The following is a 72,089-nucleotide window of genomic DNA, read 5'->3' on the forward strand; positions in this document are numbered from 1 at the left end:
GTCCAAGCTGGTGAGCTGGTGAGCTTTTTTTTTTTTTTCTCAAACCAAATGAGCCTGCGCTCAAGTTGGCAACCTCAGAGTCTCAAACCTGGGTCCTTTCGTATCACAGTCCGATGCTTTATCCACTGCGCCACCGCCTGGTCAGGCTTAACATTTTTTAAACATGAAAATAGTACTTGCATATGGTAAAATTTTCATATAGTAGTAAAAGTGTATTATATTAATATAATTTAATCTTTTTTTAAATTTAATCTTTTTATACTTAAAGCTGCTACATTCTTTTTAACAGAATGCCTTTTAACAGGTGTTAATTTATGGGATTATCACATCAAGCCACTTTCAACTACTGTATACTACTATACTTCTCATAACAATTAGGGGATATTTTATAGCTTCCTATTCATATTGAAATACCCTCTAATTTTTGTGAGCAGTACAATTTATAATCATTTATTATACTTTATTTGGTCATTCTCTCAAGATGGACACAATCTATTGTGTCCTGTCTGTTGGAATTATAAACTGTGCTGCAATGAACATCCTTCTATATAGATTTTTTCCATCTACAAGTGATAACTATAAAATAATTTCTAGAACTGAATTGAGAGTTCAAAAGTTAATCTGTATTTTAAATTTATATAGATGGCACCTATTTCCCACCAATGAGTTTTTGACAATTTTATTTCTGGTAATGGTCTTTAAATAAGACTTTTATCCCTGTTGCTTGCCAATATTATATATTATCAAAATTATCTTTTCTGAAACTGAATTTTAAAAACATTATCTAGTTTTTACATGTATTCCCTTAATTCTAAGGGGGAGAGTTTGAACAATTTCCATAAATTTTTAATGCATTTTTTTGTTTATGTTTATTATGTTCATATTTTTCCTAATAATTTGTAAAATTTTATTATATTGAAAGCTTTGTATGAAATAAAATGAAATAAAAGCCATAGAGTTTAAAAAAATATTTTGCATAACCCTTCTCTCTCTTTTTTTTAAAAAAATAATTTTATTTAGACAATTAATTTTAACAGGGTGACATTGCTCAACTAGAGCACATAGATTTAGAAAAAATATCTCCAGATCATTTTGACATTTTATTATGTTCTATACCCATCACCCAAAGTCAGGTGATGGGTGCCTTCCTTCACCCTTTATTTGTCTTTCTTTATGCCCCTTCCCTCTCACCACTCCCTCCCTCCTCCTGTCCCCTCCTCTGGTAACCACTGCACTCTTATCTATGTACATGAGTCTCAATTTTGTGTCCCACCTATGTATGGAATCATACAGTTCTTAGTTTTTTCTGATTTACTTATTTTATTCATTATAATGTTATCGAGGTCCATCCACGTTGTTGTAAATGATTCTATGTCATCATTTCTTATGGCTGAGTAGTATTCCATAGTATATATTTACCACATCTTCTTTATCCAGTCTTCTATAGAAGGGCTTTTTGGTTGTTTCCATGTCTTGGCCACTGTAAACAATGCTGTGATGAACATGGGGCTGCATGTGTCTTTACATACCAATGCTTTTGAGTTTAGGGGTATATACCCAGTAGAGGGATTGCTGGGTCGTATGGTAGTTCTGTTCTTAATTTTTTGAGGAACCACCATACTTTCTTTCATAATGGTTGTACTACTTTCCATTCCCACCAACAGTTAATGAGGGTTCCTTTTCTCCACAGCCTCTCCAACACTTGTTACCTGTCTTGTTGATAATAGCTAATCTAACGGATGTGAGGTGGTATCTCATTGTAGTTTTGATTTGCATTTCTCTAAAAGCTAGTGAAGATGAGCATCTTTTCATATATCTATTGGCCATTTGTATTTCTTCTTGGGAGAAGTGTCTGTTCATGTCTTCTTCCCATTTTTTAATTGAGTTTTTTGCTTGTTTGTTGTTGAGTTTTGTGAGTTCTTTGTATATTTTGGATATTAACCCCTTATCTGAGCTGTTGTTCAAAAATATCATTTCCCATTTAGTTGGCTGTTTGTTTTGTTGTCACTTTCTTTTGCTGTACAGAAGCTTCTTAGTCTGATGTAGTCCCATTCATTTATCTTTGCCTTTACTTCCCTTGCCTTTAAAGTCTAATTCAAAAAATGTCTTCTATGGCCAAGATCCATGAGTTTAGTACCTATGTTTTCTTCTATGTATTTTATTGTTTTAGATTTTATATTCAGGTCTTTGATCCATTTAGAATTAATTATTGTATAAGGAGACAAACCGTAGTTGAGTTTTATTTTTTTGCATGTGGCTTTCCAATTTTTCCATCACCATTTATTAAAGAGGCTTTCTTTTTTCCATTGTGTATTTTGGGCTCCTTTACCAAAGATTACTTAACTGTATATTTGTGGTTTTATTTCTGAACTCTCTATTCTATTCCATTGTGCTGAGTGTCTATATTTCTGCCAATACCATGCTGTTTTGATGATCGTGGTTCTGTATTATAGTTTGAAAATTATTCTATTTCTTTAAAAAAAAGACACAGAATTTTGATTGGAATTGCATTAAATTTGTATATTACTTTGGGTAATATGGTCATTTTAACTATATTTGTTCTTCCTACCCAAGAACAAGGAATATTTTTTCATTTCATTGTGTCTTTTTTTATTTCTTTTAACAATGCTTTGTAGTTTTCATTATATAGGTCCTTTACATTCTTTGTTATGTTTATTCCTAGGTATTTTTTGTTGTTGTTGCAACCGTAAAACAGATTATTGTTTTGAGTTTATTTTCTGAAGTGTCATTGTTGGCATATAAGAAATCAATTGACTTCTGTATGTTAATTTTGTATCTCACAATCTTACTTATTGGTTTATTGTTTCTAATAGTCCTTCTGTAGAGTCTTTGGGGTTTTCTATATATAGGATCATATCATCTGCAAAAAGTGAAATGTTTACTTCTTCCTTCCCAATGTGTGTGCCTTTTATTTCTTTCTCTTGCCTGATTGCTTTGGCTAGAACTTCAGCACTATGTTGAATAGAAATGGATAGAGTGGGCAACCTTTTCTTGTTCCTGATTTTGGTGGAAAAGTTTTTAGTTTTTTGTCATTTAATAGGATGTTAGCTGATGGTTTGTCATAAATGGCCTTTATTATGTTGTGACATTTTCCTTCTACTGTATACCCATTTTGTTGAGTGTCTTAAACATAAAATGATGTATTTTATTGAATGCCTTTTCTGCATCTATTGAGAGGATCATATGGTTTTTGTTCTTTGATTTGTTGATATAGTGTATTATATTAATTGTTTTATGTATGTTGAACCATCGTTGTGATTTTGGGATGAATCCCACTTAATCATGGTGAATTATTTTTTTAATATGGTGTTGTATTTGGTTTGCTAATATTTTGTTTAGGTTTTTGCATCTGTATTCATTAGAGATATTGGTCTGTAGTTTTCTTTTTTTGTGTTGTTCTTACAAAGTTTTGGTATGAGGGCTATGTTGGCCTCAAATAATGTGTTCAGAAGTATTGCTTTTTCTTCAATATTTTGGAAGACTTTGAATAAGATCAGAAACAAATCTTCTTTGAATGTTTAATAGAATTCACTAGTATATGCATCTGGCCATGGACTTTTCTTTTTTGGGAGGTTTTTGATAGTTGTTTCTATTTCCTCCCTATTAATGGGTCTGTTTAGGCTTTCTACTTCTTCAGGATTTAGTCTAGGAAGATTGTATTGTTCTAGGAGTCTATCCATTTATTCTAGATTGTTGAATTTGGTGGCATATAGTTTTTTACAGTATTCTACAATAATCCTTTGTATATCTATGATATTTATATTAATTTCTTCTCTTTCATTTTGGAGTTTGTTTATATGAGTCCTTTCTCTTCTTTCCTTATTGAGTCTTGCCAAGGATTTGTCAATTTTGTTGATCTTTTCAAAGAACCAGCTCCTTGTTCTATTGTTCTTTCTATAGATTTTCTATTCTTTATTTAATTTATTTCTGCTCTATTTTTTATTAATTTCTTTCTTCTGCTGGTTTTGGGTTGCCTTTATTCTTCTTTTTCTAGTTCCTTAAGATGTGATGTTAACTTGTTTACTTGGGCTCTCTATTGTTTTTTTATATAAGTCTATAATGATATGAATTTCCCTCTTATTTCTGCTTTTGCTCCATCCCAGAGATTCTGATATGTCATGTTGTCATTTTTGTTTGTCTAAATATCTTTTTATCTCTGCTTTTATTTCTTCTTTGACCCAGTCATTTTTTAGAAGTATGTTGTTTAATTTCCTCATTTTTGTGGGTTTGTTTACTTCTTTTTTTGAAGTTGAATTTTAGTTTCGAAGCTTTATGGTCAGAACATATGCTTGATATAATTTCAATCTTTCTGAATTAGTTGATATTAGTTTTGTGTCCCAACATATGGTCAATTCTTGAGAATGTACCATGTACATTGGAGAGAAATGTATACTCTGATGTTTTGTGATAAAATGTCCTATAGATGTCTATTATATCCAATTGTTCTAGTGTTTTGTTTAAGACCAATATTATATTATTAGTTTTCTGTTTAGATGAATGATCTAGAGCTGTCAGTGGTGTATTGAGGTCTCCAAGTATGATTGTATTTTTGTAGGTTTTTATTTTTAGATCAGTTAGTACATGTCTTATATACTTCGGTGCTCTTTGGTTTGGTACATATATATTAAGAGGTGTTATATCTTCTTGATTCAATGTCCCCTTTATCATTATGAAATGACCATCTTTGTCTCTAATGACCTTTTTTGTTCTGTAGTTTGTATTGTTAGATATGAGTAAGGCTACACTTACTTTTCCTTGCATATTATTTGCTTGGAGAATTGTTTTCCATCCTTTCACTTTGAGTCTATTTTTATCCTTGTGGCTTAGATTTGTTTCTTGAAGGCAGTTGATTTTCTTTTTTGATCCATTCTGCTACTCTGTGTCTTTTTATTGGTGAGTTCAATCCATTTATGTTTAATGTAATTATTGACACTTGAGGTGTTTCCTATTGCCATTTTATATAATGCTTTCTAATAGCTGTATTTCTTTTTTTGTTCTTCTCTTTTGTTTTTTCTGTAATTTTTTTTATTTGGTTGTATTCCATAATTCTTTCCTCTGTTTCTTCTTTTTTTAAGCCATGTGTTTCAGTAGTGGTATTTTCAGCAGTGGTTACCATTAGGTAATTAAAAGAATATATATCATATTCATTGTAGTTCATTATCTCATGAGTGTTTCTGCACTCCATCTGCCTTTGTTACTGCTAATTTTTGTCTTCTCCCCTTTTTTGTTTTTGTTGTCACAGATTATTCTTGTTTTTACTGTGCTCTTGTTGGAGTTTTTACTTGTGATTTAGTTTTGTTCTTTGAATCTGGTTGGATAAACTCCTTTAGTATTTCTGGAAGTGAGGATTTTCTGGTGATAAAATCTCTCACCTTCTTTATATCTGTGAATGTTTTATTTTCCCTTCGTATTTGAAGGAAAGCTTTGATGGATATAGTATTCTTGGCTGGAAGTTCCTTTCTTTCAGTACTTTAAATATTGGGGTCCACTTTCTTCTGGGTTGCTAAGTTTCTACTGAGAAAATGGGCCTTCTTTTATATGTTGTAGTCTTCTTTTCCCTGGCTGCCTTGAGGATTTTTCTTTGTCATTGATTTGTAATAATTTCATTATGATGTGCCTTGGATTAGGTCTGTTTAGGTTAAGGTAACTCAGTGTTCTGTTTGCTTTTTGGATTTGAGGCTCTAATTCTTTCTACGGGCTTGGGAAATTCTCATCAATTATTTGTTTGAATATGTTCTCCATTCCTTTTTTTCTCTCTTCACCTTCTGATATACCCATTATTCTTATATTGCTCTTTCTGATGGAGTCAGACAATTCTTGTACGACTTTCCATTTTTTTAAATTTGTGAGTCTCTCTCTTCTTCTCTCTGTAGTATCTCTAATTGTCTGTCTTCTATGTTACTAATTCTCTCTTCTATCTGGCCTGTTCTATTAGCTAACCTTGTCATCTCATTTTTCAGTTCATGTATTGAGTTTTTCATTTCTGTTTGTTTCCTTTTTATAGTTTCAATTTCCTTGATGAAGTATTCTTTTTGATCATTAAATTATTTTTTGAGCTCACTAAATTGCCTTTTACAGCTTTCTTGTATTTCACTGAGTATTTTTAGGACTTTAACTTTGAATTCCCTGTCATTTAACTCCAAGGTTTCCACGTAATTGAAAAATTTTTTTCTAGTGATTTTTTAATCATCTATCTGTGCTACATCTCTGTCTTTTTTTCTTTTTTTTTGTATTTTTCTGAAGCTGGAAACAGGGAGAGACAGTCAGACAGACTCCCGCATGCGCCTGACCGGGATCCACCAGGCACACCCACCAGGGGCGACGCTCTGCCCACCAGGGGGCGATGCTCTGCCCCTCCGGGGCGTCGCTCTGCCGTGACCAGAGCCACTCTAGCACCTGGGGCAGAGGCCAAGGAGCCATCCCCAGCACCCGGGCCATCTTTGCTCCAATGGAGCCTTGGCTGCAGGAGGGGAAGAGAGAGACAGAGAGGAAGGAGAGGGGGAGGGGTGGAAAAGCAAATGGGCACTTCTCCTGTGTGCCCTGGCCGGGAATTGAACCCAGGACCCCCGCATGCCAGGCCGACGCTCTACCGCTGAGCCAACTGGCCAGGGCATCTCTGTCTTTTGTATGCATGATATTTGATTTTTTTTTCCTTAATGGCATTTGAGAGTGGTATTGTTAATAACACTAATAAAAGATAGTTAAGAAAGTAAAATAAAAGTTGAAAAAATATAGTGAAAAAATGAAAATTCTATAATGATAAATGGAACAAAAACTACAGAGAACAAGGAGTAGGGACTAAGGAGAGATAAACAATAGCAAATAATGTAGTAAAAAACAAGCAAAATGTCACAAAAAATATGTCCAAAGTATAATAATTTTATGATAAATGATGATCTGATGAGAGAAGAAAAAAAAAGAAAAAGAAAAAAACAAGAAGCATAAAAAAGGATAAAGAAGAAGAAATGAGAAGGGAGAATAAGGAGAAAGAAAGGGCAAAAAATAGAATATAAAACTAAGAGAAAGAAAAAGAAAAAAGTAGAAGTAAAGGTTTCTGAAATAAAACCCTCACAAAGAACAAGAATTAAAAATATAATAACTGTGGATAATATAGTTCAAAAGGAAAATATTAAAAAAAGAAAGAAGTAAAAATGACAAAAACTGTTTAAAAAAAGTGTAATTTTTTTCCTGGTTTTGAGAGGTAGCTTCTTCCTTTTATTTTGGCAGGAGGCACTGTACTACAAGTTTTGCCTCTGCACAGCTCTTGGGCAGAGGTCTGATGTGTCGCTGTGGCAGTGACTTAGGCTGGGCCTCAGTTCTGTTAGCAGGTGGGGCTTGTTAAGGCTTTGCAATTATCTGGCTCTAGTAATGGGAGTCTCAGTTTTCCAGGTGCCTCTCTGCACATCCCTCCCACTAGAGCTAGCAGTGTGGAGACTTAGCTGTGGGGTCCTCCTCAGCTACTATCCTTGCAGCAAGGGCTATGCATAGCCAGATCCCCCCTCCAGCACTGTTCAAAGCACAGTACTGGGAAAGGCAGTGGGAACTAGTGCTGCCAGCACGAGCATGCAGGGCAGGGCACAGACCAAGGGCCAAGTTCCTTTATGTTACACACAGGCAAAGTTCTATGGGCCAGCAGGCTTATCCGGCATACCTCAGGGCACCGCAGTTTTAATCTCTACAGGCTTTCCCCACTTGTGCTGTGTGGTTGCCCATGATAGGGCACATGTGTGTCCAGCTCCCACGACTGCACACAGATGGTTGCAGCCACCATTCAGGCACCCAGTGCTGGCATTCTCAGACTAAGAGTCTTGGCCCCTCATGTATGTTCCTGTTGCTGGAGATCGTGGAGCTAGGAGTGCAGGCTAAAAACGCTAGTGCTTATGCAGGTGCCCAGCATTGTTAATCTCAGGCAAAGCACTTCGGCTCCCTGTGCTGGTGATAGTAGGTGGATCTCACCACCTGTGTGCACGTCCAGTGTCTGAGATCTCAGGCTGAGCTGGTGTGATCTTTCCTTTGTTTGGGTGCCTGCCCTACCTCTGCTCCATCCCTACTAGTTCCACCTAATCTCCCTGCCCTGCTCCAAACAAAAGTGCCCTACCTCAGGTCAGTGCAGAAAACGAAATGCCCCGTCCTCCGTCTTATGTATTCAGCTACTTTTTCACCCAATCATACCTTTGTCTGGTGTGTGTAAATTTCTGGTGCTCCTAAGATTTGTTTTTCTTTTTTTCCCTCTGTGTTTAGTTGTTAAATTTGTTGAAATTTCAAGGGGAGAGTTTGGGAGAATCTCTCACGCCACCATTTCTCTCCCCTCCTCTCTTATAGAACAGATTTCTACTCCTCATCAGAGTAAAAGGTATATGTGCTTCACTGCAAAACTTTATAATTTTAATGCACTTTATGCCATAATTAATCATATTTTTAATTTTCATAAACTGGTTCCAAGTGGTTGCTCCTTTACCTTGTTATTCTCTCCACCTACCTTTTCCAAAGATGGCTTATACATAAGCTTTCCCCCCTCACTTAGCTTTACCTCATGCTTTATGGTGTAAAAGAGCATTGTTGGGATCAATCTGTGTAATGCCTATACCCTCAGATCTAACTGTTCTGACTATGAGACAGACATTTATTGATCTGCCATCTAAAACCTTCAAGAAACACCACATTCTTTAAGAGGACTGGAGGATTTTGTGCAAGCTTTCAAGGCCCTTATTCAATTTTATCCTAAATTCAATGTATTTGGAAGCTATTTTTTATAAACTGAGACCTGGGGTTGTGACTCTGTCCTAATTTCATAAGGATGGAGATTATTGTTTTTTATCTTTTTATTATTTTTTTAATGTGAGTGATAGAAGTGAAGGAAAACTGAGATCATGCCACATCTTCATTCCTAATGCAGCTGGTTTGCTTTATACTTTATCTTTTAATAAAGCTCTCTTTCATCTTATCTTATTTGGTAAAGTTTATGTTTTCTTATATTTTATGGACACAAAGTAATGCTTTCTAAAATAGATATATTCTTAATTTTTCTTATTTATTTTGTTTTTAAAATAATTTTTATAGGTTTCATTTCCTCCATCTCATTAGACCAATTTTTCTTTCCTTTTATGGTACAGATTTAAGAAAACATAATCCTTATCTGGTTTGTATGCTTTGCTTATAATTGAAAGTGTAGAGAGTTTATCAGGTCTTACAAAACAACAGACTGTGTATAATCTGTTTGATATTTTTTATGGTTACTGTGGGGATGGGGTAGAGTGTTAGAATACACTGTTCAGGTTTTTGCTGGAGAATAACAGGATGTTCATAGCCCCCAGCTAACTGTGTAATCTACCAGGCATTTATCTAATGCTATTTGGCTGGTTTGAGGTGAGATTAACTTGGTCGTTGAATAGTGTGTGCCTCTTTATTTACTAAATGGTTCTGTAGCTATTTACATACCAAAAATCTATAGCAATGTATAATTTTTAATTTTTAGAGGCAGGCATTTGCCTTTTGCTAAGGTTTTTGTGTCAGAGAGTGGTTTAGCCCCAGGTAAGCCAAGTCACCATCATAAAAGATCTTTATGGTTCATTGTACTCTAAACAAAGTCAGGCCACTGAAGTGCAAAATAACCACCAATGTCTTTTGTGGTTGTTTTTGGTATAAATGGCTAGCCTTAAAAAGGAATCCTGCTGCTTTATAAATTATTTTAATCCTGCATTTATAGAATTATCAAAGATTTTGAAAGGCTTACTGTACTTTATAAAATTTCATGGGGGAAATTATAGGCTAGCTTGCTGTTAAATAATGTAACTATTTAAAGATTTGCATTTCTTTTTTCTCCTGTGTATCATGATTTTTCCTAAAAAGCTTCTTGAAGAATTTCTACTTTCTCAGAAATGAATTATCTGGCTTATTTCTTGGCTCAGCTTTCTGCCTCTTGACTTTGTTAATACTCTTTTAACTATTTTACTGTTTTGTAATTTGAATTTACATGTGGTTGAGCAAAGGAAGCACGAAGAGAGGAATTTGTAGTCATTGCTTTCACATGTTGATTTATAGTCCTGCAACAGTCTCACCAAAACTTTGAAATGTTTGGACTTATTTTTCTACTATTAAGAATAAAAGGATCCTCTTATGTTTGCTAGTGATATTTCTATATTTCAGCAATTATAATACTTTCATCTGAGCTGTAAGATGTTAAAATTATTTACAGAAGTGTCAGAGTTAGCACACAAATATATTCAACACAACTCTCCTTTTAAATGGAAATTTTCATAACAGTTACGTTGATGCCTAATATGATTCTCTCTCAAATGCCTGTGGTTTAGGGTAATCCACACCAGGCTTGTACCTCTATTTTTATAAGTAATAAAAAACTGTTTGAATATACAAGTTAGTCTAATTCTATATTAATTCACTGAAGTATAGTATTATTCTGAGAAATTCTAATGTAAATGATGCTCTTCTCAGTGTTGTAAAGCAGTGGTCCCCAACCTTTTTTGGGCCACGGACCGGTTTAACGTCAGAAAATATTTTCACGGACCGGTCTTTAGGGTGGGATGGATAAATGTATCACATGACTGAGACAAGAGTCAAGAGTGAGTCTTAGATGGATGTAACAGAGGGAATCTAGTCATTTTTAAAAAATAAAACATTGTTCAGAATTAAATATAAGTAAAATGGAAATAATGTAAGTTATTTATTCTTTCTTTGCAGATGGGTACCATATGACCCATGGACCAGTACTGGTCCATGGCCCAGGGGTTGAGGACCACAGTTGTAAAATACCGTACCTCACTTCCACGGGTTTATGTAGAGACACCCAGTCCAGATGAATTTTGAAGGGTTTTATTAAAGGAGGAGATTTATTAAATATGCCAGCCACATATGACTAATACGGGGCATTGCAGACCCAAATCGTGTGTGCCAAATACATCTCAGAGGCTGGTTATATACCTTTGATCACACACAGGCTGGCGGGAGCATGACATCATGGCACAAGCTTATATCATTTGTTTAGGGAATCCATAGAAACATTAAAACTATTTAAGGTAATATAATCAAAGACATTTACAAATCTTTTAGTATCTATCTCCCCTCCTTTGCTTAGAGGTATGTTACTCAGGATTCCAGGAATGGAGGGAAAGCCAAAATCAATGTAGGGTGATATGTAAATTATGTCTCTTATTGAAAAAGAAAAGAAGTTCCTCAGACAACCTTTACTCTATAGTTAAAACTAGATGAACCATTGTCCTTGCAAGCCAGAAACTTCTACATTCTTTTCCCTCCCGTCCCCAAGGAAAGGACAGGACAGAAAGCCTGACCTTTCCTCCTAAAATATCAATATTAATTTTGCAACTTTTTGGTACCTTACCACACTGGCACCCCTAATATCTTTCTACCTCTGGGAATTAGATAAAAATGTGACATTCAACCTCTGTCCACACAAGCAAAATGAAGTATAGAACTGAATTAATTAGCCAGATATTTCAAATAAAAGTAATCCACTATTGAGGAGAAAGTAGGAGGTTAAGGCTAGAATTATCTTTTCTTTTTTTCAGATTGGCTAAATTCAGTAGATAACTAACTGCTCAGTTCTCCAGGTAATTGGCAGCTCCCCTTTGTGAATGTAGGTATAGTCTTCGTCCTTAGAGAACTTAAATTCTTGGAATAAAATTCTGTTAGAACTAGAGTTACTCTAAAAACTCTATTCTCGCTGAATTTTAACTTTTTGCCCCTTGACAGGTCCTTTTTCCTTTTAGTTTTACTTAATTCAGCAATAAGGGCTAAGCTGATACTTAAAACTCCTCTCCCTAAAATGCCTCTCATAATAAAATAAATTTTAAAATAAGAAAGGAAAAAGAGTTCTTTTTTATTTTAAAGTCCACCCCTTCCTCTTTCCTAGGTAGGTAATATCAACATCTATGAATTTCATGGTTGGTGAGGTTTTTGTTGTAAAATCATTCTCTTTTTTAAGTAAACAAGTAAGTTAAATTCTTCTTAAGATTAAAAATGATCATGTGGACATTTTGAAACCCTTCTGCAGTTAGTCACTGAGAATATAAAGAAACTATAATGATGGTTGATAATAAATAGATGTTTCATATTTTCAGTCTTAATCATTTAACTGGGGTTCAATCTCAAAAGGCATAAAGCAAAGAATGTTCTCATGAATACCATATTTGCCAGACTGATTTGGGGAAGAACATCTAAAAAATGAGGGCAATGAATCAGATCTGGTAGAGAAGCAAGAGTGCCTTTGGCATTGGTATTTAAAAGGGAAAGTTTGTAGGTTACCTGCCAAAAAAAAAAAAAAAGGAGATTTTTTTTGTAATCAGCAGCATCAAATATGAAATTTCTGAGAGGAAGAGGGCAACTGAGCTGTATAAACTCCCATAAAACAATTAGTCTGAAACAGTAGGTTTCATCTCTAGGAAAATATAGAAATTAGACACAGGAGATGCTGTCCTGACTCACTCACATGGTTTTCTGGTGGTTTTTAAGGCATACATTTCCAAGGGGTCCATTGAGCAGTGCAGCCTTGGCACTTCCAAGATGCTGACATAAAGAGAACAGCAGTTGCTAAAGTAAAATTTACACTGATCTGGTCATAAATGCTTAAATGACAATTCCTTAGGGTTCATGTTTTCTTCCTCTCTTGAGTCAACTTGAAACTGAGACACTCTGTTTTAATTTCTTTATGGTGTAAAGCTATCCAGAAATGAATATCTTGGGACCCTTTTTAAGCCAATAGCCAACAGAGCAGCAAATCTGTTCAAAGATACATTTCCTATGTGATGCACGCTTTGCATGAAATACCCTGAGAAGGACCATGAAAATAAGTGTAGCTTTTGAGAGGAAATGATCTGCTAACGTTTCTGTATAGATGGTATTAAAAAGAGAAAAACTTTATTTTCTGTAATAGAAGCTGTAAAACAAGTAATAAGAAAACATTACCATTTATTTTAATATACAAGTACAAGCCAAAATGGCATGGTGTATTTCAACAGTAGCAAAGGTTTTCTTCTCTCTTTTTTTTTTTTGGACAAAATAAAAATACACTGCTGTATCCATAGAGTACTCAAAGCTTAGTGAGTTCTTTTTAAATCATTGTACCATCAGATTTGCAGCTCCAGACATGGTGATGGAAATTGGCTGTATTCATTTATTCCATGTGCAATTACTATGTTCACAATGCTAGAAGGAAACCAAGAGGAATCATATACAAATCCTGCTCTCAAGAGACTTACATACTAGTTGGCAAATGGAGGCAAAAATATACAGGAGGTAATTAAGTGCTACAAAAAAGTACCTGGGATTGAGGATTGGAATATGTAACAGTGATTTATTTTATTTGAGTAGTTTCCAGGCAATATAATGAAGGAAACTGAACTTGAGCTATGCCTTGAATATGTAGCCTTTAGACAAACAAATGGAGCAGGTATCACCTTCATGACTGAGGGAACAAGTATGGTCTATTGGCTTCTCACCTATTTACCATCATAAACATGGTACTTGGAACACAGTAGGTATTTAATAACTATTTGTAGACTGACTGAATTAAACAGCTTACTTAGCAAGAGCATAAAGAAAGGGGAAAGGAGATGGAAAACATGAGGTGGAAAATAGAGGTCTCCCATGATGTCCCAACATTGATACTTGGATTTTATTCTCCAGGCAAAAAAGAATCATTAAAGCTTTTTATTTTTTAATTATGCCATTTAAGCAAAAGGAGATGAACAACTGTGACTTTAAAACTTTGTACTTTACTTGGTGGGAGTATATATATAGATAAAGGGGAAAATTGACAGTAAGGGAAAGATTTCTCTCTGAAGGATAAACTCTAAAACAATCCAAGAATTAGGTTCAGTCAATTACTTTCTTTAGAAGAGAGAGTCTTGGACAGCAGAAGTTAAATATTCCTCTTCCACAGGCAAACATTTTTCTATTACAGAGCCTGACTTGATGTAGTGTATTTGAACAGTCACGGTATACACTTTCAACTATAGCCTAACTATTATAAATTTGTGTTTATATGTCTTTGTCTGCCTAGGAGATTACACATTTCTTGAGGTCAGAGAATATGTCTTAATTGACTTAGTATCTTGTATGTCTTTTACATGGTTGATGTTCAAAGTCTATGGGACAACTAATTGAACAATAGACTCCCCATATTCCAATTTTCTGATGCCCTGTGTACCCAGGAACAGAGAGATGGTAAGTTAGCTAAAGGATTAGTCATGCCACTAAGAAAAGAAGTCAGTTCTATGAGTTAATCTCAGTGAATTTTGTTGACTACATTTTATGACTAATAATTCCATTCTCCCCTTGCTGATGAAAGCAAGTTTCTGAGTTTGTACAACGAGAACCAGACCCTGGATTCTAACAATTTTGCAAGGTAAATGAGAACTTGTATGAGAGAATAGTACTTCTCCAGTGAGAAGCCATCTTGACCTTATCATAGCTGACCTTCTAAAGGGTTCAAATTAGAAATAGTGATTACATTAATCGAGAACAGCATAAAGTTCCAGAAGGAACAACTTAGGCTATATGGAAAGACATTTCCAACAATTGCCATGCAGTTTTATCATACTCTGAATTTCATTTTTTGAGAAGTTAAGAAACTGTCCTTATGCCTATATGAGTTTGAATAACCTAAATGACCTGGGGGAGACATGGCCCAGGCTTGCTCTTTAATCTATGACATGATAATTTTTCCCCCCAACTAACTTGTATTTTGTGCTTTATTAAAGAATGAAGGTTGCCTGACCTGTGGTGGCGCAGTGGGTAAAGCGTCAACCTGGAAATGCTGAGGTTGCTGGTTCAAAGCCCTAGGCTTGCCTGGTCAAGGCACATATGGGAGTTGATGCTTCCAGCTCCTCCCCCCTTCTCTCTCTCTGTCTCTCTCTCCTCTCTAAAAATGAATAAATAAAAAAAATTAAAAAAAAAAAAAAAAAAAAAGAATGAAGGCAAGTTTTACAAATGCATTCATGGCAGAACAGACTACAACTTCTGTATAGGCTCCATTAGCTATGTCAGTATAAGCTCATATGCTGAAAAAGGAGACCATTTTATTAAATATAACCTGAAGATAGCAGAATAGAAAGCAACAGAAAAGAAAAACGATCACAGAAAAATTTAGTGTTGAAGAACGCACTCTGTATTGTTCACCATTTGCCATATTTACCAAAAAATCCATGGCAGATCTCCTGTAGTATGACAGAGATGTGACAAACTCTTATTACAGGTTAACATCCTATTATATCCATTTATTTATGTAAAACTCTCTGTTGGATTGGCAGGCAATAGTAGCACTGTCATATAGGAAAGAAGAGCTAGAGTCGTGATAGAATGAGAGGGAAAGGGGCATATCTAAAAATGGTGATAATTTAATTATTGGTTTTATTTTGTATAAATATTACACTCAACAAAAGATTGAGAATTACTTAACAAAAGGCACACCATCAAACAAGATAGAATTAACCTTTATAATAGATAAAGGAATGGGGTAAAGAACAAGAATAGTAGAAAGATAATAAATTGGATCTGAGGGTAATGTACTCATGAAGCATTGGGAGTTTTTCATTCTTGAGTGAATTGGGCCATGGAAATGGCTCTGAAGTTTTGAGCAGTCAACTTAAAGGAAAATAATCACCTTTATTATTCACAGTGTTTATTGAGATAAGAAACAAACCAGGTCATTGCTCATGAATATTCTATTTTTCCCCCATTCTATACCCAGAGATTAATTTCTCTTGTGGATTCTCAGAGAAAGCACTGGAACATGGGAGACAATATTCTTACAGTACTTTCACAATGAGCTTACTTGTAATCTTCTACTACATATAGCCTGATATAATTATACCCCAAAGCAACAAAGTAATAAATCTTTGGGGAGCTAATAGAATGTGCTTGAGGGGTGATGCTTCCTGCTGAATGGCATAATGAAAGACAGATTTTAAAGTAGGCTGATGACTAGATGGGTTCTGTATTCTCTTGAGACTCTCTCATTTTAATTTTGTTGTTTTTCGTTTGAGATTGAGATTTTTAAGTACCTGGTCTAGGTAACTGGCTAACCTGGCTGAGCCATCTGCTTTAACTGTTAATCCTGCTGGGAGCAAGATTAACATGCTTTTATGAAACTCCAGGAGCAACAAGAACATGTTACCCCACAGAAGTGACCTGACCCCAGGATGTGCCAACATTTTGCTCAATGTGAACTGTCTCTTTAAAAATATGGGGAAACACCTTCTTGGCCATGATGTTTAGAGAGAACCAAATTAATCTGGCAACATGTCAGAGAGTAAATAAAAACTGATGTATGTTCTCATAAAGTTTTCAGTGTGAATTGACAAAGACAAATCAAATAGAAATAACTTCAATCTCTGAAATTTGTGTCTAAAAACTGATAGCCTAATCTTATCTAAGAAAGGTAGAATTTCAGAAATTAGAACCGTGAGAATGAAAACATCAGAGAAAAAACATACTCAGGCTTCCTTCACCGTTTGCTTGTTCTTACTTTGTGATTTTGACACACATACCTGAGTCCTCAGATCTGTCTGCCTCAACATACCCACCATTGCCCTGGAGCCCTCTGATGGAATGGTTTATTTGATTTATGTCTTTACAGCAATTAGTGTCAATTTTGATTGTGTATTATGGTGGGCCAGTCAATGTTAGTTACATGAATTAATATTGCTGTTCTTTTAGTGCTATTTACAGAAGTAAAAATCACTTCGCTAGTTTAGGAATAACCAAAAGTTTTATTTATAAATAGGCTGACTAATGAAATATATTTGCATTATAGATTTAAGATCTGGGATGAAGAAGGAAGACAATTTTGGGGCATACTTAACTTGAGTAAAAATAAGAAGTGAGAGAACCTGAAAGTTGACAGAAAAAGAAAAACTAACAATACATTTTTCTATGTGTACTTTTCATTTTTCATATATTTGACACAAAACAAAAAACTAAAACTTCTTAATTAATACTCTTTTACAATATTGGTTCAATATACTCCATCCAGCATTTAATTTTTACCCAGGGAAGACAGAAACATTGAATTTTAACGTGGTGCAGTGTTCTCAGTGACCATGAGATCTCCAACTAAGGAACGTGGGTCTCGGAAAGCAGAGCGGAGAGTTAGGCGCAGAGGTGAGGTCTCTGTGGGGGCAGAGCTACCTTGGGAATTAGGCACATTTGCCCTGATTCTCAGCTGGTAAATGGGTATCCTCCCGACAGTTTCAAAGTGGTTCGGGTCATGTTTAACTTCTCTCCCTGTAGGGGGCTAATCTCATAGAGATTTCAGCCACACAAGCAACAGTGTCTGGGGTGTAATGATTGCTTTGAAGTTTGTTTGCTCGCCAGTGCATTTAAAGCATTTAAATGTTCCAGGAATAGGATTAGATGCCCCAGTGAATTCATTTCATTTACCCCCAGCAGTGGTTTCCCTATGCTCGGAGAGGTTTACATGGTATCAATTTAGAGGCATGCTGCTTTTGAAGATATTCCCTTTCACTCTCTCAATTTTCTAACTCTCTCAAGGTCTCGCCTAGAAAAATATTAGGGGTCAGGACTCAGTAGAAAGGGGCATTATTGTTATGCCTTTGGGCATGCTAAAGATAATTTTCTGAATCATCTTCTAAAGTGTTGTTAGCTCAATGAGGGGAAAGATGAAAATGAGGACAAAATTAAGGCTACTTTAAATTTGTGCAAAGATTAAACATGAATGTAGAACCCAATTTGCCTCAGAGTACCTTTAGAGGACTTGGCCTTAGGCAGTACAGTGAATGTGTATCTCCTTCAAACATGACCCAAACATGGTCTTTGAAAATAAATGACATGTAGTGACCCTCAGTGCTTAGTGCATTTTTTATGCTGAATTGTAGCACACTAATTCACTATATATAAAAAGATAGATTTGGCCTCTTTATCTATGTATATGGAAGGAAAAAGTTTCTCCTGCGCTACTGAGTCTACTGAAAATAATTTCTGGGATGTGCAAGAATTAATGTGGAGGATTTTAAATATTCTATGTGTGAAAAGTTCCCATGAATGTGAATAAAATCTTCATGGTATAAGAATATATTATTATTTTTCAACAGTCACACTCTTCTAGGTAGCTGAAATGATATACTTTAGCTATTTTTTCTTCTTCTTAGAGTGAGGCTTGGAGAGAGAGACAGGAACAGCAAGGTGTTCCCGGTATGTTCCCTGACTGGGGATTGAAGCGGCAACCTCTGTACTTTGGGACAACGCTCCAACCAACCTAGCGATCTGGCCAGGGCTTAATTTTTATTGATTGATTGAATTTCAGAGAAACAGAGAGAGGAATGGAGAGAGGGGGGAGGGGGATGGGAAGCATTTATTTTTTGTTCCGCTCAGTTGTGCATTCATTGGTCGCTTCCCATGTGTCCCCTGACCAGGGATTGAACCCACAACCTTGTTTCAGGACAACATTCTAACTGACTGAGCTAAAGGGCCAAGGCAGATTTAGCTAAATTTTGATGTCATGAAAAATCTTGGGCTATTGCCAATAGACAGACACTCGCCAAATAGATGTAACTATGTTTTTGTTCTCCTTAGAGGATTGATATATTTCTTAGACATTTTGGTGCTTGTTATTTTTTTTTCTCTTAAAGACAAATTAGAAGCTATATAAACTCATTTTAGAAAACTTAGAAAAAACCCACCATAATGTTATACAGAAAACCATAATGTTAGAAAGAAGAAAATAAAAATTACAGATAAATTCCCACAATGTTGACATTACTGTTAAAACTATTGAGATTTTTTTCTTCTTTCTATAAGTTTTCCCATCATTATGATCATGCTATAAATAAATGCTTTCTTCACATGAGCATTTTCTCATGGCATTAAAATTGATACTCAATGTAATTTTAATGGCTGAAGAATATTTTAGTAAATGAATATATATTAGTATTTCAGTATTCCTTTTTGTTGTTGTTTTAGACATTTAGAATTTTCCCAACCTCTTGGTATATAGTTTTTATATGGTTAGAAATACTTTTAATTATTTTATTAGCATGAATTTCTACAATTGAAATTACTGGGCCAAAAGTTCTGACTGTTTTACTAATTCTGATATATATTGTCAAATTGTTTTTCAGAAATACTTAATAAAATCATGAGAGGTTTAATGTTTTAAAATATGCTTATTAGCTGTAGACTTTTTCATATTATTTCCTTATAAACCCCATTTGCCTGTTTTTCTTTGAGGATGTTTGTGCTATTCTTAGTGATATTTTTAAAGCTCATTATATTGAGGATATTACCTTTCACTGTATTTGTTATAAATATCTTCCCACAGGCTGAGAATTATTATTTTTTGTATCTCTATCTCTTATCTTTTTGCTATAGCCTCCACATAATTTTGTTTAAATGACCCATTTGTGAACTATATAAATCATTAAAATAAAAACAGTGTTGTACTCAGAAATTATGAATAATTGCTTCAGTATTATGAAGAACTAATCACAAAAATTTTAAAGTTAGGTGAAAACATTTTCTAAGGGAAGTAGGTAAGTTTCAACTGATTTAGTCTTCCCTGGATGATCATGCTTCTTCCATTTTCACCACATGCCCCTCATCCCCACCCCTGCCCCTTACCACCTTCTCTCTGTTTTACCCTGAAGGAGAAAACTTTTCTTTTTTTCAAGTAGAGTGAGCAATCAATTGATCTTCTCTTCCCACTGTCTTCTTAGATTATCCAGGGACCTGCCACAGATCTCTTAGAGTATGGGTTGCTTACCACACACAAAAGGCTCTGTGTGCAGAAAATGCTAATACCACTCTGCTCCATCCTATTTGAAGGGACTTGCAGCATCCAATACTTAGTGTTAAGATGCGTTATCAGCTAGCCAATGTGGCTTGATACTTCTTATATTTTTAAAGATTTTATTTTATTAATTTTTAGGGAGAAGAGAGAGAGAGAGAGAGAGAGAGAGAGACTGGGTGGGATGCGTAGGCAACATCTACTCGTAGTTGCTTCTCATCTGTGCCTTACTTGACCGAGCAAGCCTGGGGTTTCAAACCAGTGACCTCAGCATTCTAGGTTGATGCTCTATCCCTGAGCCACCACAGTTCAGGTGATACTTCTTATGCTAATCACACTTTTGTTTAGTATGCCACCTATGAGTTGGCATAATCTATTATTGCAGTTGTTTTATACTTATTATAGGCTTCTAGTACTTCTAAGACTGACCAGTTTTTAATTTTTGTCTTGAGAACCCAGAAGACATACCACCTGCTTTTGGCCTTGAATTAGGAATTTCTCTTAACTTTGGATCCAAATAAATTTTATCTTCACTTGAAAACTGAAATTGGTGTATTGCTAGGCATTTATGGAGAATTAGTAATAGCCTAAAAGATATGCTCAGATGCCAGACAATTATAAATCTGTATTTCCTTTCCTATGGGTATTAATTTTGAATTACCTGAAGAAATGATTATAATATGCTCATTTATACAATTACAGACGTACTTTAAGTTTATGTTTTCAGGTAAAAAGGCTTGCTCCATGGCATGACCTATGGGAGAGATTATGGAGGTCTTCAACTGTACATGCTGAGGGAACAAACACCACTTAAGCTAGGCTCTGCTTCCTAAACAAGTATTTAATCTCCTCATTAAAGATATATGAAACTAAAAATCAATGAGCTCCGGTGGTTAGAGCTTTTTAGCGGAACTAATGGATACACCTTGTCTAACATTAGAAACTTCACTTGTGGTTTACAGCTGTACACAAGAAGAAAACATACATCTAGAAATAAGGTTTCTGGCTACAGTAATAATTGGGCTGTGAGTTCTGAATAAGCAGGCCTCATAAATATATAACGTATGGAATAATGTATTGCCAACTCACATTCTCTCGCATTAAATAGATATAGTGAACTCTTACTATAAAGCTCAAGATTAAAGTCGGCAGAATTCTGCTTGGATACATGCCCTATTGAGAGCCATTAGAAAAACTCTTAACTGTGTAAATTTAAACTTCTGACATACTGAAATCATGAACTATTTAAACTGAAAAATAGTCCACAAGACTTGTTTAGAGATATAAAAGACAGACTGCATTTCACCAAGTAAATACAAGTAAAATAATGGTAAATTTCAGGTAAATAATATCCTAGCCATTTGGACAAACACTCAGAACCTGAAATGGATCTCAGATAAGCCATTTTATTAATAAAACTATAGCATCTTCCTTCAAGAAAATCTTAGGGAATCATTACCTACTTATTTTGGTGCTATATTGCAAAGGGTTTTTTTGTTTGTTTGTTTGTTTTGTTTTGTTTTTGGCCTTTGCATGTTCTAAGCAGTGCAAGAAAATATGATAAATACATAAGATTGGCCATAAGTTCCATGAGGCCAGATACCATGTATGTCTTTTCTAAAACCTAAAGTGGGTCTCCCTGCATAGTAGGGATTCATATTTTTGTTAAATTGACAGATGAATCATAATGAAGGTAATCCATGGAGCTTGGCTAGATTGCAAGCTAATACAGCAGTCCGCTTTGGATCAGGAGTGTTAACAAGACTGTTGTGCATAATCCCAACCCTGAAGTATTGACAGATCTTTGCTTCATTAATCATTGTGTGACTATACCTCATTCATGCTTTGTAGCTCTCATTTTTAAAGAAACAGTTAAATGCAAAACGCTATAAAAGTTGCAGCCAGACAAAAGGGACTTGCTCTTAATTCTAAGCCTGCAGACAGGTGGCCAATAAGAATTATAAAACAAACACCTTTGGGAAATAGAGGAGTATTCCCTGCAGCATTTTAGTCCAGAAGATGTCTTTTTTTTCTGAACTCTACACAAACTTCTGTCACTACAGGTGCAGAAAGTATTAACAGAAGTTTTTCAGAGAATATTTTTAAGATGTGCAAAATAAAGTATGCAAGCTTTAGCAGTTCCAATGCTGCACATAATATAGAAATACATAACATAGAAGTAGGAAAAAGGAAGAAGAGATTCCACGGAGTCACAGGACAGACACATGACCCTTGGCCATACCAGTGATGGCTTATACCAAAACTTGGTGCAGAGTTCATTCAGATGCGCCGTGGTAGTTACCCCTCTGTACTTGTAGCCACAATCACTTTTTGCTTTTTCTATTTCAAATAAATATTTAGTATTCTGTGTATAGTTGCTTCGATAGCCTAGGTTCAGTTCTTTTAAATGAATCCTTATATTGTTTTTGTTATTTTCCCAACTTGAAAATAATCCCTTTGGCCAAGAGTACAGAACTGGTAGGCACAAACGATTGCTTCGTTATTATCCTGCTTTCTCAATGGGACAATACAGGAGAGCACACTCTTACAGTCCAGTCATATTGAGCTCATGTAAAACTGCAGGTAATGATGAAACACCATTTGGAACTTTTCATTAAAGGAAAGTTATTGTGAGAATAGTCAACTACCTGGCCACAGCTGCCTGGACTTCAAAAAGTCTCCTTAAGTGGCTGATAATTATTGGATAATTTTTCAATCATAATGGGTAAAATTATACTCACCTAGTCGAAAAAGAGTCATAGGTAGATATTGACTACACATGAGAAGAATCTTGTATCTCAAAACAAGAAGAAAGAAAACAGCTGAGGTCTGGCTCAATAGAAGTATCAGGCAGTAAGAAAGAGCTCTAATTTGTGATGGGCAGCAATTGACCAAATATTTGTCACTGAGGTTCCTCCTGTATTAGCTTCCACTGCCAAGTTCCTCCTCTATTAGTTTTCTTTTGTGCATCTAAGGAGAGCAGAAAGCAGAATCTTCTCATCAATAACATGGCATCCCTACTAAAAAAATGCCCCATCTTTTCCAAGTCTTTAATGAATTCTGTCTGAAAGATAACCTTTAGAAAGAGGGTGAAAATTGCTTTCTGGCTCCTAGATTAATGGTTGTATTTTTTAGTGGTTTATATAATTTTATGCTGATATTTTAAAATCATTATGCTTACCAATGACTGTTCTTGTTTTATGTATTCTAACCTATTCAACTCTGAATTTTATTGATAACTCACCCTAATGCATTTCAAAGCTAAATATATAACCCAAATATATAAAGTAAATATTATCATTATGAGGGCATGCTTTTTGGTACTAAAAGAAGACACTGTCTAGTATGATGAATGATAGCCATATGGTGTGGAAAGAGAAAACAATTGGCCATAATTTTTAAGAGAGGAGTCACGGGAAGGAGTGGGAATAGACACTACTCCCATGAGGTATTAAAAGGGGAAAAATAACCTTTCAAGTTAGTCAGAGTTTTAAAACAGGGAGTTTCTTGTAAAAATGTATACAGTTGTCTCTCCTTTTCTAATTCTACTTTAATAGCAAAGTTCCCTGAGCCTTTGCATCTACCATATTCTGCCTACTGATTTCTGCACGTAGATCTTATCTCAAATGTTATCTTATGAGAAGGACTCTCCTGACAACCTACTGTAAAATAGCAAGAATCCTTGCTTCTTTGTGTGCCTTCACCCAGCTTCTTTCTTTGCTTTTCCTCATAGCACTTAAATGTCAGTTATAATAAATTATATATGTATTTCTGTAGTGTCTGTCACCTCTGACTATAATAAGTTGTGTAAGAAAAAGGACTTTGATTTCTTTTCTATTATCTTTTTGGTGTATAAAACTTTGCCTGGTGCTTAGCAGATGCTCAAAACATTGTGTTGAATGAATGAAATGTGGACAGATGGTAATGAAGGTTTCTTAAATAGAATTTTATTGTTTATGAAACAAATGTACACTCTGTAATACATTTGCAGTCAGCAAAGTCCGTGTCTAGTCATATGTTTTGTTGATGGTTTAACACTCAACCTTCAACAATAATAAATCATGTCATACAAAGTAAAGTGTGTGTGCTAACAATAATTTGGAGTTTTTTGCATTAGTAAAAGTTAGGAATTTTTTTTCTGGAAAAAGAAAGGAAATCACAACATTTATGCTATTAGTTGAATATAAATTCAGAGTGAAAATGTCTAAGAGTTGAATACTGTTAAAAAGCAATGTGTCTTGCTTGACCAGTCAGTGGCACAGTGGATAGAGCATTGGACTGGGATGCGGAGGACCCAGGTTCGAGACCCCGAGATTGCCAGCTTGAGTGCAAGTTCATCTGGTTTGAGCAGAGGTCGCCAGCTTAAGCCCAAGGTCGCTAGCTTGAGCAAGGGGTCCCTCGCTCTGCTGTAGCCCCATGGCCAAGGCACATATGAGAAAGCAACAACTAAAGTGCTGCAACAAAAAATTGATGCTTCTCATCTCTCTCCCTTCCTGTCTGTCTGTCCCTCTCTCTGACTCTCTGTCTCTGTAAAAAAAAAAGTGATGTGTCTCTTTACCAAAATATAATTATTATATATTTATTTTTATAAGGGAACTATATATATATTAAAAATTTTAGAATATATTAAAACAGTAAAAAAGAAAATATAAATTGCATTTATTTCACCATTAGAGGTAATTAATGTTTATATATATACCTTATATATGTGTTTTAGTTGAGATTTACAAAAAATTGGCATTATATTTTACAAACATTTTTCAACTTGCTTCTATTTAATAATATATCAAAATATGTTGTTAAATGTTTCTCTACATAACATTTTAATGGCTTAATAGTAATTCACTTTATTGATAAAATATTAATTTATTCAGTCTCTTATTATTAAACATTTACATTGTATATTATTTTTTTCAGAGATATAAGTAATATTAAAAAAAACAGCTATACAGTATAATGAACCATTAAACTACCCATGATAATCTCCTTCAGAAGAATTTTTATAAGTGAAAATTCTAGGGCATAAGAGGTATATATTTTTCATTCACTTTTTACTTACCTCCAAATTATTCTCCAGAATGATTATAGCAAATTAGTTTTCCTGCAGAGGCTAAGTGTATTAAATTTACATAATGAGTAGAAAATATTAATATTTTGAAAACTAACAGCAAAATTTATTTAATTTTTTTTTGTTTGGAAAATAATACATGCTTATGGTAGAAAGTAAGCTCCTTGAGTGCTTAGTAGCCAGTAACTTCTTTGTATAATGCAAGTGGGAAATTTTTTTTTCATGTTGAATTGGAAATGATTGCAAGAGTCCTAAGCTAGTTACATGGCTAGTAAACCCCTGATAGAAATAAAGAATTTCAATAGTATATAAATATCATTATTTAAAAAACAAACCCAAAATATTACTATAAAGTTGTTTTGCTGTTATAGGAACCCATCTTATGCAAAGTTAATTTTCCTTATGAGAAGCCCCTGTGTGTGGATTTTTTAGTAGAAGTTGAAAGAAGATTGAGTATTGTTTGGGAGTAACTACAGGTCAGCATTGAGTTGATAAAAAGGGAGACAGGAGCTCAGGGAAAGAGAGGATCATGAAAGCCAAGTCCTCAGGAACGTGCTGAAATCTTGGCAAGGAGCTTGTATGCCGTGTTTCATTGGAACAGTGGAGAGATGACAATCATTGAGTCAAGTTTAGTAATTTCCTAGAAGCAAGGAGTATCTTGTCTGACATCTGGCTTATATATATTTGTAAACTCTAGATATTATTTTTGAGATCTTTAACCATATATATTAAAGCTGTCACAAGGACAATATTCAAAGCCAGTTCTATTATTGTTGACATTAATTTTAGAATAGTGAGAAGAAAAGAGCCTCTTTAGTTATTTATTTTCTTTTTTTACTTTCAATATTATTTTGTATCAGTTTTAGGTATACAGTATAGCAGTTGGACAATAATATAGTTTACAAAGTGTTTCTACCCCCAGTATTTCTAGTATTGTACTTACCCGGTACCATACATAGTTATTACAATATTATTGCCTATATTTTCTTTGCTGTACTTTACATCCTCATGACTATTTTGTAACTACCAATTTGTACTTCTTAATCCTTTTACCTCTTTCACCCAGTCCCTTAAACTCTCTCGCCTCTGGCACCACCAGTCTGCTCTCTGTCTCTGAGTCTGTTTCAATTTTGTTAGTTTATTTTGTTCTTCAGATTCCACAGATAACTAAAATCATATGGTATTTGTCTTTCTCTGAGTGACTTATTTCACTTAGCGTAATACCCTTTAAGTCCATTTATGCTCTTGCAAATGGAAAGATTTCATGTTTCTTATTGGTCAGGATGAGATAGATAAAAGCATATAGTGGCCATAAAGGCAGGTCAGAATAAGGAAGTTTAAGTCTGAGTAGGGTTGCCAGATTTAACAAATAAAAATATTGCATATTTTTATAAAAATGTTCATTATTTCTCTGGAATTCAAATTTAACTGGTGTCCTATATTTTAAATGGCAAACTTAAGCTTGAATTTCTTATAAGAATAAAGTGATCATTGAGGATTGAGGAGATGCATGAAATGATAACAGTGTGAATTCTATTTTAAAAATACAGAACATCCTAAATCAAAGGTGGTGCATTCAAAGAATAAAAGATGGTATTTCTATGAGATTAGGGTTCAGTGTAGCAGTTGTCTTTACTGACCAGTTACCTCATGAACTAAGAAAACTAGGATTTACGATACTCTTTATTGATCTCAGGCTAGTTCAGTACAAATATCCAAGACCCTGAGGCCAAGGGACAATGCTACTTTAAATGCTACTATAAAACTTTGGTTGTATTGATCTTTTGAAAAGTAAAATACTGAACTGTCATTGTCTTATTGCATTGGCCTGTTTTAAGAACAGTAGAGATGAAAACCTCAGGAATTAATATGATTGATATCAGTACCCAAGAAAATCACTTCCCTGGTTTTGTTCAATGTTTAGATCTTTTGCCCTCTATAATATGAAAGTTACTGATGTTATTATTATTATTTAAAACTATTTGTTTTAATATACTAATTGCCAATACAACTTTATCAAAATATTTATTTCTGTCATTTTAATGTGGTATATCTTATAAATGTTGTGCATTGCATTGGTTTGAAAGTTAAAGAGATATGAGTTTGCCAAGTTCATCTGCTAAAGGCCTGGTAATTCATCACTTAGGTATGTATGTAAGAAGAGTGCATGTCTGTGTTCCAAAAGACATGTATGAGAATGTTTATAGCAACAAGATGGATGTTCATGGCAATATTGTAAAGTTTAGTAATAGACAACAACTACACTTGAACTGTCATGCAATAATAGTGAATATATATCAGCAAAAGTAAACAAAGTAGAGCTATGTGCAACAACATGGATGAATCTCACAAAGACAATGTTGAGTGAAAGAACCCAGATACAAAAGAAGATTTGTTATATAATTCCATTTACATAAAGTTAAAAAAATCTTCTGTAGGCATTAGAAATGCATGCTTAGCATAATAAAACTGAATATTTTTTATAAAGCTCTTATTTAACATTGAGTTTTATAAAGGCATTTCCAACCTAGTATTATTCAACAGTGTTAGCAGTGTATGACCCTATGTTTTGTCAAACAAAATGTATTACATGGTTTCTGATGGTAAACTGTTAATTTTAGAATATGTGCTTAGAAATTTAAAAATTATTAACCTTGTTCTCTTTCTGATAAGGTCAGTCAAACAGATGAAAAACCTACTAAAATTAATATACTGAGTTCAAACCCTGGATTTGTAAATGCTTCTATGAGTGCAAATATGTTTAAGGTTTGGGTTTTTTACCCTCTCCTCCAGTCCTCGTAGCAGAAAAATGTACCTACAGATTGGCTCAGGCCTTTGGCACAACATCACTTCTGAGACAGTGGTAGAGCCCCATAAAAGCACTTAGACTGAGAGTGGAGGTAGGAGGAGCCCAAACCAAATCCAGGCTAATTCAGAAAAAGAAGTAATAAACGCCATTCAAATAAGTGTGCTTACCACATATTTATGAGTCAGTTTTCCCTTTTGTTTAAAATGCATCTTTGTAGTAATGAAGGCCACAAGTGTCTTCTAGGTTGAAATATTCTACTTTCAAAATTTATATATAAGTATATTTCTGAACTAACACCACCATTTCCTTGTCTACCACCTCTTTGTGTAAACAGCCCTGTGGCTGAGGTATCATCATTAACCACACTTGTACTTAAGTCCAAGCTTTGACAGAGGAGGAAATTATGCATCAGTGGCTATAGGGAGACAAGAGCGCCTGATGTTTAGCTCACTAGGCCAGCTTTATGTGCAAAAAGAATAAATAAATCCTGAATCCTTATTCCCATTTAGTTCAATGTGAATGGACATTTGATGACATATTTGGTCCCAGACTGGCCAGATGAGACAACACTATTACCGCTGATTTCTATAAACAATTTTTCTTCAATTCTTAGCCTGACTGTATTGTGTTTGAGAGATATGAATAACAATGCAAAGGTCAAAAAGGCACTCCAGTTCCAGTACATCAGACAATAAGGACACAAACAAAGCTCCTTTTACTGGCTTCCATTAACGCATGAAGAAACCCATTATTGAGCCATTTGTATGTTTTCTTTAAAATGGCAGCCCTTGGCAGCACTGTCTTGGTAATGACATGTTACAATGCCCTGAAAAGAGCTCGCACAGGAAAAGGCTGTGGAAGTGCTGTCTCTCTCCTGTTTGGAAGAAAGGTCAAACTCATGTCACTCTTGCTGACATGGCATGAGTACTAATCTCTGTGCTTCGTAGTCAACCAGAAATGAATCAGAAATGGAGAGGGCACATTAGACTGCTTGTTTAGGGTTCCTGACTGCACTAACTATAAATTAGCCCGGTCCTATATGTGCACAAGCAGAAATCCCAGTTTAGACTTTCTTGCCTGAAGTACCGTAATGATAGTCCTAAAGGCTGTCATTACTTCTGAAATGACAGAATGGGGCATTTTGGCTAGATCATTCTGCACTGTTAGGATGTTGATGAAGGCCACCTTACAAAGACAGAAAAGAGAACAGATAAGGGAAAACAATGTGATTGGAAATGTTTTCAGAGCTTGTAAGCTGTTGAGCAATTAACACTTACTGATTCAATGCAAGAGTAACTATGGACATATCTTAACTTAGGTTCACCTGGATATGATGACTTTTTCTTTCATTTTAACTTGAGAATTCTTTTTTTTATTATTTTATTTAGAAAATTAAATTTAACAGGGTGACATTGATCAATAGGAGGACATAGGTTTCATTCAGGTCAACATTTCTATAGCATTGTACTGTTGATTATGTTGTATACCCATCATCCAAAGTGAAATCATTTTCTATTACCTTATATTTGTCCCTCTTTACGCCCTTCTTCCCTACACCTCCCCCATAACCCCCTTCTACTGGTAACTACTTCACTTTTATCTATGTCCATGAGTCTGAGTTTTATATCCCACCTAAGTGAGAAATCATGTAGTTCTTAGCTTTCTCTGATTTACTTATTTCACTCAGTATAATGCACTTGAGAATTCTTATAATAATGATATATAGTTCAGGAGAACTGAAGATACTGAGTTGTCTTGTAAGAATTTTATTCTTTAGATAGAACCACAATTTTAGACAATGAATTACAATTCTTTTCTATTTAAAATATGCTCTCAGCTTTTGTTTCCATTTGTTATTTTACAATTACAAAACATTCATACTAAGATTCTTTACATGTATTTCTCAGCCTTCAGGGTTTTTTTCTCCCTACTTTATAACAGAAACAGAAAGCATTTTTTCTTTCGTACATTTCAGTCCTCAATTTTAATTGTACATATTGTCTCTATAAAGAAATCTATAAAGAGTTATCTGGGGAAGTATGTTTTTATATGGCTATACATTCTTGCAGTTTCAAAGCCATTTTATTCCTAATAATATTTAATGTTTTATTTTATTCTTTCATGTCTTGAGGGGAAATTAATAGAGCAATGCAGTAGGATTCTCTTTTCTACTTTGCTTTCCTCTTAATTTACTTGTTTGTGTCCAAAACTTATTGGTTTCACATTGTATAACTTTGGAAATCTATGTCATCATGACTTTCCTTGGAAGCATATTTCAATTCCATAGTTTGAAATTATTTAGTCTCCATTATTATTATATCTGTAACATAAAGTAGAATATTTATTTCAAAGCTTGGTTTAACATCCATAAATAAAGTTAAACCTTAGAATTTCCCAGAAAAGTAGAGTATGAAGGGTGAGGTATAGAAAAAGAGTAATTTAGTTCTTGAGTATTGTTACTGAGTCCTATACCCTAACTAATTTAGGTATTTTAAAATGATTAATGTAGCCTTGAAAGAGTCATAATCATATCACAAGAAAAATACTCCTATAAAAGAAAGAGAAAGAAGAAAGAGAAATATGAACATATTCAATCCACTGTTGGTCATTTTCTGGTCATATTTTGGTCCCTACTTGGTTTTATTGTACTTGACATTGACCAGCTTTATTTATATGTGAAACATTAAAAAGAAACTTTTGTAAAACTTTAAGCCATTTCAAAAACTCATGCTCTATTCAGTCTGGGAGGTACTTCAAGGAAGCTGTGAGTATTTTGCTTTTTGCCCTCTATCTTTCTGGGCAGTGTAATAAAATGGCTATAATAATAGGGAAGGGAAATGGGGAAGAAATCATGTGACCAAATGACTTATGGAGAAACATGTTTCCCTAGTGTTCCTATTCATTTATCTCTACTGTATAATGCATTTTTCTTGTTTTACTGGGTAATTAAACCTTCAACACTCCCAAGTTTGTGAGGAATCTGAATCCCATTACGGGGAGATGCCTGAGTTTGATTCTCTTGCATTATTATCAGGAGTTGGCCTCGTTCAAAGGGAATGCTTTTGATAATGTTTGGAGAGGTCTCTAAGGAGAGTCCCTACTCTGGGCAAGTTAAGCACTGTCACATGTCTTGGCAAGGTTTACTGAACTTTTAGGTTAAATCTTATGGTTATTTCTCCCCCTCCCACCTAAATTTTGTTTTAAACTTATTGCCTTGTCTGCTTCTTAATAGAGCAGGATCGTTTTTCAGAGGTAGAGCTATTCTTTTCTTTCAAGTTATGTTTTTATGAAAAGCAAAAAAGAAGAATCCACATCAAAGCCCTTATGGGAGAGACCACAGGTTTTCTGCATGTGTCTCCTCTACTATAACAGTAGTCTGATACCCGTGCTAGAAGATGAATTACTTAAAAGTTACACTTTCCACTCTGACCCTTTGGATTTAAAGCCAACTCTTATGTCATGTGTCTTTAATCTGAAATGCATGGTAAGGATCATAATTTTACATTTACTTGTTTTCTGATCTAGGGAAGAGGAAGCTACAAACTTCTGTTTTGAATGTTGCCTCTTTTTTTTTATATTTAAATCCCATATTTTTCTTCAACTTTATTTTGATCATAAATAAGCAAAATAAAGTTGTTTTACTTTTTTTCTGGAAAAATTACCTAAATACTAAACTATATGTCTTACCTGCCTAAGACTTCATTAGGAAACTGGAAGACTGGGCAATTTCTCAATGTGACAGTTTTGGACAAGAAGTTAGTCATATCTAGATATACCAAAAATAGATGCTGTAATTTGAAAGACCAGATACTATTTTTGCTTCTTTAAGGAAAAGAAATTATATCCTAAAACCTCAGCAACTAAATGAAATTATGAATAAACAAGTTAAGAAAAAAATTTAAATCTTGAAGTAAACTTTAGTCTTAAAATCTATTTACTAAACAACTTGAGTTTTTAAAAATGTACTGAGCTTGAACAAAGCCAAGTATTTTAGCTAAAAAAAAATGACAGATTGTCATATTTTGGAAAATTAGAACTGTATGGAATTTTATTCACATTTAGTGATTTATAGGTAATAAAAAAAACTGAGTGAGAAGTAAAATGTACTTTTCTTATCTATTTTAGTAAAAATTTCTTGTGCAATATTTTAATTTTCAGTATCTTTCTCTTTGGAAAAATAATTAAGACAATATTAAGTTATTAAGAAAACATAGGTTATCTTAACAGCAGGCTTTGTGATTGAATAGAAAAAATCATACTATTTCAGAGGCCTAACCAGTGGTGGTGGTGGCATTTCCATGAACTGTGATCATGGATCAGACATTGAACTTCTATGAATCCCAATAATCATTAAGCTGTATATGTTCTATAATTCTATAAGTATAATCTGGGGTCTGAGCTGCATATTTTAACATAAAAAAATAATTTACCCCTCCTGCCTCTCCTCCCAAAATGAAATTTTTTTAAGAGCACTAAAAACTCAGAAAGCAGATGTGGTCTACATAGCTATTCATTATGAATTTGCTGCAAATTATAATTCTAAAGACAGCCAAACCCAAAAGAACACTTTAGAATAGAATAATAAGGACAGAGATTCTGAAAGAAAAAGACTTTTTAAGAAATATTTGGCCCTGGCTGGTTGGCTTAGCTGTAGAATGTTGGCTCGGCATGTGGAAGTTCTGAGTTCAATTCCTGGTCAGAGCACACAAGAGAAGCAACCATCTGCTTCTCAACCTTCCCTTCCTCTCCCACAGCCAAGTGCTTGACTGAGAATGTTGGCCCTACCTGCTGAGCAGTGCTAAAAATAGCTCAATTGCTGAGCAACAAGGCAGTGGCTCCAGATAGGCAGAATGTCAGCCCCAGAAGGGAGTTGCTGGTGGATCCCTGTCAGGGTGCATGTAGGAGTCTGTCTCTCTGCCTCCTTGACTGTAACTTGATTAAAATAAAATAAAAAAGAATAAATATTTAATTGTCTTAATTATTTCTGCTCAGTGGAATAAAAGTATAAATCTGGAAAAGTTCCCCTTATCCTTTGCTTTAACAAGAATGTTTTCTATCTAACTTCAGAACCTTTGGTCAGGGTGCAAGGCTCACCCAGGGATACAACACATCATGGATTTATAACAAGATTCTGTTTCCAAAAGAGCTGGGATTGACTATTTGTGCTATTTGCTAAAAATTTAACTTTGGAAAATTTAAGCTTTCTGAGCCTCTTTTTCCTCATTCAAATATAGTAATGACCTGGTAGGGCCATTGTTAGAACTGGAGATAATCTGACACAAATTCCATGCTTAAGCCAGAGAGATGTTAGTGACTGTAGCTGGGTAGCTGAATATGTGTGCCCTTTCAGAGGTTCTTAGAAAACTCTGGCGGTTGTTGAGCAGGACAGCATAAACAAGGGGCTGGGACACAGGAGGCACTGTCTGTGCTGGGCATGGATGAAGAGAATAGGATGCATTGGGGAACACTTAAACCGTGAAAGGTAGAGGAATGCATAAAGTCCAAATAACAGAGTAATTGTAATGACTCCACTGTTTTATTGATGGCTGGCTCCAGGAGGCTGCCTGCCTTGTTTGAGTGGGAATTTCTTTATGTCGTTCCGATTCAGATGGTATTGTAAGACAAAAATATATTTTTTAATATAGTAACTTTTATTTCTCTTATATTGTAAGAATCCTATATGTTTGCAGTAGATGTTTGTTTGTTTATTTTCTCCAAGGATCCTTTCCATCTCTTCTGGGAGCAGCCCCTTAATCTCCTTTAAAAAATAAATTGCCCTCTTTCATAGTCTCAGCTAAGTGGTTTGCATGAGATTGATGCCACACTCGGCTTCTAGGGATGACCTTGAATAGTTTAAGCCAATCAGCACATTAAATGACATCTTTTAAAAGGGAATGGGTTTGGAGTGGGCACTTGAAAACTTGTAAGTTTAATGGGGGTCACAAGACTTCTGCTCGGAATGCTGAGGCCTGGACTCTGTTTTTCCTTTTGGACTTGAAGAAAAAAGTGCCTTTCAAATTGCCGAGGTGGAAATGCTCAAGAAAAGGACCAACAACACAAAAGCAGAACATAGAAAAGAAAAGGTAAAATAGATTTATTTTTGAGGTAACTAGTTAATCAAGCACATTGACACATTTCACTCCCGATCATGATATTGTCTCCCTATGTTCATACAAAAACCCTTCATTTATAAGATGTAAACTTGCTTGGAAAGAAGGAGTCTTACCTGACTCTTTAGTTATCTGATACAAATGTATTTTCTTTATATAAGCTAGTTTTGGCTGAAGATTATTTTTTTCTGAAGTGAGAAGTGGGGTGGTAGGGGGGAGGCAGACAGACAGACTCCCGCATATGCCTGGACCAGGATCCACCTGGCATGCCCACCAGAGGGTGATGCTCCGCTGCAACCAGAGCCATTTTAGTGCCTGAGGTGGAGGCCATGGAGCCATCCTCAGCACCCCAGGCCAACTTTGCTTCAATGGAGCCCTGGCTGCAGGAGGGGAAGAGAGAGACAGAGAGAAAGGAGAGGGGGAAGGGTAGAGAAGCAGATGGGTGCTTCTCCTCTGTGCCCTTACTGGGAATCAAACCGGGGACTTCTACACACCGGGCTGATGCTCTACCGTTGAGCCAACCAGCTAGGGCTTGCTTGAGTTTTCTTAAAGTATAAAGATACCAATTACACACCTATTAGTAGAAAATTTAGAAATAAGCAAAGAGAAAAAAATATATTTTATTTATAATCTTCATATCCATGTACCATCATATATGGAATGCTATGTATAGTCATCTAATTCTATGTGCATATATACACAAGTTTACATTGAAATATTTAAAAATACATTTCTTGATTTTTTTTTGCTTAAATTATAGGCGTGGTTTTTTGTATATAATTATTATACTATAATCCCATTTTTAATGGTGGTATAACAATCTGTTCTGTGGATATCCCTTAAAGCAGTGGTCCCCAACCTTTTTTGGGCCACGGATTGGTTTAATGTCAGAAAATATATATTTTCACAGACCGGCCTTTTGGGTAGGATGGATAAATGTAACACGTGACTGAGACAAGCATCAAGAGTGAGTCTTAGACGGATGTAACAGAAGGAATCTGGTCAGTTTTTAAAAATAAAACATTGTTCAGACTTAAATATAAATAAAATGGAAATAATGTAAGTTATTTATTCTTTCTCTGCAGACCGGTACCAAATGGCCCATGGACCAGTACCAGTCCGCGGCCCGGTGGTTGGGGACCACTGCCTTAAAGTGTTTAACCAATTTCCCAGACTGAAAAATTAAATTATAGCTCTATATTTATTATTATAAAAGATGTTGTAATAACCTCGTATATAAGGCCTGACACATATTTTAAAATATTTTTAATAGGAAAAATTCTGAAAAATGGCTTTGATCATCTATATGTTTGAATGTTTTTAAGATATCAAACAGTTATATGCTTTCCAGAACATGTATGCCAATTTATACTTCTAATAGTGACTGAAAATTCTTGCACTCACAAAAACATAATTGGTGCTATTAGAACTCTGTCACTATGATTGATAAAAAATGCACTGTACGTATAGATGAGTAGACATGTGATAGAAGTTTTGAAGATACTAATGAGCATAAAAGATTTTCCCTTAAAACCGCAAGAATTTTGAACTATGGGCATGTTTATATGGAGGTACTGGATTAAATAAATGGCAATCCAGTTTAGTTAAAGAAATGGTTTTATTTATGTTTACTGACTTATTGCTTATTCACATTAACTTTTTTTAAGTAGAACATTAAATTCATTGAGAAAGTATGACCAAGGTAAAAAAAAAAAGTTTTACTTATACAGTAAGCAGGTGATGGTTTATAACTGAATTTGATATGATTTACCTAGTTAAACTATAAGGTGTGCCTGTGGCTGGGTTTCTCAGTGGGTAAAGCATCATTCCAGAGTGCCAAGGTTTCAGGTTTGAAACCAGTCAGGGCATGATCGAGAAGCAATCAAAGATTACACAACTAAATGGAACAACTAAGTGAAACAATGAGTTGTTTCTCTCTCTCTTCTCTGTCTCCCTTTCACCACCTAAATTAATGGAAAATAATATTTAAAAAATGAATATATAAGGTTTATAGATATTTTTATGAGCATGTGGTCTTGTGTAACAGACAACATAATGTATGTCACTGGAGCTAATTTCCACTATTGTTATTACTATTCAACTAACGGTGTTTTTAAGGGTTATTTTCACAAAGCTGACCTAGTTACCTTTATAAGGCCAGAGTAGATGTGCCTTTAAAGATTTTTAGCAAGGGAATGAAAATAAATATGGAGTAAGATAGGAAATGTAAAGAAGAGCAGATTCAGAGTAACATGGAATGATTTGACCCAGTTGTGCCCCTAAATCACTGTTTGGTCAAAAAAAAGTGTGCAGGTCCCTGCCTTCAAGCCACCAAACTTCCCTGCCTTGAAGGCTGAGTGATTGGGGTCACCACAATGTAACACTTCCAAATACTCATCTGGTTTGGTTGAAATATCTTCTTAGCAACTCACTGATTCATTCAGGTCAGGGTTAAGGTACATGTGACAGCATCTGTTACTGACCAGAGAATTATCAGACCCCAAAAGATGTAATTGCCAGCAATATAAGGGTCTTCAGAAGACAGAGATGATTTTTTTTAAAAATTCCATTTCAAAAATGGCTATACCTTTCTCACCTTGACAGGGAAACTAGATCTTCTCAAAATGCTTCAACTAGCTTCTTTGTCTGGGTAACTATGAACACTTGAAGACAAAAATCTTCCTGATCCTTACAGCTATTTCCGTTAACTCCTTGAAAACTAAATAATGTGTGCGCTCAGCTGCTGAACTATTTTAATAAGGTGCCACTGATTTTAATGGGGCAAAAAGATGGATGATTTACACCAGATGTCCACAAGGGCCATTCGGGGATTGCTTTGCTGGACACATAGTACATCATGTTGCTCATTGAATTCTTAAGGGGTTAACTTGACCTTTCCCTTTAACACAGCACTAAAAATAATGTAATTTCCATTCTCAGTGTCTCTTTTATTTAAATAGAAAAGCTTCATGACAAACCCACCAGGCCTCTGAGAGCAAGTTTCTCATTTATGTCTTTGCCATCCGTAAGCCCTAGTGGGTGATTTTGAAAGTGAGAATAGAAACTAGTGGATGCTTCACTCATGAGCAAGGGACAGGCTTTTATTATCAACACTTCTAGCATTGAATCATTTGAAGATGAAAAATATTATTTTCTGAAGGTTGTTGCTCAGTGTTGTATACTTTATTTCTAAGAAAGTTTATTTGAGCTGAGATAATTAATACTCTTGCCCTTTGGAATATAAAAATAAAATTAAAAATTAAAGACAAAAAACACAAACTTTTCTTAAACATAACACCTCAGGCATTATATCACACTATTATTTCTTATTTTCTAGATTTTAGTGAAATATGCTGCACCTCTTATTAGAAGTTATCAATTCATGAAATATCATAGAATTTATAAAATGGAAATAACTGACATTTATCAAGATTCTTAATTTAGCCTGATCAGGCAGTGGCACAGTGGATAGAGTGTTGGCTTGGGATGCTGAAGACCCAAAATCGAAACCCCAAGGTCGCTGGGTTGAGCGCAGGCTCATCCGGTTTGAGAGCAGGGTTGTCGGCTTGAGTGTGAGATCACAGACATGACCCCATGGTCCCTGGCTTTAGCCCAAAGGTCACTGACTTGAAGCCCAAGGCTGCTGGCTTAAGCCCAAGGTTGTTGGCTTGAGCAAGAAGTCACTGGCTCAGCTGGAGCCCCTCCAGTCAAGGCACGTATAAGAAGTAATCAGTGAAAAACTAGTGCTACAACTATGAGTTGATGCTTCTCATCTCTCTACCTTCCTGTCTGTTTGTCTGTCTCTCTAAAAAAAAAGGGAAAAAAAGATTCTTAATTCAGAACATCTTCTACTTAAAAATAGAGGACTCAAGTTCTGAGTATTAATAACCTATTGCTTTGGCTCAACACCTGGATTTGACTTTCTACTGCGGTCCTTATGTATTTATTTTAACTCATATAAATGAAAGAACTTATTTATTTGGTGGTTATTATGACCTTTGTAGCATGTGAAACTTCATCTTTCGCTGTATATTTTCTTTGAAAATTAGATATTAAAATTGATTGAAAAAGAAAACTAGAAACTCAAAGGCTTATAATAATCAACTAATAAAGGAGGCACATTGTTGTAGAGAATCTAAACAGTGATCAAATAATAATTCATAATTTATTTCTTATTTTTTTTAACTGTATTTTTAAGGCTTATCTAACATTTTCGGCTCTAGATGAGGAATTTCATTTTGCTTTGGACGTAGCATAGCAATAGCCACACAGTAAAAACATAAATCACCATGTTTTTCTTGTTGCAAATTTAAATTTTGCATGTGGAGATTTTTTTATTACTGTGTATTCTTTTGTGATGCCCCAATGATTCCTGAGAATGTGTAACAATTTGTAAATGAGATTGCCTTATTAAAAAAAAATATTACTTGTGCAAACAAACCAAAAAGAAGGAAAAAACAGGAGAAAAATATCCCATCAAGAAACAGACATTCCTCTCCTCATCTTTCTTTGATATTATAGATCATAGGTTTTTGTTTGAAGGATAATAGTGGTGTGACTTCTCTTTCTAGTCTTAATGTGATATTTACTTTCAGTGTGAATTTTCCAGTTAATCAAGCACACTGAAATATTTTACTCTTGCTCACCATATTATTTCACTGTTTAGGTGCAAAAACCTTTCATTGCTTGTTAGATAGCACTTCTCATCTCACCAAGTACTTGTTTTTATTCAGATGAAAAGGATGTGAGCTGATGTGAGCTTTGCCATCAATTACCTTTAGTGGCCTTAATTTAGTTTTTTCTATCTTTGGGATCTCACATATTTTATGTTTCTGACCTTACAATGCTGAGATAATGCTAGATAGATTTGCAACATTTTGCTTTATAGGCCTACACTTTCCTTTATCTTTTTTTCTTCTCTCTTTTTCTTTTTCTCTTTATTTTCATTTCCTTCTTTTCTTTTCCCTTCCTTCCTTTCTTGCTCCTTCCTTCCTTCCTTCCTTCCTTCCTTCCTTCCTTCCTTCCTTCCTTCCTTCCTTCCTTCCTTCCTTCCTTCCTTCCTTCCTTCCTTCCTTCCTTCCTTCTTTCCTTCCTTCCTTCCTCCCTTCCTCCCTTCCTCCCTTCCTCCCTTCCTCCCTTCCCTTCTTCCTTCTTCTTTTTGTAAAACTTTTATCTGATGGTAAGTATGTTCTAAGAATAAATACAAAAGAAATGATCCCAAAGGTCCACCTGTCCCTATATATGCACTCATCAAGATCCTTTGACTCTGGCCTGACCAGGCGGTGGCACAGTGGATTGAGTGTCGGACTGGGATATGGAGGACCCAGGTTCGAGACCTCGAGGTCGCCAGCTTGAGCGTGGGCTCCTCTGCTTTGAGCAAAGCTCACCAGCTTGGACCCAAGGTCGCTGGCTCAAGCAAGGGGTTACTCGGTCTGCTGAAGGCCCGTGGTCAAGGGACATATGAGAAAATAATCAATGAACAACTAATAGGTGAACAACTAATGTCACAATGTGCAACGAAAAAAATAATGATTGATGTTTCTCATCTCTCTGTCCCTGTCTATTCCTCTCTGACTCTCTGTCCCTGTAAAAAAAAAAAAAAAAAAAAAAAAATCCTTTGACTGGTGGGCCTTGATAGCAGTGATTTTTGTTGATTAATGGAATGCAATAGAACTGATAGTGTGCCAGTTTCAAGTCTAAGCCTCTTGAGGTCTTCCAGTATATAGCTGCCCTTTCTCTTATCTCTCTGCCTTTACTAAGAAATACACCTGGGCCTGACCAGGCACTGGCGCAGTGGATAGAGCATCGGACTGGGATGCAGAGGACCCAGGTTCGAGACTCCGAGGTTGCCAGCTTGAGCGCGGGCTCATCTGGTTTGAGCAAAACTCACCAGCTTGGACCCGAGGTCGCTGGCTCCAGCAAGGGGTTCCTCGGTCTGCTGAAGGCCCACGGTCAAGGCACACATGAGAAAGCAATCAATGAACAACTAAGGTGTCGCAATAAAAAACTGATGATTGATGCTTCTCATCTCTCTTTGTTCCTGTCTGTCTGTTCCTATCTGTCCCTCTGTCTGACTCTCTCTCTGTTCCTGTAAATAAATAAATAAATAAAAATTAAAAAAAAAAAAAAAGGAATACACCTGAATTAACCTGCTGGATGATGAGATACACCTGCCCAGTCATTGGTATTATCCCATCAGATACATCAGTGAGCCTAGCCAAGACCAGAAGAACCACGTAACTGAGTCCAGCCTAATTCTTAACCCACAATATCATGTTCCAAACAGATAATTATTTTTTAAGCTTATTTATGGTGTGTTTTTGCTATACTGCTAGAGCTTTAGATTAAAATAGGTTTAACTGTAAAGAGATTTTGACTTATATTTAAGGGAAAAGACTCGATTCGATTGTAGGTGATAATGGACTCTTTTAAGTATATGGAGCTTTGGGTCCACCTGAGTCTGTTGCCTTTTGCTCTACAATGTTCTTTTTTGGGGCTTACAATTTATTTGCAAAGTTCTTTTTTTTTTTTTTTTTTTTTTTTTTGTATTTTTCTGAAGTTGGAAACGGGGAGGCAGTCAGACAGACTCCGGCATGCACCTGACTGGGATCCACTGGCATGCCCACCAGGGGGTGATGCTCTGCCCATCTGGGGCGTCGCTCTGTTGCAACCAGGGCCATTCTAGCGCCTGAGGCAGCGGCCATAGAGCCATCCTCAGTGCCCAGGCCAACTTTGCTCCAATGGAGCCTTGGCTGCGGGAGAGGAAGAGAGAGACAGAGAGGAAGGAGAGGGGGAGGGGTGGAGAAGCAGAGGGGCGCTTCTTCTGTGTGCCCTGGTCGGGAATCGAACCTGGGACTCCTGCACACCAGGCCAACGCTCCACCACTGAGCCAACCAGCCAGGGCCTCTTTTTTATTTTTTTAATGACTATCATTTTCTCTTCTCCAGAATCAGTTTTATTGTCCAAAAAGTGTTGCTAAGGACAGGGAAGAATTTCCTTCCAAGTTCATCATGTTCTTCAATTTGAGTAGTAATTCCCTATATTTTATAATTAAAACAGATTTTTTTCCTTTCTGGCTTTGTGTTATTTATTTTCTCCATAGATGACTGTATGTCCTTCTTCTACAAAATTACATAAACTAAAGTAAATTCATATTCTAAATTCATATTCTGAAAACATGGAGAACATTCAGACATTTCTTTTATAGCAAAGAAGAAACTTACTAGTTTCACAAACTTTTTAGGTAATTCTATTTTACAGGCTGATCTAGTCAGAGTTACTAGAGCAAGAAACAACAAAATATTCCAGTTAATTAAGCAAAGTAAATTATAGCACTACTCATACCATGACTTTGTTTCTACGTTTTAAAGTTCTAGGTAAGGACACTTCTGAATGGGTGAGAAAAGAAATATGATTCTGATTTGTACTTTTATTCAAGGCTTTTGTTCCCATCTATTTTGGAATGTTCTGCAAATAAGAAGGATTTTAAAATTATAAGCAGCCAAGAAACAAATGTCTTTTCCCACCTCGTTTGCTATCTAACAGTCCCATGTACCATTTGTCCCAAAACATTCTTGCATTAAAGATAAAAGTTTCAGTAACAATGACATCATTTCTGTGCAATAAAAAAATGTATTTACTCTCTTCCTAAAAGAATAGTAAATAAAATCTTATAATTGACTATGTCAAGCCTCAGGTCTAAGAGTATTGGTCATTATCTCTGAAATTTTTCACCATCTGATCTTAATGTTCTGCATATTATGAAATGAAATATGTTTAACAACCAACATTCCTTACATTTAATTATGAAGGAAAAAGAAAGAAGAAAGAAATATTAGCTCAAATAGATACATATGTGAATAACAAGCAAAGAAGTTTGTGTAGATGCTACAAACCTTGTTCTTAGAGTTATAGAGGAGATCCGAAGTGGTATGTATGCTTCTCAGCCACTTTTGTATTTCCTGTGCCTTCAGCCAACACCTGATCTAATTGGTATTCTTATCCAGTAGGGCATCCTAAATCTTCGTTCCTGAGGAACAAGGGCCCTTGACAATACTGTCTCTATGCAATGCTGTCTAAGAGAGCTTTCTGGGATAAGAGAACTGTCCCATATCTGCAAAAAATATTGCAATAAAAACTTGTTCTCTCCTTCTGTCATATTCTGAATCTATTCCTGCACACACTCTCAAATATAAATTATCATCAAATAAACTTTCCAAAATGGTAGCTACTAACCACATGTGGGTACTGGACACTTGATATGAGGCTGAGACAGAGAAACCAAACATTTAATTATATTGAATGTTAGTTAAATGATAAGTGGACACTTATTAGACAACACAGCTAATTAGCTTCAGTAGTCCTTCATTTACTTTTATCCCCAGACACAGAAATACCTGGAAACCCCCAAGGGATCACCTGAATTTTTATTTATATATTTTTTACTGGATTCAGAGTTTTCTAGCTCCTCTGGGAGAATATAGTTTGCTCATTGTAAGGTACATGATACATGGTAAATCTTCTCCAGTGTATCTATCTCCCTAATTCTTTGGATTTCATCTTTTATTCTAAACCATGAGACTTATAGCACTTCATCTTAATTTAGAGTGGATCTTTATCATTTTAGAATTTAGCCATACTATCAAGTAATCAATCTATTTCTAGTTGCTCAAATAGTCAAGTTTATTCTGTAAAATAATATTAATTCAAAAGTTGTTTTTGTCTCATTTTCTTACACTCTGAATCTCTTCCCATACATACTCTTGCATAGCAAATATTGTATGTCTAAATAAAGTGACAAAGCTCTAAAATTCACTTGAAGTATCAACCTCATAATTTCTCTGTGAGCATTTGTGGATTCTGAATTAATTTCTAGTTTAGGAGATGATAAAGGAGGGTGTATATATGTGGAGTTTGGGGGATGGGGCATGAGAAGAACTGCTTTTTAACCTTTAATAACTGCCTCACAAGGAGAGCAGTAAGATCTCCAAGGAATACTGGACTATATCTGTGTTTAATTTAAACCGGTCCTAATAATCAATCTAAGATTCTCCTCATGTCTTGAGGGTTCTCCTGTCTGCAGCTCATTCTCTGTTACCAATTTTGTTAGGAGTTAAGATTGCTATTTGCAAACAACAAATCCTGACACAGATTAATTTAGGCAAAAATGAAAAAAAGACTTTATAGATATCAGAATCAAGTGAATGGCTGGAGAAACAATTAAAGTAAGATTCAGCCAAGATCCAATGACCAGCTTTTAGTGCCAACATCACTGACCATTTCCTATTTCCTGTTATCACTGCTACTGCACAGCCACTGGGCACCCACAGCCATGTCACTGACTGTACCTCCTTTTAAAATAAATGTTTTCTTTTAGTATGATTTAATGTTGGGGGACACAAGCATTCAGTATACAGCAGTGACTAATTTCAGGGGGTTTTTTTTTGTATATGGATGTCCTGTTGTTCCGGCACCATTTCTTTTCTTTCTTTCTTTTTTTTTCACTGAACTGTCTTTGCTCCTCTGTCAGGTAGACCTATATCTGGGCTCTCCAGTCTGTCCCATTGAGCTATGTGTCTATTTTTTAAACAATGCCACACTCTCTTGATTACTGTAGATTTATAGTAAATCTTGAAGTTCCGGAATGCAAGTTCTCCAACATTTTCAATGTTGCGTTGTCTGTTCTTGGTGTTTTGCTTTTCATATCAACTTTAGAGTCAGCTTGTTGACATGCATGAAACAGCTTGCTGGAATTTTGACTGGGATTCCATTAAATCTTTAGATAACATTGGAAGATGAATATCTTCATAATTTAGAATGAAATATCTCTCTATTTATTTAGGTATTTAAACAAATTTTTCAGTGTTTCTAGTATTCTTTATGAAATTTCATATATATGTGGACCACAGATGACTACAGACTACACTCTGACACACATACACACACATATATACACATATAAATTTATATATATATAAATATATGTAAATTATATATGTTCATGTACATATATATTTAGATTTAAATTTATACCTGAGTACTTCAATTTTGGGGTGCTATTATAAATGGCATTCTCTATATTTCAAAATTAAGTTGTTTACTGTTGACATACAGAAAAGTAATTCACTTTTTCAAGTTGTACAACTCCACTGTAATTGTTATCTCTGTTCCTCTAGGTAAGGTGTTTCTTCATGCTGATCCCCAATTTCTTTCAAGCTTTTCTCTTGGTCTTTGGTTTTCAGTAATTAGAATATGATATGACTAAAATATTGGTGTGTGTTTGGTATATTTCCTGTTTTGTGTCCTCTGAACTTCCTGTAACTGTGGTTTTCTGCCTGTCATTAATTTTGGAAAGTTCTCAGCCACTATTATTTCTCCTGATCCTTTTTCTTTTTATTTCTTGTATTCCAACTATGCACATGTTACATCTTTTGATGTTGTCCCACAATTTTTGGATGTCTGTTCTCTTCCTCCTCCCACCCCATTCTTTTTTTTTTCTCTTTGCATTTTAGTTTGGGAAATTTCTATTTGTAAGGCCAGGGGCTGCCGTTACCATTGTGGCCATTCACATGCAGGTTCTCATTAAATTCAAGCAGACAGTAAAGAAACGGCAGAATTGGAGGATGGTAGGCCATTCTGTTTGTTGGTGTCTCACCAAGACAGGCAAGCCACAAATAAAGCCAAGGGAAAAGGGATCAGGGAGGGGAGAAAGAAAAAAAATCCTCCTGCACCCCTCAGGGGTGGGGGCAGAATCTCCCTTTTAGTAAACATTAGCAAGACAATGGCCCCTCCCGATCAGGAAGGAAACCTGCAACCTCACAGATCACTATATCTGGCATTGCCCATCCCCCAATGCAAAATATAAATGAGCAAACATATACATCATATTTACAAACTTATTTGACCAACACTATTGATATATATCTTTATGTTCTTTAATTCTTTCTTCAGTATGTGAAGTCAACTGATGAATTGCATTAATACTTTCTTTATTTCTATTACAGTTTTTATTTCTAAAATTTCCTTAAATTTTCCTAAAAAATAAAATTGTTGGTCAAATAAGTTTGTAAATATGATATATATGTTTGCTCGCTTATAGTTTGTAATGGGTGTGGGGGACAGGCTGCAAGCAGGCAGGTTTGTTATAGCCTAAGGCTTAGTTTTAAGACTAAGCTTTTCCCCACACCAGGGATCCCCAAACTATGGCCCCGTGGGCTGCATGTGGCCCCTTGAAGCCATTTATCCACCCCCACAGCACTTCCAGAAGGGGCACCTCTTTCATTGGTGGTCACTGTATGTGGTGGCGCTGCAAAGCGTGACATGGCTCACTACAGTACTGCTTCTGGTGACAAGGAGCACATGTGTCATGGCTCCGGAAGCATGTCATATCACTTGTTACGGCTAGCAGTGACAAATATGGAACCAGACCTTAACCATCTCATTTCCCAAAAGCAGGCTCATAGTTCCCATTGAAATACTGGTCAGTTTGTTGATTTAAATTTACTTGTTCTTTATTTTAAATATTGTATTTGTTTCCATTTTGTTTTTTTTTACTTTAAAATAAGATATGTGCAGTGTGCATAGGGATTTGTTCATAGTTTTTTTTTTATAGTCCGGCCCTCCAATGGTCTGAGGGACAGTGAACTGGCCCCCTGTGTAAAAAGTTTGGGGACCCATGCCCCACACCCTTGACTAATTGCATGATGTGGGGTGGTACACTCTCCTGAGGAATCCCATTATGCTTCAGATAAGTGACTTTGTATCAGAGACTTCCTTGTTTGTATCTTGGATTAAAGGTTTTGATTTCTACACTATAAAGTGAGGCAGACCGGGAGCTTGCTCTCTCTAGGTTCCTGAGATTAGCATTAGAGGAGAGAGCAGAAAAAGGAGAGTAGAAAAAGGCCACATGGAAGAGGCCAGGAGAAGCAGCCAAAATGATGGAGTGCTGAGGGAGAAGCCAGTTTGTGCAGAGTTTGTGTAGAGAGAAGGAGATGGGGAACAGAGGTGAATGAGACTGGTTAGAAACCTTTGATTCTAGGACTCTCGGATAAGTCATTAGCTTTGTGAGCACTGAATGAGTGGGTTTTGGAGCCCAGTGTGTGTTTTTACTTGCCCACTGGGTGCAAGCTAGGATTAAAGGTAATGGTTCACCAGTTTTTGGCTCCGTTGTTTCATTACCGACTGTCTGAATCTAACGCAAACCTGCATGGGCCAGGCAGCTGTGATGGTGGCCACAGCTACTGGCCATACAAAAATAAAATTTCCTTATTATTATTTCCATATCTCTTTCATTACTCATCTGTTTCTTAATGCTATCTATATTTTTCATTAGGACCCTTAACATATTATACTTATTCAAGTTACTTTAAATTTCCTGTCTGATAATTTCAATATCAGTGTCATATCAGGGTCGAATTCTGGCACTTGATTTTGCTTTTCAGATTGTCTTCTTTTGCCTTTGAAACACCAGTTAATTTTTTGTTGAAACCTCAAGAAGTTGAATTGGGTAATAGGAACTGAGGTAAATAGGCTCTTAGGGTAGGATTTATGTTAATCTGAGTAGAACTTGGGTTGTGTTAATGTTTGCTATTAGAACCTGGACTTCAGATTCCTTTTTGTCCTTGTCTGTGTCTTCCTTCTTGACATAGATTGGCCCCAAGTACTCCTCTTCAGAGAGAGCCTGTGTCTTGCAGCTCTTTAAGCTGTAATATGCTCTTATTTTATTGCTATAATTGTGAATTAAGGTAGAGAGAGAACATTCTATATTTCCCCAGTCATCTCTCAGTCTTTTAGTGGGTATGTTTCCCAAGGCTGTGACCTTCACAAGTGTTTCCCCAGTGGTATAGTTTTGATACACTGTCCCCTAACCTCTTCTCTGGTTGCAGTAGGCCTATTTCCTTAAAGATCTAACAACTGTTGCCAAAGTTTCCCCCTCCCTCTTAGGTGAAACAGGAAATCTAGAGGGAGCTAGAGCGGGAGGAATTCCCTTCTTCTATCTGAAAGAAGGTTCCAAAAAGTTTTTTTTTTCTTTCTGGAAAGTAGGTCATTGTTATAGAAAAGACTAATGGAGAAAGTTCTGGAAATATTTTATAATGATTAACCTTTCTCCTATGGAGCCAAGAGTTAATCTTTCTCAAATCTTTGCTATGAGAACTTAGTCGAGTTCCTGGAGGTAAAGCTACCAAAAGTGTGAGAGGGCCCTGGCCGGTTGGCTCAGTGGTAGAGCGTTGGCCTGGCGTGCAGAAGTCCCGGGTTTGATTCCCGGCCAGGGCACACAGGAGAGGCACCCATCTGCTTCTCCACCCCTCCCCCTCTCCTTCCTCTCTGTCTCTCTCTTCCCCTCCCGCAGCCGAGGCTTCATTGGAGCAAAAATGGCCCGGGCGCTGAGGATGGCTCCTTGGCCTCTGCCCCAGGCACTAGAGTGGCTCTGGTCAGGACAGAGCAATACCCCGGAGGGGCAGAGCATCGCCCCCTGGTGGGCAGAGCGTCGCCCCCTGGTGGGCATGCCGAGTGGATCCCGGTCGGGCGCATGCGGGAGTCTGTCTGACTAACCCGTTTCCAGCTTCAGAAAAATCCAAAAAAAAAAAAGTGTGAGAGGTTGCCTAAAACTATGGCCCACAGAAATTTCTCACTTTCCCATTAGCCTCCAACTCAGCCTTCAGCAAATTACCCTTTAAGTATTCCTACCAGTTTATGGCACAGACGGCTTCAGCCCCAGGTGAGCAGATCCTGACAGTGACTGTCTGGGTATGCTTTCAGATATTGGTGTGGCTGGTTGCCCCAAGGCTTCAGTTCTCTGATGGAGCTGAATTTCATTTGTTCAGCTTTTCTTATGGAAGGACAAAAAGAAAATTTCTAGGCTTCTTTCATGTCAGAACTGAATCCACAAATCCCTCATAGAACACTTGGCTCCATTGAAATCATTTCTACCAGTGCTTGAACTATTATGTCACTTCCTTAATATTCATAGTCCTTCCTTTCAGGAGGGTTCTCTGACAAAAGACAGCTCTGCTTTTTCACATATAAGATTTTATATATAAGATTCCTCTGAAAGAACAAAAATGCCTTGATTCCATTCCATGCTGTCAAACAGAAAACTGTCTACCAAATATGTGATGGCATGTTTTTACCAACTGAGTATACACCATTAAATTTATGTGCTCAGAATTCTACGTATCTTATAAAATACAAAGTGGTCTTTCAGTATAGATTATGTCACACGCCAATGTAAATAATCATAATTTGTTCTTTCTTTCTTCTTTATTTCCTTCTTTCTTTCTGGACTCAGACCAAAATCCTTACTATAATAAATGAGTTATTCCATGTTCTAGTCCTACCTTCTGCTTTAGCCTCATTTTATGCCACTGTTCTCCTCATTCAGTGTCTTCATGCACACTGGTTCCCCAAGGCTCCTCCATCATTTTTTCCTACTTCATTACCTTCATATGTGCGGTTACCTATGACTATAATTATCATCCTCTCCCTGGGTAAATTCAGCTCATACTTAACCTTTCAGTTTGCCAGTTTTTCAGAGAAGTCTTCTCTGGTTCTTAGATTAAACTAAGTCTCCCTAATATATATTTTCACAGAACCTTCTATATTTTAGATAAGTAGTGTAACTGTAATACATTATTTAAATTATTTGTAATTCTTTGTTTAATATCTGTATCTCCTATTGAATACTAACTCTATTAGGTCAGAGACTCATTACTTGTTCACTGTGCACCAACAGAGTCTGAGAAAACAGGTTTTGTATGCATAAGTTTTGAATAAATAAAAATTCAACCTTCATTTTCATATTATGGCAAACTAAATCCCTGTTTTGGGGTTAATGACCACAGAAGCATAGAGAGGCCAAAATGACCCAACTACAGATTCTCAAGAAGAAAACCAGGAATAGAAATTTAGTTTGAATAATGATATGAAATTTCTCCCCTATGGAAATTCAAAAATATTTGTATAAAGACTAGTTTTTTTGCAGTTATACAGATGTGAGATGATTTAATTTTTTTGGACACCAAAGAAAAGGATGGTTTTGAATGCTGAGGAATTCAGGAGTACTTAGATTATAGCAGCAAATATAATATGATTATTGTGATTATCAACTATCTAATCTTATCTGTTCAAGTTTATGAATGATTAAAATGAGACATACAAAAATGCCTCAAAACCACTGATGACAGAATGATTTTCTGGGTGAGTTTTGTGGTGATGTTGAGTAGTCTGAAGTCGTCTTAGTATTTCAAATTTTAAGATGGCCGTCAATGACTGCTTCTGATGAATGTCACACTTTACTTAATTTTGGAGTGAGCTTGTTATTAATAACACATAACATAGAGAGTTTATTAAACATAGATTTAAATCCATCACACTGATCAAATAATTTCATTGCACTAAATGTTTTCTCAAATATAATCACACTTAATTTCCAAAAGAACTCCACTGAGTAGGCATTATTATTTTTATTTTTTAATAAATAACAAAACAGATTTAATATGAATAAATAATATAGCCATGATCATAGAGTTAATTTAGATTAACTAACACCCTTGAGGTAACAAGTTTTATTTTATGAATAGCTTCTTTGTCATTATCTCTATCTTTGGCATTTTTGGAATTCTTTTCATGTTTTGGTACAGACTTTCACACTTAATCACTTTAAATATTGATGGCATTAAACCAATGGTATATTCATTGAACAGCCACACAGATTAATGATACATTTGTGTACCAAATTTTGTAGCTATTGTCCTAACCTTAATCTAAAGAAATAACCCCCTACCTTCAAAAATAAAACCTTGAGGCCTGACCTGTGGTGGCGCAGTGGATAAAGCGTCGACCTGGAAATGCTGAGGTCGCCGGTTCGAAACCCTGGGCTTGCCTGGTCAAGGCACATATGGGAGTTGATGCTCCCAGCTCCTCCCCCCTGTCTCTCTCTCTCTCTCTCTCTCTCTCTCTCTCTCTCTCTGACTCCCTCTCTCTCCTCTCTAAAATGAATAAATAATAAAAAATAAAAAAAATAAAAAAATAAAACCTTGAAAAGGAAAATGTGCATTTAAATAAGAAAAACATGGAAATGTGTAGAATAGCAAGGTTCTTACAGCAGCTGTTATGTGTAGAAAGTGAGTAAACTTTATGGCCGTTTTTAGAATCTGTTCCAGCTGCAAACGTGTAATATAATCTGAAAATTATACAGAGTAGTATTCATTTAAATGTGTAAACTTTATTGACAAGAAGACAGCTTCAAAAGAAATACCAGGACCCATTTTGTCAATTTTGTTTGGAGGGATTTCTTGGTAAATAAGGATAGAACAGAGCATGATGGCTTATATGACACTTTAAATTGCATTTCAGGGCATAGAGCCAATTTTGCAACTTGCATAGTATGAATAAGAAAGCAATTTTGTTTAATTAGAACACAAGATCATCTTGGCAAGTGTGTTATGTGTTGATATTTATATATATGATGTACATGCATATTATTTTACACACTTGTTACACTGACACACCCACAGTTTTCTATAAGAAAAACAAAGTGAGGCTAAAGTGACTCTGGGCAAACCATTGCTAGAACATTTATTTTGTGGGATTGTTCGGTGTGTTGCAGGGCATCCATTCTCTCTGGCCTTTTCTTACTAAATGGCAATTGTTGTGGTGACCAAATATATACTCATAAATTTCCAAACTGCCTCTCCAGGAAATGCAGTACTCCTGTTGAGAGCAGCTGCTCTGAGAAGTGGCAGAGAACTCAAACTAGGTCAACTGGAGTCCTTCCCCAGGGATTTTCAAAATGCTGCTGTCCAATCTCTGAGAATGACTGTGGAAACTGTCAATGGGCATGGCCTTGGCTACATGGACATGGTTGGTCTGCAATAAGAGAGAGATTAAAGATGACACACAGAGAGGAGAGGCAACAGTTAGAGCTAGACTGTTCTAATGTCTACTTGCCCTCCCCTAGATTTGGTGACATGCCTCCTTTTTGCTGTAGCTAGTTGTAGTTGGGTTTCTGTTGCTTGTTACTAAAAAGAGGTTTTGTTTTGTTTTTGTGACAGAGAGAGACAGAGAGAGGGACAGATAGGGACAGATAGACAAGAAGGGAGAGAGATGAGAAACATCAATTTTTCATTGCGACGCCTTAGTTGTTCATTGATTGCTTTCTCATATATGTCTTGGCCAGGAGGGAAGCTACAGCAGACCGAGTGACCCTTGCTCAAGCCAGCGACTTTGGGCTCCAGCTGGTGAGCCTTGCTCAAATCAGATGAGCCATGCTCAAGCTGGTGACCTCGGGGCCTCAAACTTGGGTCCTCGGGGCCTCAAACTTGGGTCCTCTACGTCTCAGTTCGATGCTCTATCCATTGCACCACCACCTGGTCAGGCACTAAAAAGAGTTCTAAAATGATATTGGTACCTGTTTGAACATTATTATTTTATATCAGGAATAATGAGTAATCATCATTCCTTTAGTATAATGGAAGGAACTGAATAAAGGGATATTCACTAAAGCCAAAAAAAAAAAAAAAAAAACCCAAAAAGAGAATAAAAGCAGAGAATTATTTAAGATTCTGATGGATTATACTATGAAAATAAATTTCCCAGAATACTTACTGGGTGAAATTAAAACTTTGTATATGTATTTTTAAATGAAAATAAATTAGATTGGGTAAAGAAAGTATTGTTGATTTTAAATATTAAGGAAGAAAAGGTATACAAGGATAACTAAAACATTTTATCTATTCCAAGTAAATTATTTTCTTGAAGTGATGAGCTAAGGCACTTACTTCCCCTCACATAATTTTTACTAGTTGTCACTGTGTGCTCCCTGGCTAGGCAAATGATTTCATTGGAAATGGCTACCTTATTAATATAGTAGATGTTTTCAGAAAACCAGTATCTCTCAAAATTTTGTCATTGGCCCAACTTTGGTATGAATGTTCTTTGAAAAGTCTGCAGAAGAGATTTATAGTATTATAAATGTACAGTTACATAGAGATCGGCTGCAAAATGTGTGCTAGGATATCTAATGAAGCAATGATTCAAAACAATGCAATGTTACAGATTGGTAAATATCACTAATTATGACTACTGTTGTTTCTTCAGTTCTTTGGTAATTAACTGCAGTTAGAGATGAATGATGTGGATATTATGTTTTAAGGGGAGACTCATTTAAGAGAACTTTAATGAATAAATTTATATCATATCTTCAGTTTATGTTTTTAAAATACCTGATACTCAGACATGTGCAAATATTGATTTGTGGAGACTGCAGAGTGAAAAATAAAGGCTAAGATATATTTACTTCTTAGCTAACTTCTATTTATACTTGTTCCTCTTATTCAAATTGCTCTTTATTTTTTATGAGAACCACCAGTCTCCCAGCTCTTCCCTGTTCTTTTTACCTATGTTGATTCTCCTGATATCATTTACTGGCCCACTTACCTGGACTCCCTACATTAAAACTTCTAAAATGGACACACCTGTGAGCAAAAGAAAGGCCACATAAATAGTAGAGATCAGCTTGAAGATTTAAAGATCAAGTGCTCCTATGCCAAAGCCTTTGTAACAGCTGCTACTTCTGCTATTTCCCTTTCTTCATGCTACAGTATACTACAGGCTCTTCAAAGATAATAGCTCAATGTTCATTTTTATCTGTTTTATAGAGCAGAAAAAAACACCTGACATAGGCCCTGGCTAGTTGGCTCAGTGGTAAAGCCTCTACCCGGAGTGTGGATAACCTGGGTTTGATTCCCAGTCAGGGCACACAGGAGAAGTGACCATCTGCTTCTCAACAACTCCCCCTCTCTCTTCTCTCTCTTCCTCTCCCACAGCCATGGCTCAGTTGGAGTAAGTTGGCCCTGGGCATTGAAGTTGGCTCCATGGCCTCACCTCAGGCACTAAATAGCTCAGTTGCCTACCAATGGAGCAAGGGCCTCAGATGGGCAGGGCATAATTCCATAGGGTGGTTGTTGGGTGGATCCAATTTGAGGCACATGCAGGTGTTTGTCTCTCTGCCTCTCAGCTTCTCACTTAAGAAAAAAAACAAACAAAACAAAAACAATAAAACCACCTGACATATAGTAGGAAGCATTCTCTCTCTCTCTCTCTCTCTCTCTCTATATATATATATATATATATTAGTAAGGGAATGATATTATTTACATTCTATTATAAATGCACACTTCGACCTGACCTGTGGTGGCGCAGTGGATAAAGCGTTGACCTGGAAATGCTGAGGTCGCCGGTTCGAAACCCTGGGCTTGCCTGGTCAAGGCACATATGGGAGTTGATGCTTCCTGCTCCTCCCCCCTTCTCTCTCTGTCTCTCTCCTCTCCCTCTCTCTCTCCTTTCTAAAATGAATAAATTAAAAATAATAATAAAATAAATAAATGCACACTTCATTAAAAATTTTGATGCTACTTAATAAACCTCTGATTACTCACACACATATTCCTTTATCTACCTAAAAATTATTAATACTAGAAATGAAAGCATTGAATAATAGGAAAAGTTTTTCTTTATTTAGGAATTGATTATGAGAGATGAAAATAATAATCTAGTAAATGTTCACATGCAAGCTTTTACAAATGTCAATTAAACAGCAAGAAAAACAAGAATACCATAGGATCTATATGGTCACACATAATGAAATGGTTGCATATTATCAAATTCTATGATCAGAAAACAAAGCAAAAATATTCAGTTTGAAATTATTTGCTTCAATGGAAGATACTATTCTCTTTATCATTTCTCAGCTTGTTTTTTTCTCTATTTGATCCAGTGAAATCAACTAATATTCTCTTCATAGTGTGTTGTACAGCAATTCAGATCTTGAAACAAATTACAATTCTTATATATAAGCTGTAAGTTATGTTCTAATTCTTAAACAAAGAACATTAAGTCCCATTATGTATTTTATTGTCTTGTTAATTAAATTTTGTAATTGTATTGCTGTTATTAAGGGCAATATATAATTATTTATAATATTTTGTTATAACTATTTGCTTCTAATAGTAGAAATGATATAGATCAATAGAACCTCTATATTATTTGCATGTAATATTTAAATGTAATAAGTTAAAAAAAACATAACAGCGAAATACATTTGGTGACACAGTCATTTAAATTCTGTTGGAAATCCTACTGAGTCAGTATAATTAGACTAGGAAAAAGCTTTTAGAAATAAATGTTATTGAAAATTAAAGTGTCCAAATAGAATGCAAAAAGACTAATTCAACTGTCTTCCCATCTTTAAATTTTATGGGATATTTTAAATGGACTACCATATCATATATAAGAGTTTTTAACTAGTTTTTTTTAAATTTAAGCTACTATTTAATCTAACATCATATATGGAAACATAATTAGAACCTTAGAAACAACACCTTTGGCAAAGCTCTTGATTTTATAAAATTATTTTATATAATGTTGTATATATTTCAATAACATGAAATAAGTAGTTGATCTGATGTGGCTAACAATCTGAATCTTTTTTTTTTTGAATCTTTTAATCCCAAAACTTTAATCATATTTTTCCCTTTAAACAGTATTCTAGAATCAACTAGATAATTATCTAAACCCTCTAATTTGTTAAATAAGTTAAGAACACATTTTAATGTTCACTTGCTTCTATTTTTTTTTTTTTACCAAAAAAGGAATTTCTTACAAATAATCTTAGAAAATATATCCATCTTTTTCAAATAATCTTACCTGAGTCATTTTACTCTGGGAAAATAATGACATAGTATTACATTTCAATAATATTTCTTTTGAAAAGTTGGTCATAAAAACAGGAAAAAGTCTCAAGAAGATTCCAAAAGTGTTCATCTGTCCATCACCAAAAATATTTACCATTACATTTAACCTAGATTAGACATCAGCTTCTTCTCTGCCTCTATCACACTCCTCATGTTTTACATATTCACACTCTTTGCTTTATGTGTGCATGTATGTACATGTGTTTGTATGGGTCCACTGGCTTATCGACTCTTATTTCCATTAGACTTTAAGTGTCAAGAAGGCATGGGTCTCTTTTCTTTTTTCTATAAATGAATTTTTATTAATTTTAATGGGGTGACATAGATAAATCAGGGTACATATATTTAAAGAAAAAATGTGCAGGTTATCTTGTCATTCAATTATATTGCATACCCATCACCCAAAGTCAGATTGTCCTCCATCACCTTCTATCTAGTTTTCTTTGTGCCCCTCCCCCTCCCCTTCCCCTCTCCCTCCATTCCCAATGCCCCCCCCCATAACCATCACACTCTTGTCCATGTCTCTTAGTCTTGTTTTTAGGTACCACCAATGTATGGAATCATGCAGTTCTTGTTTTTTTCTGATTTACTTATTTCACTCCGTATAATGTTATCAAGATCCGACCATTTTGTTGTAAATAATCCAATGTCATCATTTCTTATGGCTGAGTAGTATTCCATAGTGTATATGTGCCACATCTTCTTTATCCAGTCTTCTATTGAAGGGCTTTTTGGTTGTTTCCATGTCTTGGCCACTGTGAACAATGCTGCAATGAACATGGGGCTACATGTGTCTTTATGTATAAATGTTTCTGAGTTTTGGGGGTATATACCCAATAGAGGGATTGCTGGGTCATAAGGTAGTTCTATTTTCAGTTTTTTGAGGAACCACCATACTTTCTTCCATAATGGTTGTACTACTTTATATTCCCACCAATAGTGAATGAGGGTTCCTTTTTCTCCACAGCCTCTCCAACATTTGCTATTACCTGTCTTGTAGATAATAGCTAATCTAACAGGTGTGAGGTGGTATCTCATTGCAGTTTTGATTTGTATTTCTCTAATAACTAATGAAGATGAGCATCTTTTCATATATCTGTTGGCCATTTGTATTTCTTTCTGGGAGAAGTGTCTGTTCATGTCCTCTTCCCATTTTTTTATTGGATTGTTTGTTTGTTGTTGAGTTTTATGAGTTCTTTGTATATTTTGGATATTAGGCCCTTATCTGAGCTGTTGTTTGAAAATATCATTTCCCATTTAGTTGGCTGTTTATTTTGTTGTCAGATTTTCTTGCTGAGCAAAAACCTCTTAGTCTGATGTAGTCCCATTTATTTATCTTTGCCTTCACTTCTCTTTCCTTTGGAGTCAAATTCATAAAATGCTCTTTAAAACCCAGGTTCATGAGTTTAGTACCTATGTCTTCTTCTATGTACTTTATTGTTTCAGGTCTTATATTTAGGTCTTTGATCCATTTTGAATTAATTTTAGTACAAGGGGACAAGCTGTAGTCGAGTTTCATTCTTTTGCATGTGGCTTTCCAGTTTTCCCAGCACCATTTGTTGAAGAGGATTTCTTTTCTCCATTGTGTGTTGTTGGCCCCTTTATCAAAAATTATTTGACCATATATATGTAGTTTTATTTCTGGATTTTCTATTCTGTTCCATTGGTCTGAGTGTCTATTTTTCTGCCAATACCATGCTGTTTTGATTGTCGTGGCCCTATAATATAGTTTGAAGTCAGGTATTGTAATGCCCCCAGCTTCATTCTTTTTCTTTAGGATTGCTTTGGCTATTAGGGTTTTTTATAGTTCCATATAAATCTAATGATTTTTTGTTCCATTTCTTTAAAAAATGTAATCGAAATTTTGGTGGGAATTGCATTAAGTTTATAAATTGCTTTGGGTAATACGGCCATTTTGATTATATTTATTCTTCCTATCCAAGAACAAGGAATATTTTTCCATCTCATTGTATCTTTTTCGATTTCCCTTAACAATGCTTTGTAGTTTTCATTATATAGATCCTTTACATTTTTTGTTATATTTATTCCTAGGTATTTTATTTTTTTGTTGCAATCATGAAGGGGCTTATTTTTTTTAGTTCATTATCTAACATTTCATTGTTGGCGTATAGAAAGGTTATGGACTTTTGTATATTAATTTTGTATCCTGCGACCTTACTGTATTGGTTTATTTTTTCTAGTAATCTTTTTGTGGAGTCTTTGGGGTTTTCTATGTATAGGATCATATCATCTGCAAAAAGTGATACCTTTACTTCTTCTTTTCCGATATGGATGCCTTTTATTTCTTTCTCTTGTCTGGTTGCTCTGGCCAGAACTTCTAGCACCATGTTAAATAAAAGTGGGGAGAGTGGACAACCCTGTCTTGTTCCTGATTTAAGGGGGAAAGTTCTCAGTTTTATGCCATTTAATATGATGTTGGCTGATGGTTTATCATATATGGCCTTTATCATGTTGAGATACTTTCCATCTATACCCATTTTGTTGAGTGTCTTAAACATAAAGTTGTGTTGTATTTTATCGAATGCCTTTTCTGCATCTATTGATAAGATCATGTGGTTTTTTGTTCTTTGTTTTGTTGATATGGTGTATAATGTTAACCGTTTTACATATGTTGAACCATCCTTGAGATTCTGGGATGAATCCCACTTAATCATGATGTATTATTTTTTTAATATGTTGTTGTATTCGATTTGCTATTATTTTGTTTAGTATTTTAGCATCTGTATTCATTAGAGATATTGGTTTGTAGTTTTCTTTTTTTGTGCTGTCCTTGCCTGGTTTTGGTATGAGGGTTATGTTGGCCTCATAAAATGTGTTTGGAAGTATTGCTTCTTCTTCAATTTTTTGGAAGACTTTCAGTAGAATAGGAACCAAGTCTTCTTTGAATGTTTGATAAAATTCACTAGTATAACCATCTGGGCCTGGACTTTTATTTTGAGTAGGTTTTTAATAGTTGTGTTCTATTTCCTCCCTGCTAATTGGTCTGTTTAGGCTTTTTGCTTCTTCATGACTCAGTCTAGGAAGGTTGTATTATTCTAGGAATTTATCCATTTCTTCTATATTGTTGAATTTGGTGCATATAGTTTTTCATAGTATTCTACAATAATTCCTTGTATATCTATGATGTCTGTGGTGATTTCTCCTCTTTCATTTTGGATTTTGTTTATATGAGTTCTTTCTCTTTTTTCCTTGGTGAATCTTGCCAAGGGTTTGTCAATTTTGTCTATCTTTCCAAAGAACCAGCTCCTTGTTTTATTATTTTTTTCTATAGTTTTTCTGTTCTCTATTTCATTTATTTCTGCTCTGATTTTTATTATTTCCTTTCTTCGGCTGGTTTTGGGTTGTCTTTGTTCTTCTTTTTCTAGTTCCTTAAGGTGTAAAATTAAGGAACTTAACTTAAGGTTTACTTGGGCTCTCTCTTGTTTGTTCATGTAGGCCTGAAGTGATATGAACTTCCCTCTTATTACTGCTTTTGCTGCATCCCAGAGATTCTGATATGTTGTATTGTCATTTTCATTTGTCTGTATATATCTTTTGATCTCTGTGCTTATTTCTTCTTTGACTCATTCATTTTTTAAAAGTGTGTTGTTTAGTTTTCACATTTTTGTGAGTTTTTTCCCTCTTTTTTGCAGTTGAATTCTAGTTTCAAGGCTTTGTGATCAGAAAATATGCTTGGTACAATTACGATTTTTCTGAATTTGCTGATGTTATTTTTGTGGCCCAACATATGGTCAATTCTTGAGAATGTTCCATGTACACTAGAGAAAAATGTATACTCTATCGCTTTGGGATGAAGTGTCCTGTAGATGTCTATCATATCCAGGTGTTCTAGTATTTCATTTAAGGCCAATATACCTTTATTGATTTTCTGTTTGGATGAATGATCTAGAGTCATCAGCAGTGTATTGAGGTCTCCAAGTATGATTGTATTTTTGTCAGTTTTTGTTTTAAGGTCAATAAGTAGCTGTCATATATTTTAGTGCTCCTTGGTTTGGTGCATATACATTAAGAGTTGTTATGTCTTCTTGATTCAGTGTCCCTTTAATCATTATGAAATGATCATTTTTGTCTCTGAGTACTTTTGTTCTCTTGTAGTCAGCATTATTAGATATGAGTATTGCTACACTTGCTTTTTTTGGATGTTATTTGCTTGTAGTATTGTTTTCCAGCCTTTCACTTTGAATTTGTTTTTATCCTTGTTGCTTAGATGTGTTTCTTGTAGGCAGCATACAGTTGGCTTTTCTTTTTTAATCCATTCTGCTACTCTGTGTCTTTTTATTGGTGAGTTTAATCCATTTACATTTAGTGTAATTATTGACACTTGTTGGTTCCCTATTGCCATTTTATAAATTGCTTTCTGTTAGTTTTGTATCTTGTTTAATTATTCCCTTTTGTTTTTCTATCATTTGTTTTTGTTTGTTTGTATTCCATACTTCTTTCCTCTGTTGCTACCTTTTTTAAGTCATGTGCTTCTGTGGTGGTTTTTTCAAGGGTGGTTACCATTAAGTAATGAAAGTGTACCTACCATATTCATTGTAGTACCCTATCTTATGAGTGTTTCTGCACTCCATTGTCCTTTGCTACTGTTAATCTCCGTCCTCTCCCCTTTTTTTTTGTTTTTGTTGTCACATTTTTATTTGGTTTTATTGTGTTCTTTGTGGAGCTTTTATTTGTGGTTCTGTTTTGTTTGTTCTTTGTATTTGGTTGGAAAACCCCCTTTCGTATTTCCTGGAGTGGGGGTTTTCTGATGATAAATTTCCTCATCTTTTCTGTATTTGTGAATGTTTTTATTTCTCCTTCATATTTGAAGGATAGCTTTGATGGGTATAGTATTCATGGCTGAAAGTTCCTGTCTTTCAGGACTTTAAATATTGGGGTCCACTCTCTTCTAGCTTGTAGAGTTTCTGCTGAAATCTGATGATAATCTAATAGGCCTTCCTTTATATGTTGTATTCTTCTTTTCCCTGGCTGCCTTGAGAATTTTTTTTTTGTCATTGGTTTGTGCCAATTTCATTATATTCCTTGGAGTAGGTTTGTTGGGGTTAAGAAAACTCGGAGTTCTGTTTGCTTCTTGAATTTGAGGCTTTAGTTCTTTCCACAGGCTTGAGAAGTTCTTGTCTATTATTTGTTTGAATATATTCTCCATTCCATTTTCTCTCTCTTCTCCCTCTGATATAACTGTTAGTCTTATGTTATTCTTTTTGATGGAGTCAGACAATTCTTGTAGGGCTTTCTCTGTTTTTTTAATTTTTGAGTCTCTCTTCTTCTCTTTGTTGTGCCTGAAGTTGCTTGTCTTCTATGTCACTAATCCTACCTTCTATCTGGCCTGTTCTATTAGCTAAACTTTTTACCTCATTTTTCAGTTCATGAATTGTGTTTTTCATCTTTGTTTCATTTGTTTTTATAGTTTCAATTTCTTGGTAATATATTCTTTGTGTTCATTGAGTTGTTTTCTGAGCTCCCTAAATTGCCTGTGTTTTTTTTGTATATCTCTGAGTATTTTTAGGATTTCTATTTTAAATTCTCTGTCATTTTGCTCCAAGGTTTCCAATATATTAAATTTTTTCTCCATAGATTTTTCCACATCTATCTGTGCTACTTCTCTATCTTTCGTATCCAAGATATTTGATTTCTTTTTTCTTAATGGCATCTGAGGGTGGTCTTGTTGATAGCACTAATGAGAATTAATAAAGAGTAAAAGGTAAAAAAAAAAGAAAAAAATTTTGGAAAAAGATAAAATAAAAAAATAATAATTTATTATTTTCCCTTTTTTTTCTTCTCTTTCCCTCCACTCCCCTCCTCCTTAGGAATATATCATGATGAACTGTGAATTATATTATGTTAAATGGAACAAAAACTGCCTATAATAGAGGGGCTAATTTGGGGGGAAGTGTTCAAGTGACAAAAAAGGAGGTAGGGACCCACAAAATGCAAAAAAAGAAAAAAATTGGGTCAAGTATAAAATGATTTGCTTGTAACTGATGGTCGACTAAGAGATATTATGAGAGGGATAAGAGGGAAACAGAAAAAAGGAAAAAAAAATTACTATTGTATTAAGTGGAACAAAAACTAGATAGAATGGAGAGCCGGGGTTGGGAGGAATGCTAATGAGTTAAAAAGCAAAGTAAAAAGCACCCAAAAGGGCATGGGTCTCTTTATCTTACTCACAGCTGTATTCCCTATATCTTGTCCAGAGAAAAGAATGTAAGACAGAGACTTTTGTCTGCTTTGATTACTAAGATATACCCAGCAATTAGAATATTGGATGATATAATAAATTAATGAACAAACAAATACATTTTTTGATATAACAAATGACAATAAATAAATTAATAAATTTGAATTAATTAAATAGTATGCATTTAGTAAATGTTTATTGTATGAACACATTAAATTATTATCTGTTTCAAGTTACTACTTCTGGATACCATTTTAAGGTACAGATTGGATCTGGATTTTGCTTATTCAAATAGTATCAATATGCTGGATTTGCAAAGCAGTCTTGTCCATCCTAGATAGATCTCTAGGCTTATATTGTTTTGCGAAGTATTGCAGTCTGAATTCAGAAATTATTGATTTGTTTTTGATACTCTAATTATGTTCTATGGAAGTAGAAGATTATAGAGAAGAAACTTTTTTTCAGAAGAAAGTTGCCCATTTTGGCAGGGAAGTTAACTATAGCCCTTGATACATTCACTGAGTTTAAGAAAGCTGATTATATCCAATATACTCTGCTTACTGATAAAAGGAAAGAGTTCACATGGCTTATCATCCAATATCCATCCTTCAGAGAATATGAGAGAGGAGATGGGGAAAAAATTAGTCATGGCTCTTTCCAGACTTAGAGCTATCTATGTCATAACCTAGTATTTTCTGTATTTCCAGAAAAGTTATAAGCTAATATGGTGAGCATAATTATGATAATTCTCCTATTTGACAATCAAGTTTTCTGTAAGGAAGAAACTTCAATTATTTGGTGATGATAGAAGATTTTCTAAGAATATACTTAACCTATTTATAGTCATATTTTGTATTAATGCCAGAAAATAGATTTTAACTTCACCATCATAAAATTAAAATCAATCAGTTCTTTAAAATATGCCTACATTATCAATAATTATTTCACATTTGTGTCAATAATGGCTTAAAATAGTAATTCGGTGTAACAAATACACTTCTGTCCTTTTTCTCCCCTGCTTTTCACACATTTTTATTCTTTGAGATATCCCCTATGTTCCATTTTTCTACTTGAAACTTTAATGATTATGTCTCATCAGCACCAATGCGTTTAGAAGGGAGTAGGTGAATGGGTGGAAATGAGAAGAAAAAAATAAGAAAGAAGAAAAAAACAAAATGCATTTCTTTCCTAAAAAATAGCAGACTAAGTCAATCTCTTTCAATAAATTGTGGGCTATTTGCCTACTTAATGTCACCTTCCCCCAGCTCCCAACATGAACATTTTATGAAAATGAAAGAAAAATGCATGCTTCATATACTTCAAGTCAGGTTATGTTGATGTTTTCCTTTCTTCATTTCTGTAACTGATTTTGGCATCTCAGTGCAAGGATGATAGCATGCAAATCTTTATACAATAACCTACCTAGCATTCCTACAATAAATAACTCCCATATCCATCACTTTTAAAAGATCATTGCAAGACTAGAGTGCAGCAATGTGCCCTTATGTTTCTTATTTTCCAGATCAATCTGTTTTTCTTAATTTTAATTTATAATCAGAGCAACTGAAGCTTCCTAATCATATCAGACATGCCAATCATTTCAGAAGCAAATCTGATTTAACATCAAGGAACCTGGCCTGTGTTCATGGAGGAGTTTTTCTCCCACTGCTCCCCAGAAGTTTTTGGCTGGGACTTAGCACATTTACACAGCGGAGATTTAACCCAGTTTCTTAATACGCGGAGGACAAAAATCTCTCTCAGCTGCTCTAAATAATCTATCTAGTCGGCATAGCAGACAGTGTGTCCAGGTAGGTGACACGGAAGTTTCTCGTTTGTAGTTTTGGTGGAGAGGAAGAGACGTAAAAATATACACAAAAGGAAATTGCTCTTGAAAAAGTCTGCAATAAAAAAAGCTGTCACTTTAAAGGTGGAGGTCTTCACCTTAAATTGTTTAAGGGCTGTATAGAGAGGGTTCGGGTATTGGCCTACCATCCTATTATGTTTTGCATCTCAGAATAGTTTAACCTACAAACAAATACCCCAGATCTGATTTTGAAGGATGCACAGTTTTCCAAGGAGGCACTTTGTGGGTATTTTTGGCCTACAAAACAGATAGTGATGAGCCTTCCTTGCTAGCTGCAAGCTGGAGCTTGGGTCAGGCTTCACTAGGCACACAAGGCTCTGATTTTGTATCATTAAAGACTCATTATCTCTTTTAACTTCTGTTGAAAGCATTCATCCATAGCTCTAGCTACTACTGAAACAATAGAGGCTCCTAGCTCAGTAATAATGCCCTTTTTATTTCTTTTGCCAGCTTAAAGAGCCTCTAAAGGATGGATTTACTTTCACAGTGCAGAAACAAAAAGCTACTGCTCAGAAAAATATGAAAGGCTGTTTCTATAAGTAACTTCAGTTCTAAAGAGTAGAGGAAAATCATCTGATCTGAGTTTCTTAGAGCTAAGAGTGTGTGTATACCTGAATGCTAAATTCCTATTGGGGAAATATTACATTTTCCAAAGGAGAATGGCATGCCTTACTTATGCTTAGCCTCAAAGAGAGAAATGCTTTAATAAGAATGAAACAGGCTTGGTGTATTGATCTTGCCAATTTGCTTGGTGTTAATATATATTTGGCAGGGAGCTAAACTCTCCATTGAATTCAATAGTGGATTATATGAACAGTAATTTCTACATTTACCCGCTTTGTTTACACTTTCATTATACCTCTACTGCATTATCTGATGGCTTTATATAGTTTTCAATCTTATAGCCACTTTAATCTCCTCCTGCACTCAGCATATCTGAGTGAGTTTGTTGGCATAAGGGAATTTTGAAGGTTATATTACAGTACATGAATCAACAGAAAATGAAATGCACTAGAGACACGATCAGCCAGTTTTAATTCATTGCAGAAAGTTATAGATACCAAAATGCATTTAATGTAATCTGATCTCTTTATTCAGTCCTGAATTTATGAGCAATTCACCAGGAGTCAAATGACAACTTTGTTTTAAAAATAGTAGTCTATATTGAATGCCATTTTAATATATCTCTGACACATTTACATTTAAAGAGTAGGGAAAAGTGGAATCTTTGAACGTAAATTTCTCTTTTCATAGAAAAGAAAAGCCTGAGAAAGATGATACTTTTGTTCATTGAAACATTATCTGTCATTTTAACATAGGTCAGGTTGGAGATAAACAGTTAAATAAATCCAGCTCATCGGTATAGCTGGTAAACAGAAACCCCCTAGATTACTGAACATTTCATTTGAAGGGAGAGGCAAATAACTTCACTGTGCTCTGCTCTATAGAAAAGATTCTATGTCAGCAAACCCGCTCTTTGCCTAAAACGATCAAATGTTCTTGGTTCAGGCTGGTCAACAGGAAGATATGGATAGTGGCTCTCAGACTATTTCCCTAACAGCAACACAACTAGATGTTAAACATCAGTCAATTATTGTTTGTTTATAAGACATGATCCTTCATTTGGGGTCCCAAGTTGTTTCGGTAAGGTTGACCCCATCAAAATCACTTGTGTTACCTAGAATGAGATAACATAAACTCTTCTCACTTATATTTGAGAAATCTACTTTTCTCACATACCACAGCACTGGAATTTAGGTTGAACAGCAAATGTGGAAATACTACTTGCCACTTTTATTTCAATGTACAAAGTTTGTTATCCATAGCAAACAATTTTTGGGGGGTGTCTCTGAAAACTTTTATTGTTTATGTAGAAAAACTATGCAGTTTCATAAGCCCAAGAAAATAGCATCTAAGCTTATTCAATGTGGGAATAATTATCATTATTATAAAAATACTATATAATACTTATAGAAAATATAAATATATTTTTATATTATGCTTTTGTAATATACTTTTATATAATATACTTTTTTAATTGTAAAAATATACTTTGTCAAGTTATATAAAGTAAACTTTTAGATTTTATAATAAATTTTATGTAATAACAGAATTTAATTGGAGGTCATTCTGAGTAATTAGTTTAATAGATAATTTTGTAACTAGAATTGAATTCTACATTACTTTAGAATTACTATATTCATGGTAAACATTTTTCTAACAATAAAATAGCTAGTTTTTATTCAACACATATAAATTTCTATTCCCAAAATATTCCAGACCAAAATTGACCATTTAAAATACTTTTATTATTTGTTTCATTTTACTCTGGAAAAATAATGGCATAATACTATATTTACTTTATATTTCTTTTAAAAGTAGATCAGAAGAATGATAGAAGAGAAAAAAAGAGTTGACATATTGGAGGGGAAAGAATTAATTTGTAAAATCAGTGGCCAGATAACTTGAAATTCTTTTGTTCAGGGTTTAGAACATTAAAGGCAGTATTTGTGAAGGACAAGAATGCTGGTGGTCCACTTATGCTCCTACAAACCCCAAATCAGCAATCTCCCATTCTTTCTTCATCTTTCCATGTTCTCTCCTCTATCTCAGCTTTGTCTTCTCCATTCCTAACTCTGAAGTTTGCTTTCATGGGATTCAGATTTTGGTCATTCTAAGAAAGTTAGTTTTAACAAGTTTTTGCACAATTTTAGGTATGCAAAAGATACTTTTAAACAAGATATTATTTGCATAAATAATTCCAAAGTTCTTGAGGATAGAGTCATTATATTTACTTCTTCCCAATTTCAGTTGTATTCCAAATGTTCCAAATCATCTAGATATGACAGTAAAAATATTTTGTAATTATCAGAAATATGGTAGAACTGATCAAGTATATAATACTAGTTATTCAAATTGGCAAGTGTGACTAAGGATTCTTTGATATCCCTTCTGTGCTAACACTGAAACTTTTTCATTTTGGTAGAAAACAGTAGTCAGAAAAAAAACATGATGGTCAACTTTTTGAAATGTCAATCATTTTCTTGCCCTGATAACCTGTGCCTTCTCTAACAATTTTTGTTTCATTATACCTCTGCAATATGCTGTCTATGACACCCTTAAATTGGCCACATGGGCAGTCATGTCTTCTAGAAAACTGTGGATCTGCTCAGTTAAGAACAGTTATGCTCTTTATAGGAACAAATAAAGCAACAGTTAATTGATAACACTCATAAATAAATAAACATTGCAAATATTATGACGATTAATGCAACCTGTGGTTTTCACACCACAATTTAAAATTTGGTTTTACTACTGGTCAGTGATGGAATTGAACATTGTTCCTTTATATGTATATTAATTTGAATATTTATAACTCTCCTGCATTTGGAAATTTTCTAACTAGGTTGCCAGTGCTTTCCCAGAGTGCAGAAAAGAAGGCACTGAGAGAGAAGTCAAAACAGAAAGTAAAAACTGCGTGTAGTTGAAGCTGAAGGTCAGGGGCAATGGCGTGGAAAGGAAAGCGGGAATACAAAATGATGCTTGTTCATTCATATAACAACTGCATTTATCCCTTTGAGGTAATGCAAATGCATGATAAAAGTAAAATGACCAAATCCAATTATATGCATCAATTCTATCTTCTTGAGCAATTATCATTCTTTTGTAAACTGTAATTTTGGCCACTTGTGCGTACCAATCCTTAATTGTTGGTAATTGTTTATTTCCTAGCATTTTGTAATGAGATATTTTAGCATACAACACTGCTGCTGCCAGCTATTTACATTGTAGAACTGAACTGCCAAACAGACGTATAAAGAACAGAACATGGGATGCAGCCATTTGTGTGGTTCTTAAATATTTTGTATATTTGCTTGATATTTAAATAAATAGAGCAAATTATTGACAGAAGTCTTGGTGTCCCTGGGCTGTGGCTACTAGTATTTATCCCATAACACAATCTCACTAAGAATTGTAGAAAGCTTTTTGCTGTACTAAATGACACCCAGTAGACAAAGAAAATCATGACTGCTGCCACTTGTTATTTCGGTATTACCAAAATTTTTGCTCAGAAATAAAATTTTTAAAAAATACCTGGAATAGCAACTGTATATAATATACAAACAAATTTTTTTTAAAAAAAATGTGTGTGTATACTTTTTAGAGGACTGTAGACTTGAATATATAACCAAGTTAGCAGGTTGGTGACATTGTTCAGGAATTAACATCATAGGGAGCTTACGGTGAGCATGGTTGAGAACACCCCTAGATTGCTTCACTCTTTCTTTAGAAAGGAAGCCACTGGGAACCTTAAATGTGTGTTACTAAGAGGAAGAAACTAATTTGAAAGGTTTCATACTGTATAATTCCAACTAGATGACATTCTGGAAAAGGTAAAATTATGGAGATAATAAAAACATCAGTGGTTACTATAGGTGGGAGTGTGGGGAGAGATGGATATGCAGAGCACAGAGGATATTTAGGGCAATGAAAATACTCTGTATGGTATTATAATCTGTCATCATATATTTGTCCATGTCCATAGACTATACAATGCTAAGACTGAACCCTGAGGTACGCTATGGATTCTGGGTAATTATGCTGTACCAGTGTAGGTTCACCCTTGGTAAAACATGTTCCATTCTGGTGAGTGGACGTTGATCATGGGGAGACTGTGCATGGGTGCCAGTGAAGGGAACATGGGAAATCTCAGTACCTCTGGTTGAATTTTGTTGTAAACCTAAACCTACTCTAAAAAAGATAAAGCCATTTAATTAAATGAAGCTGTTACAGCAGTTCATCTCAAAGATGTTTTAGAGTTTCTAATGGTAGCCTTTAGTGCTACTTTGAATTGGTGAGTAGAGGTGATGCTGATGGCTGGTGGAAATGAGCTAGCCCCAGACTCAAGAGCTTTGGATTCTCCATCGCCTCTGTTCCTTACTAGTTGTGCGATTCATGTATGCAGCTGGAGGTTTGAGTTCCTCATCTATCCAGTGAAAACACTGAATTAGATTTGTATAATACCTTTAGATCTCAAGTTGTTTTTTCTTTTTAACAGCCCGTGATCTATCTGTAAGTTGTATATTTTCCCAAGTATTTCCTTGCTCCTGCTTATTTGAAGCTATTTTTATATCTTTACTGTTTTTTGATCAATGTCCTTGTGTTTGTTGCCTTTTTAAACAACTTCAAAGAAAAGCAGACTGAATACGAGCTTTTTGTGTCATGAATAGTTTCTTGTCATTTCTTTTATCATTTGACTCACCTTTTTCTTTTGCTTTTTTTTTTGGATGGATCAATTAAGAATAGTTTTTTAAAAAATATTTTCTTTTCTAATCTCTCCCTGATTCGAATGCCTTACTTTTTAATTTGATCTTGTTTGCCATTTCTCATAACATTTCCTTTAGTCCATGATCATCTCAAGAAGGTCTTTTAGAAATATTCTGCACACCTTATTATCTTTTGGTGTTTTCTTCATTGTATCTTCATCAATCCTAGTTTTTCTATTTGGATTTGGAATCACTTCCAACTTCTAATTCTCATTTACTTTTAGACTTCTTTTTTAAAATTTTATTTATTTATTTATTTTTATTAGAAAGAGAGAAGAGAGAGAGAGAGAGAGAGAGAGAGAGAGAGGAAAGAGATAGAGAGAACAGGGGGAGGAGCAGGAAGCATCAACTCCCATATGTGCCTTGACCAGGTAAACATGGGGCTTTGAATCAGCGACCTCAGCATTCCAGGTCGATGCTTTATCTACTGCGCCACCACAAGTCAGGCTAATTCTCATTTACTTTTAGCTTTAATTAACATTTCATCTAGTCCATTTGTTTGTATATCCATCATCTTATGTTCAAAACCATATGCATTACCTTCTCATGCTGACATGTACCTGTGAACTCCTTCCTCTCTGAGAGAACGATGTCGTTATCCATAGAGTCTCCACTGCTGGAAACATTGGCAGCATCTTCAGCCTCTCCTTCTTTCTTATTCCTCATCCATAGGCCACCATGCTCATTGCCAGAGCTTACCTTAAGCATTCCCATTTCATGGACCATCACTTTTGGATTTACAGTTTTGTGATGCAAGCCTGTGTGAGAGGAGTTCCAAAAAATTGAGGATGTTTGCAAGATGAGAGATTGGCACGTTGCTTCTCAGTTGGTCATTTGGCTGGGAAGCTCACTTACTACATTGCCCTGTATCACATGGGCTGGACAAAGGTAATTAGAAAGAGATGAAAGGTAGAAGAGGAGATGGGGGGATAAGTAGAGATGGTAAGAGGCATGGCTTGGTGTGCTAAATGTACAATACAATATACAGATGATGTATGATAGACTTACACACCTGAAACTTATATAATCTTATTAACCAATAAATTCAATAAAAAAGTAAAAAGGAAAAGAAAAAGAAAAAGAAAAAGAAAAAGAAAGAGATGACAGACCAGGGGACTAGAAGTATAGCTGCCTCAGCCACACAGAAAGGTGCATGTTTCCTATAGGGCAGTGGGCAGCATGGAGGAATGGGGGCTAGCTGCAAGGACTCAGAAAGATGCTGTGAGATATTTTAATGGGGACAGGAGGTGGAAGATTTGAAAGGGGTGGAGCTGGAGCAGCTCGATGCCTTTTTTTTTTTTTTTTTTTAGATTTTATTTTTTCATTATAGAGAGGAGAGAGAGAGAGAGAGAGAAGGGGGGAGGAGCAGGAAGCATCAACTCCCATATGCGCCTTGACCAGGCAAGCCCAGGGTTTTGAACCGGCAACCTCAGTGTTTCCAGGTTAACGCTTTATCCACTGCGCCACCACAGGTCAGGCTCGATGCCTTGATAAAGGAATATAGCCGTGAACAAATCAGTGCTCAAAGCAGTGTACAAAGGCAGATGCGAGGTACTCCAAATGAAAAATTAGGCAAAAATAATATCTGAATCCCTAGGTAACTGCTGCTATATAAGTACTAAAACACGTATTTTCATCACTAAAAATGAAACTCATATCCAGCTGCCTGTTTGTACTTCACCCTACTTCCCTTTCTGTCTTGGCCTCTCTTTTATCTCTCCAAACACATATGATTTCTATTGTGCTTTAAAATGCCTCTTGTGTTTCTTGGTCATCATTTAATGACTGTCTACTTCTGTGTATTAACTACTATTTAGTTACTATGAAGATAATTATATAAGGCCGTTTGTTTTTTTTCCTGGGTCATCGTTTTCTCTCTTCACATTTCATAATGCAATACTCTCAAATCATCTGACATAGTTGCTTTAACAAGTTTTAAAACTGCAAACACAAGTTTGTCATGGTTTTAGAGTCATGCCCATGCTCTGTCAGAAAATTGAATATATGCTACTTTACTTCTTTACAAAATAGTACTTTCCATTGCTTTCTGCTTTAGAGATGCAAACCAATACTGCCATCCACTGTTCCTTTAGATAATCTTTTCCCTACCGTTTTTGTGAAGATGTTTTGAAGAAAAACCTGACAACAAAATTAAGTTCTTTGCAAAGATGGGGACTTTGTTACTTTTGAGCAAGTGCTGCAGTGAAGATCATAAAGGAATCCAACATGATGACTTATCTTCTTTTCCCAAGTACCTTGATAGAGAAAATGTTCTCTCAAAAGGTGACCAAGTAAATGAGAGCAATCTATAGAGTCACCTTCTTCCTGGCCATCACAGGAAGGGAAAAATCACCTTGCTCCTCTTCGATCACTGTTTAACTTTGCTCCATGCAGCTCCCCAGGCTCAGGACTATTTCTCATCTCAGTTACATTCTAATGGTTCAGGAGGAAAGCCAGTCTCCTCCTCCAAGCCAGCACGCAGGGTATCTCTGTCTTCTATGACTGTCAGAGACACCCTTCAACTCAAAGAGAGGAGCATGTATTCCTAATGTCTAACACTTTTGATTTTATGCCCTTTTGTTCTGCTTTAAACATATCCCATCTTTATAACATATTGCTTTTTAGTCTTATTCTATCTTCAGTTCAATTTCAAACTTTGTAACTAAGATGATGAAGAATTCCTAGTTGTTTTTCTCTCTCATGAAATAGACTTGATCCTTTAGGTAATATAGGCAAAATCAAGAGGCCAAAATTTAAGGCAGATAATGTCATTTTTGGAAGACCTTGCGGAGACCTAGTCCAGTTCCCTGACTCTAATAGTGAAGAAATAGAAACTCAGAGAGAAATAAAATAAACACCGAGAACCATGGAGTCCGTCAGTGCCTGAGCCAGTGGTGGAACCTGCCCCTCACAACCCCTGGTCAAAACCTTTTTCCTGCAAAAGGCTGTGCCACAAGCATGGCCAACCTCTCAGCCTCTGGAATACAGGAGAGGTGTGCTTATAAAAACAACAACAACACATAAATCTGTCTGAAGTTGTCTTTGTCCCTCCAGGCCTTTCATACTATTCTCTTGACTCTCATCTCCCAGAAAAGTAGCAGGATGCTTAGGTTGAGAAGGAGCTCACAAACAATAATAATGTCCTTCTTCCATGTCACTCAGGAGAGGAGAAGGTATGTGAGCATGATGGTCTGGAAGGGGGGACCGAGGGAAAAGCTATCTGTCTTTCAATCCTGTTTTATTAAGAGGACAATTGAATGTTATTTTACTTATGTAGACTTTTAGCTTCCACATTAGGAGATCTCAGTTTCTTCCTTCATTTGGGCACCACTTATGTCTGAACTGATCTTTGAATTTGTGCTGGTCATATCTCCTTATTCTCTCTTAAAATAGCCCTAAAGCAGCGCACATGATAATAGTAGAAGGCTGAGTAGCTCCCTCAATGTGTGCTTGATGCTATTCATTCAGCAACCGCAACCTGACCGAGAAAGCACATCCATCTTTGGTTCATGTTTTCATCAGACCCAGTGAGTGGGGCACTGGAACTTCTTACTTTTGGATTGACTTTTGGATTGTGGGTGTGCATCCGAGCTGTACAAAGTTTCAGTACAGAAAAAGATGGTGCTAAAATGTTTGAAGGAAAGTCATTTTTTTGTCTAGTAATAGCCTTTTTTTTCTAGATAAGTAATTATCAAAGATAAAATTGATTTAGAGAAGTTATTGGAGGCAATTAAGTATAAAAAACATTATGAGAGAAGGGCCACAGTGGGCACAAAGAGAACTGATTAGTTTGGTCCTTAGGTAAAAGGTAATAAGAAAATGACTCCCCAAATCATTTTATGTACCAGGCACTGTATGAGGAATTTTCAATATGTTATTGTATTTCTTATAAAGCCCTAGAAGTAGTTTGATTATACCCATTTTTTCAGGTGAATAAACTCAGACTGGGAAAACAAAAGGTTTCCCTGAGATCACTTAGCAGATAAGGATAAAGTGAGTCCTGGTGTAGCTGAGTAGAAAGTTTACAGAAGCAGGTGAACTGAAGGCATACACTGGCAACAGGAAGTTGATCTACTTGTCTGGAGTAGAAAACTCATGAGAAGTATTGGGTCAAGGGCCTAGGAAGATAGGAACTCTATATGCCTGATTAAAGTTATTTAATTT

The sequence above is a fragment of the Saccopteryx bilineata genome, chromosome 4, assembly GCF_036850765.1.
Source record: "Saccopteryx bilineata isolate mSacBil1 chromosome 4, mSacBil1_pri_phased_curated, whole genome shotgun sequence".
Classification (NCBI taxonomy): domain Eukaryota; kingdom Metazoa; phylum Chordata; class Mammalia; order Chiroptera; family Emballonuridae; genus Saccopteryx; species Saccopteryx bilineata.